The 64,375-nt window shown below is 60.0% G+C and overlaps 1 protein-coding gene, 1 long non-coding RNA gene and 1 pseudogene across 5 annotated transcripts; 1 reads left to right on the forward strand and 2 right to left on the reverse strand.

The window, feature by feature from the left end:
• The first annotated feature begins 10,680 nt into the window (after nt 1–10,680).
• Nucleotides 10,681–34,691, forward strand: Epha2 (EPH receptor A2). Of its 2 annotated transcripts, none has more exons than XM_047546013.1 (17): nt 10,681–10,877; nt 15,548–15,615; nt 17,098–17,767; nt 24,830–24,985; nt 25,056–25,388; nt 25,842–25,957; nt 26,337–26,490; nt 26,933–27,035; nt 27,380–27,435; nt 27,655–27,780; nt 27,864–28,052; nt 28,174–28,235; nt 28,350–28,559; nt 28,669–28,818; nt 29,242–29,435; nt 30,013–30,168; nt 33,754–34,691. In XM_047546013.1, the coding sequence occupies exons 1-17, from the start codon at nt 10,796–10,798 to the stop codon at nt 33,857–33,859; spliced, it is 2,931 nt and encodes a 976-aa protein (XP_047401969.1). In that variant the 5' UTR covers nt 10,681–10,795; the 3' UTR covers nt 33,860–34,691. The 2 variants fall into 2 exon arrangements, with proteins under 2 accessions (XP_047401969.1, XP_047401976.1); XM_047546020.1 differs by having other exon boundaries at nt 26,936–27,035.
• Nucleotides 21,930–30,166, reverse strand: LOC124980457 (uncharacterized). 3 transcript variants are annotated; one of them, XR_007107810.1, is made up of 7 exons: nt 29,987–30,166; nt 29,824–29,883; nt 25,949–29,688; nt 25,079–25,407; nt 24,839–24,977; nt 23,187–23,406; nt 21,930–23,060 (listed from the first exon to the last, which is right to left on the reverse strand). It is a non-coding gene; the product is annotated as an uncharacterized LOC124980457 (long non-coding RNA). The 3 variants fall into 3 exon arrangements; XR_007107809.1 differs by having other exon boundaries at nt 25,949–29,883; XR_007107807.1 differs by having other exon boundaries at nt 29,824–30,166.
• A 10,745-nt stretch (nt 34,692–45,436) lies between the features above and the next one.
• Nucleotides 45,437–46,547, reverse strand: LOC124987486 (tropomyosin alpha-3 chain-like; annotated as a pseudogene).
• Between the last annotated feature and the right edge of the window lie 17,828 nt (nt 46,548–64,375).

A 64,375-nucleotide genomic window follows, 5' to 3' on the forward strand; every position in this document is an offset into this window, starting at 1 on the left:
CAGACCGGCCTGAGGCACATGTTCAGACCGACAGGAGGGTGCAAAACAGTTATTACCCGTGCTCCTCCAGCTGGGCGAGTCAGGAGGCGGATTACAGGGCTGGAGCCCAGGCGGCCCTCCCTCCTCCCCACCCTGCCCACTCTGCACATCCAGACCCGACACACACCTGTGCACACATGCCCACCGGCAGATGAGCAAACCTCTCCTCCACCCTGCGCCTCAGTTTCTTCATCTGTAAACAAGGATTAGAATAGTGTGTGCGAGGGCTGTGGGGTAGCTCAGGGCCTAGCACCTGCCTACCATGCGCAAGACTCTGGGTTCCCTCCCTAGCACCGCAAAAAACAAAAGCAGACGCGGTACACAGTGTCTGCATAGACCAGTGCTTCCTCCCCACCCTGTCCCATTGCGCGGGGACACTCGGACATGAACACATATGTGACCTGACACATAACCATGCAGCCCTACCCAGGGCCCCCAAACTCACACACAGTACACTTATGTATCCTCCCACGTGTATACCTGCAAACAAGTGCCCACGCGTGCGTACGTAAAGTTGAAGGGCTGTGGCCAGAACCCAAAGGGAGCCCTTACTGACTCCATCACAGCATCCTGTCTCTAGGGTGGACCCCCAGGTAAGCAGGCCCCTGCAGAGTCTGCAGGCTCAGGAACCCTTATGCTTATGCCATTTCTCCCAGGGAAAGGTCAGTCTGGTTGGGGCTTCAAATGCAAACTCTGGGGCTGGGTGCAGCTCAGTGGTAGAGTGTTTGCCTTGTAAGTGTGAGGTCCTAGGTTTCAACCACAAAAAACAAGAAAAGAAAAAAGACAACATTTTTCCTGAGTCAGTTTCCTCATCTGTAAAACTGAGGAAATGCAGGTAGGCATTGTGACACACTGCTGTAATCCCAGAGACTTGACTGAGGCTGAGGCAGGAGGATCAAAAGTTTGAGGACAGCCTCAGCAACTTAGTGAGATCATCTCAACAGAGAAAAATAAAAAGGGCTGGAGATGTACTCTGTGGTAAAGTACCACTGGGTTCAATCCCTAATACGCACTGCCCCAAAAAAGAAAAAGAAAAAGGAAGAAATGAGTTTTTATTGGGAGGTCATGTGGCGGGAAACAGGCAGGATAGGAATGAATTCCATTAGGTGGTCTTTATCAAGAGTGATGGATGTTAAGTGCCTGGATGTAGTAGATGCTCAATACATGCTGGATGGATTGACGTGAGTAGGCAAAACTTACCTGGAATGTGGAAGGAGAGATAATTACCGGGTGCATTCAACAAACCTGTTATGTTCCAGGGCCTGAGCTGGGCACTGGAGCCCAAGATTAAAAACAAAGCAAAACCCACCAAACCAAACCTGGCTCCCTCCCTTCCCTGAAAGTGCTCACCCAGCACTGGAGAGGGGTCAACAGCCAGTTTCCAGGCAGTATGAGGACCTCAGGAGAGACAGGACACAGAGGAAGGACAGAAGGGCCACTTGCCAGGGGTGATGGCAGTCAAGGGACTTTCTCTCTTTGATTCAGTTTCCCTCAAATGAGCATGAAATGTCCACCTCACTGGACTGTTGTCCCTGTTCAAAGGTGTCAGGCACTTAGCCAAGCTGGCCAAGTAGGAGGGATGATGATTCTGGCATGGTTGCTCTTTTCTCTCCTTCTGAGCCTGTGTGGGGGCCTCAGGGTCTGGGGCAAGGGTCCACTTCCATGGCAGAGCCTCCCAGAACCCAGTCCTGTGGACACCTGATCTCAGGAGGCAGGCGAGGAACTGAAAAGGAACCTGGGATGCTCTTGTCCTGGAAGGGATGTGGCCAACCACGTCCAGCCTGGTTTTGGGCATTTCTAGTGACCACAGACCTGGTGAGGGGGCAGAGATGTACTGACCCCTAGCAGATGGGAGAGGCACAAGCCCCTGGCCCAGGGAGCGCTGGTGTGGGTGAGGCAGTACCAAGGCACCTCCCCGCCTGTCTTCAGAAGGTGGGAGCTGGGAGGCCCCTTGCAGCTTGACCCGGAGAGAACCACTCAGATCGCGGGTGAAGCTGTCACCGGATGGGAGGTGATTTTAAGCTGCCAGACCCTCTGCCAGCCTTTTTTCTCGTTTTCTCTTTGGTAAACAGGGACAGAAGTAGCTGGTCCACACAGGGTTGGTATGAGGACAAAATCTGAGGGACGGGACGCGCGCAGAGACGAAGCGGGTCGATGATTAATTTTTATTGTCAGGAAGCGCCGGTGGGGCCCCAAGCGTGGCGGCAGGTACTGAAGGCTTTCTGGAGGAGGTGGCTTTAAAGCAAGGGCGATGGATCCCGGGAGGTGGGACGGAGAGAGGCGGGCCCGCGGGGTGGTCCCGACCAAGGGGAGGAGCGTGCAAAGCTATGCAAGGTGCGCGGCGGGAGCGTCCCGCCACCTGCAGCGCGCGCCCGCCCGCCGTCGCCGTCGCCGCCCCCAGGGCTGCCCCGGTTGCCGTGGCGACGGAGGCCGCCGCTCCGCAGGCCCCGACCCCGTTTACGAGGCGCAAGGCGGTTCCCCGCCGCGGAGAGGAGGCTCGGCCCCGCCGTAAACCGCACGCGGCGACCCTCAAAGGCGGCACCTGCGGGGTCGGAAGCCCGGGCCGCCCGGGTGCGAGACGGGGCGGGGGCGGGGCGCTTCCTGCCCGCCCAGCCTTTGCTCCCCGCGACCCGGCCGCCCGGCGGGGGACCGGAGCTCCGACCCCACGCCCACCGCGGCCGGTGTCCCTCCCCGGGCCGCCTCCGGCCGCTCCGTCGCCCTGACCCGCCTCTCCCTGCCCTGGCTGCCGGTTCCGCCGCTTCTGCACGGGGCCCGGGCTCCCGCCTGGCCCTTCTGGGTCTCCAGCACTTTCCTTCGCCTGTGTGTGCCTCGCTGGCTCCGCGGTGGTCGCGCTCTGCCTGTCCCTTGTCTCTCAGCAGCAGGAAGAGCGGAGGGCGCGGTGGCGGGAGAGCCTGCCCTAGGGGGAGGGGACTGGTGGCTTTGGGCAGGGGCTGCCGGGGCGGGTCGCTCAGGCCCCTCTTAACGAGTCAGGAAATACGAGTGGGGGCTGGACGGCGTCTCGGATTATGTATATATTTTTGTATAGGCCCTTGATGAATATGGTGGAAAGTCCACACGGCACAGGAGGAAGGCACAGTCGAAGAGCCACCCCGTCTGCCGGCAGGAAGGCCCCCAGTGTCCCCACGCTGGCGCACACAGGGTCCTTCCAGCAGGGCTGTGACCGGGTGTGCCTGTGCTCTGTGCACGCGGGCACACATCCCCCCTCCCAGGCCTGCTGAGGTGAACTTAGGGGGACTGACCCGGGCAATGAATGGACGCAAGATTGGACAAGTGGTTTGCCCCGCATGATGGATGGGCTGGCAGACAGATGGATGGATGGGCTGGTGGACAGACAAACAGAGTGGCCAGGAGGTGACTACCTGGTAGGGCAGGGCTGTCTGGGAAGTGATCGATGGGCCCAGGGGGGAAGGAAGGAAGGAAGGATGGATAGATGGACCGACTGACAGATGAGGGAGACAGATGAGAGGGTGGGGGATGGATGGGTGGGGGTCTGGGCGAGTGATGAGAGACCCTGCTGAGAAAGGGAACAGGGTCTTGCTGGGGTGTGACAGATGAAGGATCAGGGATGGGGATGGACTGCTCACTGCTGGGCTGGTCACAGGCAGATCACATACCGCCAGACTTATGCAGGGTCCCCTGGGATGGGCTGATGGAGAGAGATGGACAGCTAGAAACAGGACAGGAAGGAGGCGCGGGGGTGGAGGGGGAAAGCCCGAGCCCTATCCGGAGATGAGCCCTGAGACCTGGTCATTAGGAAAGCGCGTTTCAGGATTGGTGCTGGTGGGCACAGGAGTGTGCGTGGACAGGTGTGTGTGTGCCCAGGCACGGGGGTGCACACAGGCATGTGAGGGCGCTCTGGGGTGGCTGGGTTTGCAGCGCTTCCCAGAGGGTTGTGTAAGCTTGTGAGGTGCAGGCCTGGTGGTGTGGGAACGGGGCCTGGCATGTGGATCTCCTCATGTGGCTGGATGCTGTCCTGGTGGGTTTCTCCAGGAAGCGGTGGGAAGGGGTCTGGGGCACATTTCCTGCTGAATGGGGCCTTGCTAGTGCTGGCAGGGACGGGGAGGGGCTGGGGCAGGTTTGCGGGGGTTCTCAGAGGCAAAAACCAAACAAGGCAGCTTTCCCTAACCCTTCCTCCCAAGCCTCCATCTAGGCCTGCAGCCAAACTGTCAGGACTCAGGAAGCGGGTGGTACCAGCCTGAGGCCCCCAAGTATGGTGTCAGTGATAGAAGTAATCACAGTTGACAATAGGGAAGAGCAGACCTGTGCAAGACATCATGCCAGATTTTTCATGCTTTCATGTCTCCCCAACAAGGTGGGCACTGGTTACTCTCACCCCCACTCAGAACTTTGAAGCACACCACCAGGGTCTCACAGCAAGTGGTGGCCCTGGGAAGCCAGAGATGCGCCCTGAGTCCCCGCCAACCAAGGCTCAGTCTTCCCCTCCACCTCTGCCCAGGGGACCCCAGTTGTCAGGGAGGGGACCAGGGTAGACAGAAGGTGGCAATGAACTCAGGAGGCTGCAGTGGTGACAATGGCAGCCAGAGGAGATGCTGAGCTGGCTTTCGAGCCTGGCTTTGTCACCTACTTGCACAACCTTGAGCAAGTTACTTCACCAGGGTGAGCCTCAGTTTCCCTGTCTGTGACTCCAGTCACAGGGGTGTCATAGGATGAGATAAGATAATGTAGGGAAAGCACCTGGCATGTCACATTGGAAGGCCCCAGAGCCACAGTGGAAAGAGTGGAGGATTCTGGGACTTGGGAAAGGCCACTTCTGGATCCCCCTCCAGTGGGAATCCCCCACTAGTTATTCTCTCTGAAGTTCATCTGGGGCCTCTAGACATGATGCCAAACTTGGGATTTGGAACAGGGTAACCCATGCCATCTTCACACCACTTTAAGAGGGTGAACTACTGTTATCCCCCAAACTGATGGAGAAGTAAGGGGGACAAGGGGTGCAGGGCGGGAGGGGTCCAGTGCTGTGCTGCTACTTTAAATAGGGTGGTCAGGAAAAGTGTCACAGATGGGCTGAACATCTAACAGGGATCTGAAGGAGGAAAGGGAGTCAGCCCTCTCCCTTGGGGCAGGGGGTGCAGGCAAGGTAACTTGGCAGATAGAAGTCAGTGCAAGAACCCCGGGGCAGGATGGCTCTATTTATGTGCCATGGATTTCCTTATTCCCAAGCTTGTGATGAAGCACCTTCCAGGGAACTGACAGCCTTTGGGGGCTGCAGTGGACAGAGAAATAAATAAGCAAGTCCCTTCTCTAGAACTTGGACTTCTTCATCTCCTAAGGTTCTGCACATGGTCAAGTGGAGGTAGGGCATGGAGAATCGGCCTCAGAGCCAGGGTTTTGAAGACGCTTTTGCCCTTTCAGGTTTCTGACCTTGAGCTCCCAACTTCTCAGAACTTCAGTGGTCTCAAAAGTCAGGCGCGGTGACCCAGTCCTGTAATCTCAGGGGCTCTGGAGCCTGAGACAGTTCAAAGCCAGCCTCAGCAAAAGCTGGGCACTAAGCAACTCACTGAGACCCTGTCTAAATAAAATACAAAATAGGACTGGGGATGTGGCTCAGTGGTCGAGTGCCCCTGGGTTCAATCCCCAGTACCCCCTGCCAAAAACAAAAACATCTCAGTGGTCTCATCAGTAAACTGGGGACAGAGTCCCCACCTAGAGCACTTGTGTGCATAGATGAGGTGAGGCTGCAGCACTCTGGGCACAGAACCTGGCACCTAGTCAGGCTCAACAAGTGGCCATTGTTTTTGCTGTTTTTTAAAACACCTGGCTGCAGACTGGCACTTAGAGGCTGGAGAAAGGCCCGGTCCGGGTGGACAAGGAAGGAGTGGAGGTCTGAACTGAGTTGGAAGGGGAGGAGGATGTGGCCGGATGGGGAACGGAGGCCGAGCGGAATGAGGTGCGCCGGCCAGAACCTGGGACTGGAGGAGGGGGACTAGGAAACCAGGCGGGAGTGGGCGGGCGGCGCCCCAGAGACCCTGGGGGTGGCGCCTGGCTGCGGGTCCTGGCACAGGCCCCGCCCCTCCCGGAGGCCCCGCCCCCAGGCCCCGCGGGCAGGATTTGCCCAGAACCCACTTCAAAGGGGCCCAGGAAGCACTAGCGAGCCCCAGAGGAAGCGGCACAGCCTCTAATCCAGCGCAGGCAGGGGTGGGGGAAGCCCCGCAATTACCGAGGGTTTCCTCCCGCGCGCCCCCAATTCTGGAACCCACATTTAAGGCCCCCCGCTCACCTCAAACCGCCTCATCTCTAGGAGTGGGGCGCCGCGGTACTGAGCCAAGTTTTTACTCAGAAAAACCTCCCTGGAAAGTGGAGCATCCAGTGCCCTCCTCTTGGGGGATAGTGAGAAAAGGGGGTTCAGTGCAGGGCTAGAGTGTGGAACGGGGCCTGGGGCCTGGCACGTCGTGAGCGCAGCTCAAGCGTTGGCTGCCGCGATAGCACTTGGCAGCTGTGTGTTTTTGTGAACACCAGAGTCAGAGAACTCTGCAGGTGCGTGTGCATGCAACCTGCAAACGTTTGCTGAGCACCTACTGTATATCGGGCACCACTGGGACTGGCAAGATGGAGTAAACAGGACCTCTGTCCCTCCAGGAGCTCCCTGCAAGTAGGAGAGGGAGTTATAAGACACTATGAGAGCAGAGTGTGTTCCAGGGTGAAGCTATTTATTTGGCCCCGGGGATCCCAGTTGGCTTTTCAGAAGTGATTTTTGATTGTAAAAGCAGCAATAGCTAAGATTTAATGCATTCACTGAGTGCCAGACACTGTGCTAAGCGCATTAGCTACATGATCTCCTTTAATCCTAGCAGCATCCCTGGAGGCTGGAAACCATTATTATCTTGCCCATTTTACAGACCATGTAGCTGATGTCACATAGTTGGCTGCCTGGCAAAATTCAGGTCTGCTGGCCCCTCCACCCATTCATCCATCCATCCGTCCATCCACCCACCCACCCATCCATCCATCCATCCATCTGTCCACTTGCCAAATCTGTCTTGGGTGCACAATATAGACCGGGTGAGGCACTCTGCTACACTTGGAGGCTCAATTCTCCTGTGCTCCACCAAGGCAGGTCTGGGAGAATGAGTGCAGGCTGCTCGGATGGAAAGAGGGTCCAGGGACGATGGCATTCAGGCATGACAGCACATGATGTGTTCAAGAAGAGCAGGCAGACCTGGCTCTGGGGCAAGACATGCGTAACCCTCCAGTGCCACCTCTGTGGTGTAGGAGTTGTGTGACTTAAGTGAGTTGGTTCTCTTTTCTGAGTCCTACTTTTTCCAAAGTTGGGACAATATTAGATCTTCCTCCAGGGCTGCTGGGAGGATTAAATGGGTTCACACAGATGAAGTGGCTTGGCGTACAGCAGACCTTGCAGAAACGCGGACTGGAGTGAGTGGAGGAAACTGATTCAAAATGTCGTCATCACATGTGAGTATCTATCCAGTGAGTCCCACATACAGGCACTGTTCTGACTGGTGCCAGGAAGGCAGAGTGCTGCGAGAGTCATCCCTGCCTCCAGCGATCTTCACCGTTGAGTCAGGGATACAGTTCAGAGGCTCAGGAAGCAAGAAGGAGTTCACGTGGCTGAGACTGGAGCTAGTGGCTCAGGGGCAGGCCTGGTCCCTGGGGGTTTCACTAGTGAGGTGGTCACTAGCCTGCAGAGTGGGTTCTGTAGAATTCAGAGACAGAAGACAAAAGAGGTGCTCATGAGGGTGTGTGCTGGATCCAGACTAGAACCCCCGCTACAACTTTCACGAGCAGGGCTGCTTCTCTGCAAAACTGGTACAGTAACGGTGCCCACCCCTTGCGGGTAATGAGAACCAAGTGGTTCAGTGTGCTGAGAACTGGGCCTGGTGCACAGCAAGCACTTTTATAAGTTTTGGCTGCAGCGATCTTTTTTGATAGTGTCTGGCTCTTGGCCAAAGGCAGGTGCAGATCAAAGGTGGGGTGGTTGAAACCAAGGCTTCATCCTGCTGATCTGCTTGTTCCCTGTTCCCAGCCAAGTCCTAGCAGAGGTGAGCACTCTCCTGTCCCTCTCTCTGTCTCTCTCTCACATACACACACTCAGGTTCTACCTGCCTGTACCAAAGACGTGCCCGCTGCAATGGCTCTTAGGCCCTGAGGGCTCTTTGGGGCCTTTCTAGGTAATTCCATTTCCATTAGAGCTGATTATGTCACAATAAATACCACATTTTTGTGCGGCTTTATAAGACTCACTGGAGAACTTTCCTCCTTAGCATCCAGTCACCCAGAGCCAGAGACTGACTTGGGACAAGAAAAGAGGAAGGTTACCAAGTAGGTGACTGAAGGCCAGTGAGCTTCCCCCACCCCACACCCTCCTGCCACCTCACATACCCCGCTTCCCACAGGCCCCTGCTCACGCCACTTGCTGTAAGTGAGCACCATCCGGCTCCAACACATACTGTGGGTACACAAGCCACAGCTGTGGGGGCCTGCCTGACACCAGCGTGGGTGGGCCCAAGCTTTTGGGGCTGTGTGTGGAAACCCACACATGCCACGCAAAGGACCAGCATGCAGAGGCTTCAGGGCACCAGATCACGCCCACACCTCCATTCGCCATTAGTTCATTCAGCAAATTTCTACAAACACCCTTGGCCTCTGGAATGTGTCAACATACAGAACCTGCAAGTGGCATATAACATATATGTACAAACAGAGTGTTACAAACAACTCCTATGAAGTCTTCTGTGAGCTAGGGTCCCAGTACACACGCAGTACACATGCAGAACGCTCACCCATACCACCTACTATGCACACGCATGTGCCCATCCACAGAGCCCTGTGCACACCGCATGCCCGCCCTCGCTAGATGTGAATTCCTTTTGCTCAGCCGCATGTACAGTAATAACAGCTGAGATTGAACTGGCGCTCTCTGTCATCCTGCCTGTGTGCCTTGCACACGTAACCTTATCTGATCTTCACAGTAGCTCTCCCAAGGAGGTTCTCCTCTTCCTGATGAGCAAACAGAGGCTCAGAGAACAGAAACGACTTGTTCAAGCCTGAGTTCTCAGTCACACTCACGCCATGCCCTCAGAACAAACCCTCTTACGCTCACATGTACGTCGGCACCCACGTTCACACACACGCCCATGCTCAAAGACAACTTTACACACTCACACATGCACTCATGTACAGTTCCTCCCATGGCCACATACTCTCACACACACTTATAAACCAACACTACGTCTACACTCACACATGCATACACACCAACACGTGTCCACACACACACACATCAGTACTTACATCTACCACATCCACATTCAAACACACTCTCGCACACACAGACTCACTCTCATGCACGCCCGCACACACTCGTGCGCTCTCCCTCGGAAGCCCAAGGCTCCCCTCTCATCATCCTGATCAAAGGCTTTAATTAACCCCAACACCCATAATTAACCCTTCCTCTCCCCCTCCAGGGGAGATGTCCAGACCCGCTTCTCAAGGGCAGAGGCCAAGACCAAACTGTCCACATTTGGCAGGAGGACCCAGGTACTTGAGTAGCCCAGTGTGGGTGCTGTGTCAGGGGTCCATGGAGTTGAGGAGAGGCTGGGGTCAGAGAGGGGACGGGCAGAGGGAAGCCTGGGAAGCCAGGCTTGCTACAGCTGCTCCTTCCACCCTGGCCAAATGGCGATAGGGCAATAGGCATCTGGGGGTGGCCGGGTGGATGAGAGGACATTTCCCATTTGTTCCCCAGTCACTTCTGTCAGGAGCGGAGGTTGTGAACTCATGTTTGAGGAACCTTTGAGGAGAGGCCCCTGGAAGGGACAGGCAGGAGGCAGGTGTCCCCCAAAGTGTCAAAACATACCAACTTGCTCTTCCTGCCGGGTTCACGGGATGAAAGGTGTTAAGCTCAGCCACCGGTCCCCAGTATGCAGCAGGGGTTAAAGCAGAGGCCAACCGACACAAATCCTGCCTCTACTACCTGGGAGTTGTGTAATCTTTGGGCCTGGGCACAAACTCTGGTAGCCTGAGTTCTCTTCTAAAAAGTGGGGACAGTGATGGCTGCCTCCCAGAAGAGCATTAAATCAGATAGGCATGTCTGACCTGTTCCCAGAAGAGGGCTGCTCCTGGATCACAGTAAGCTTAGACGCTCCTGAACAAGGGAACTCTCCTGGTCTTTCAGAGGTCTGGTGCGCCCTTCAGCGGTCCAAGAGAGGAGTCATCCGGATTATTTCAGGGCTCCTCTCACAGGATTTTTGCTAAAGAGGCAACTACTTCTTGAACCTCCGGCCCAGCTCTGCCTAGAGTGAGGCCAACGCTGAAGGCAAAGGACGAGAGAGGGATGGCTCAGCGCACGTCTAGGCAGAGCATCCCGGATTCAGAGATCCCCGGGGACTAGCGCGTGGGGGCGCTGGTGCTTTGAGACGCGCAACCTCTGGAGCGCCTGGGGGCACCGGCGAGTCCAGAGGGCCCCAAAGTCCTACTCAAACCTCTCTGGACTTTCCCTCCCTCCCTTCCCGATGCCAGCCCGGCCCCTTTAAAGACATTCCTGAGGGCGTGGCTTCGTTGACGTCAGCGCGGGGCATGAATGAACAGGAGCGGGTTCTCACCCAACTTCCATTAAGGACTCGGGGCAGGAGGGGCAGAGGTTGCACACCGGCGGGCGGGCGGGCGGGCGCGAGCTAGCCGGACACCGAGGCCTGCGTACGCGCGTGCGGGCGTGCGGGAGCCTGGCGCCGGGGATCTGTCCCGGAGCGAGAAGCGCAGCATGGAGCGCCGGACAGCCGGCGCCTGCCTCGCCCTGCTGTGGGGCTGCGCGTTGGTGGCCGCGGCGGCTCAGGGCAAGGAAGGTGAGTGTGCGCGCGGAGGCCCGACCTGCCAGGCGCCCGGACCCCTCGACCCCTGCTCCTCCTGGAGCGCGCACTTCTATGCGCGCAACTTTGGACACCGACCAGGGGCTGCCCAGTCTCGGCGCGCTGCGGTCGGGAGGGCGCGCGGGCTGCGATCTGGACGAGCCTGGGGCTCCTCGCCGGGATTATAGGGGCTACGTAGACCAAGGGGTTTCGGCTCCGGCGCGCGGGACTTGGAGGCCTCGGAGAAAGGGACACGGCGCGGGCCACGCGGTTGCAGCCGGCTTCAGGAACGCGTCCCGGTGCGGGGCGCGGGGGTCCCAAGGAGAAGGGGGTGTCTAGGGGGCTTTCCGTGGGATCAGCTTCTTAGTGGCTTGAATTCACTTAACTCCCTTGTCCCGATTTTGTGAAGGCATCTGTGGAGGCCCCCGTTTTGGAGGAGGGCTCTCACGGCTCAAGTAGCTCCTGCTCCTGGAGATTTTCTCCAAGCTCCACTTTGCCTCCAGTCCCAGGAGTGAGCACGGGGAAAGATTGGGGTCTCCCCTTCCCACGCACGCCCTTCTCTCCTTCCCAAGCCGCAGTCCCGAACTCCGGGACAGGTTAGGGGAGCTGGGAGAGAGGACAGGAAGTCCCAAAGTCAAGTGTTCTGAGTAAGGGGTGACTCAGAACGAGGAAATGCGGCAGGTGGGGGCGCGGTCTCCCGAGGTGTGGAGTCGTCACCCCAGGGCCACCAGGGAGCCGGGACACCCGGGGGTGGGGGATTGAATCACCCACCTCCGCCCCAGCGTTTCTGGAGCCGCGCTGGGTGAGGGGCCCGAGACTTTGTCCAGGGCGGGGCAGGTGTGTGGATGGGGGCGTTGCCTCTCTGCTAGGGTCGCTGAAAGGATGGGGGCCCCTGCACTTGACCGAGGACCTTTCTGTCCACCCCGCCGAGGGCGGCTGCGGTTCCCAACAGAGAAAACAAGTTTTCCTCGCCTGCCCGGGCTGAGCGCGGCTCCCCCAGGCTCCACCAGGGGGAAGCCCGGAGGAAATCCTGGGCCGGTAAGAGGTTGCCTTGAGCCTTGCGATCTTTTTCCGCCTCCAAATTGGTCTTGGAGGCTTCGCTCTTCCACGTTGGGAGGATAAAGAGGCCCGAGCAGCGCTCTGGGGGGCGGGTGGTTGGGCGTTTGGGGATCACATCCCTGCTCCAGTCCCTGAGCAGACAAGAACCCTGGTCCCAGCTCAGAGCTCTGGTGGGGCGCGGTTGGATGCTCAGTACCCCCCTCTCGTGGTCCTCCCTCCTCCAGGGGGACTGTGGTTGGAGAGAAGGGGAGAGACAGCTGGAATCAGTACAGGCCTCTCTCCTGGGCTGCCAGGGGGTGGGGGGATTAAACGGTTGTTTTGTTACTTGGGCCCCAACCCCCAGCCACTCTCCCCGAGCCTGGAACTGCCTTGCGCTCTGCCTGTGTGCGTCTCTCCGGCCTATGCTCTAGTCCAGTTCCCCATTGCCACCCCGCATGGGACGGAGGGGAAAGGGGTGCATTCTGTACGGGGTGGGGACATGTGAGCAGCCTCCTAGGGTCTGTGCCTACTCCGGATGGGAGCAGGGCTCCTCACCCAGCTGGCAGCTGCTACTTGCATTTCCTTTTTCTTTTTGGTGCCGGGGACTAGACCCGGGGCCTCGTGCGTGCTAAGGCAAACGCTCTACCCTTAAGCTGTGTCCCCAGCCCTGGGTTCCTTCTTTGGGATTCCCACTGGATGTGCTGTGTCTGCGCTGGGGAGGTTAGGAGGGTAGGTAGGAGGGCACCCAGGCCTGTCTGCCCAGGCTGCTCTGGTTCTCTCTTCTTTGCCCCATGCTTGCATTTGGAGGCCCAGGTGGAGCCTGCTAGGTCCTCTCCTCCTGCCCATTGAGTCTACCCTCCTTTACAGGTGGGGAAACTGAGGAGGCCTGACTTGCCAGCCAGGACCCTCTGCACAGAGGGTCAGACCCTGCACCTGGGCAAGGGTCTCTGCTTGCCCTTGGTTTCATGGTAGATGTTGGTGGGAAGCTAGCACCAGGACCCTGGTGGCCAGCGTTGCTGACCACAGGCGCTGCCTGTGAAAGCGGCCTGGAGAGCCCTGGGCTTCTTAATTCTGTAGGGGCCCCCTCTGCCTTTTGTCTACCCTTCCACCCTTTCCCTGTTTTCCCTCCAGGGTCCTGGCCTCCTGCTTCCTTAGGCTTTAGTGAGCTAGTCTTGGGTACAGAGGGAGGGGGCAGCAGGGAGAGAGCGTTGGGATAGTGGGTGTTAGTACTGCATTTGTGGGAAAAGGAAGCAATGTGGACCACAGGGTGGCCTTTATGGAGGGACTTCAGGTAGAAGGCAGTTCTTCCAGGGGTGGCTGGCGAGGGGGTTGAGGGTAAATGGGTAAGGTGCCAACCGGGCCAACCTCTCAGTGAAACTCTAGGTGGCTGAAGGGCTTCAGGCTCCCCCTGGAAGCCCAGCCTATGGGCCTGGAGGAGCTCAGGGAAGGAGCCCTATACATCAGGAACCAGCCAGGACCCAGGGGCGGGCTGGGCTCCCCTGTTCCTGGTGGTTGGTTCTAGGGAATTTCCTGGGTGGGGGCTGTGGCTGGAAGCCCCTGGGGAGGCTCCTTCCTGATGAAGGTTTCTTTTCTTCTCAGATTGAGCCCTGAGATACTTCTAGAGCCAGGACCAGGTTGCAAGGGGGCGGGGCTTCCGTGCCAGGTTAACCCTTCGGAGGCTGGGAGCCATGATCTCACTCCTTGGGGTGTGGACTGCAGGTTCCTGCACACTGGGCACGTGTGCGTGTGCGTGTGCCCTCAGGAGCATCCACATTGTCTTCCTCCCTACCCAGTTGGAGTCAGGAACCCCTAGATTCCTTCCTGTGTAGCTAGAACATTCCATTTGCTAGTGGAGTTAGTGACTTTTCAACCTGGGCCCTGGACATGTCTGAACAAATCCCTGTCCCTCCCCCAGAGCTCCCCACACCCCCACCTATGCCATGGGGCTTGGTGCCACATCAGATTTCCTCCTCCCTGGCTGGGCTGCTGGACCCTTCCTAGAGAGATCTGGACGAGGCCAGCGGTCAGGGTGGCAGGGCCTGCAGTACAGACAGGGCAGGCTCACCTCAGAGGAGGGCTTGCTCTCTGTTTATTATTATATCACTATTTCTTGTGGGATTGGGGATTGAATCCAGGAGTGCTTTACCACTGAGCAATATCCCCAGCCCTTTTTTCAAAATTTCTCTGTTTTTTTTTTTTTTTTTTTTTTTTTTTTTTGAGGTGCTGGGGATTGAACCCAGGGCCTTGTGCTTGCGAGGCAGGCACTCTACCAACTGAGCTATTTCCCCAGCCCCTTTTTTCAAAATTTGAGATTGGGTCTTACTAAATTCTCCAGGCTGGACTCAAACTTGCCATCCTCCTGCCTCAGCTTCCTGAGTGGCTGGAATTACAGTTGTGTGTGACCATGCCTGGTGGGCTTTTTATTTTATACTATTTTCCTTTTATTGGGCATCGACCCCAGGGCCTTGCACAGTGCCTTACTGCTGAGCGACTCCCAGCCCCGGGAAGGGGTTTTCAGGCTGCCCTCAAGGCCTCCAAGGCCTCCACACACCCCCCGGCTCCCCACACAGGTGCCCTGGCTTGCAGCCTGCCTGCTCTCCCTGCCCTGGGCTGGAGGAGGCCAGTTCTCAGGCTCCCAGGCTGAAAAGAAGTGCCTCCCGGGTCCCTTCCGCTCCGCCTGAGGCCTTACCCTCTGAGTGCAGGGGCTCCTGTAGGTTTAAGCCTCAGTTTCCCCAACTCCTTGGCCTCCAGGAAGGGCGGCCCTTGTTGCTACTACCTGGACTTCACTTGGAAACGGAGAAGGCCCAGTGTCTTGGGTCTTGGCTTCAGCCACTGACTGGCCCAGAAGCAGAGGGACCCTGGGAGGTGCCCTGGGGCGGGGCCAGCTCTAGGGAAGCCCCTGGCAGTGGGTCCCTCTGCCTGGCCCTGGCACCTGGTCCCTCTGGGCCTGGAAGTCCCCCACCAGGGTTTTCCTCCCTGCTCTCCCCAGGCACTCCTGGCAGGGGCCCTCGCCAGCTGTGTGTACCTTTGGGCCCCTCCTAGAGGCCCTTGTGGGTTCAGGGCTTTATCCGCCCCTCTGTGGCTTTTGTAGTGGGAAGATCCGTTTCCAGCCCTCCCCTCCCCCAGAGCTCTTTCCACCTGTTAACGGAGCTCGCTGATGGAGCCCGCGGGACACGTGTGTTCACGCGTGTGCGCCTGTGTGCGCCGCACGGCCTTGGTTGGGTTGGGGAGGTTTATGCCAGGGGGATGTCACAGGAGCAGACACCGGAGTCCCTGATCCAGTGTCCCCAAGGTCCACGTGTGTGCAGGGCTGCCAGGGAGCGGGGGAGGCCTTGTTCAAGGAAGCAGAGGGGCTGGCGGGCGATACTCAATACCCCGCTCACCCCAGCTCCCTGCCCAGCTGCTGCTCTCCCGCTGGGCTGAGTCTCTGTCCTGCCGGGGGCTGCCTCAGGGGACGGTGTGACTGGAGCCCTGGCCTGGGAGAGGGGAGGCCCAGTCCTGACCCCGACCTGCTGTGTGACCTCCACAGTCCCGTCCCTTCTCGGGTCCAGGTCTCTGGGCTCCTGGGAGGCCTCTCCCCTCTTCTGCCCTGGTCCTCCTCTCACGACCCCCTCCTCTCTCTCCTGCAGTTGTCCTGCTGGATTTTGCGGCAGCAAAAGGGGAACTTGGCTGGCTCACACATCCCTATGGCAAAGGGGTAAGTCGGCCTTGGGGCTGGAACAGGGTGTGAGAACAGGGCGGCAGGTCCCCTGAGAGAGGGAGACGCTGGGACTCAGGGAGGCTGGGGCCTGGCCAGATCCAGCAGCCGGGCCGGGCTTCCGACTCAGTCCTGCCTCCTGCACTGGACTGAGTGGCCCTCCAGGCCAGCACTGGCAGGGGTGGGAAGATAGGGCAGGGGCCGGGAGGTCGAGGGGCTGGCAGGGGGTGCCCCAGAAGAGCCAATGGCCCGAGGGAACGCTTGGCTTCCTCCTTTAGCCTCTGGGGAGGGATACAGTTGACGGCTCCCCGTCTCGAAGACCAGCCCAGGGGGTGAGGGGTGCGGAAGAGGGCGCCCCACAACTCCAGGACCGGGAGCCATTTGCTCCTGCCTGGCCTTGCTCCCCGATCCCTACTGTTGCTTCTCCTTCTCACCCGGGCTGCCCCTCTGTGACCAGGATTGCTGGCCTAGTTTTGCTTGTGACCGCCCTGGGACCTTGGAAGAACTGCTCTGGGGCCTCCGTTTCCTCCTCAGTACAGTGGGGTCCAGCTGAGTTTGTCCTGGTGCCCTGAGTCAGGGAGGCGGGGTCTGCAGGGGGCTCCTCGGAACAGTTCCCACAGCTGGTTGGAGCTGGTGACCTGGGCGCCTCTGCAGACACAGCTGCAGCAAGGCCTGGGGCGTGCGTGGCTGCGAGTGGGTTTCAGGGGTCCTGGGGTGTCCTGCAGGCCTCGGGCCTGGGCCAGCGTCACCCAGTGCAGCCCTGTCTCTTTCCTTGTCCCCTCTGGTTTCATTCACTCAGTCACTCGGCCACTTAACCAGGACTTCCCTGAGCACCTGCTCTGCCACGGAGGCCCTGGGATAGAGAGGGATCAGGTGCAGCCCCTGCTCCAAGGAGCTCAGAATCTAGCGTGGAGCCAGGGTGGGCGTCACTGTGTGCCAGGCGCTGTGATAAAGGGGATGTGGGGACGGTAGGAGCCAGGGAGAAGTCTTGGCCCAGCCTGGGAGGCCCTCCTGGAGGAGACTGGGCTCTGTCCTGAGGAGGGGAGAATACGTGTTGGTCTGTTCTGGGCCCAAACAGGATGAGGGAGGCTCACCCGCCGCTCTGACTGCCCCTGCCCCCTGCCACTCACACACATTGAGCCATGTGGCACGTGACCAGTGACAGAGAGTGGCCATCATGCAGTGGTGGCTTCTTGGCCAAGCGCTGTGCCTGGCGTTTTGTAGACATCCTGTCATTTATTCTCACAGCAGCCCTGTGAGGTTGGGGGTCCTGCACCCATTATAGGGATGGGGACGTTGAGCCTCAGAGCTTAAGTGACCTGCCTGAGGTCGCACAGAGCCCCCTCCACCCCGGGCTCAGGGTCTCAGGTTCAGCACCCTGACATTAGGGTCAGAAAGAGCAAGGGTGACAGCCTGTCTCCGCTGCTCCGGGCCCCAGTGTCCCCGGGCACCGACCCGCACTGACCTGTCCACCCCGCACAGTGGGACCTGATGCAGAACATCATGAACGACATGCCCATCTATATGTACTCCGTGTGCAACGTGGTGGCCGGCGACCAGGACAACTGGCTGCGCACCAACTGGGTGTACCGCGGCGAGGCGGAGCGCATCTTCATCGAGCTCAAGTTCACCGTGCGCGACTGCAACAGCTTCCCGGGCGGCGCCAGCTCCTGCAAGGAGACCTTCAACCTCTACTACGCCGAGTCCGACGTGGACTACGGCACCAACTTCCAGAAGCGCCAGTTCACCAAGATCGACACCATCGCGCCCGACGAGATCACGGTCAGCAGCGACTTCGAGGCGCGCAACGTGAAGCTGAACGTGGAGGAGCGCTCCGTGGGGCCGCTGCGGCGCAAGGGCTTCTACCTGGCCTTCCAGGACATCGGAGCCTGCGTGGCTCTGTTGTCGGTCCGCGTCTACTACAAGAAGTGCCCCGAGCTGCTGCAGGGCCTGGCCCGCTTCCCCGAGACCATCGCGGGCTCCGATGCCCCCTCCCTGGCCACCGTGGCGGGCGCCTGCGTGGACCACGCTGTGGTGCCGCCGGGCGGCGAAGAGCCCCGGATGCACTGCGCGGTGGATGGCGAGTGGCTGGTGCCTATTGGGCAGTGCCTGTGCCAGGCGGGCTATGAGAAGGTGGAGGACGCCTGCCAGGGTGAGTGGTGGCTCCCGGGGTGGCGGGGCAGGGGCACGTGTGGTGGTTTCCTCATGGAAGCTGCAGGGTCTTTGCGGAAGTCAGTTTCCTTATTCGTGACTGAATTAGCTTAATGATGGAGACTGAACGAATTGAGAAACAGTCTGCGTGGAGGTTGTGAGGCAGGACTCTCAAGAGAGAAAGCCTGGCTTCCAATCCCAGCTCTGCATGTAGCTGTGTGACTTCAGGCTGTTTCCTTAACCTGTCTGTGCCTGAGTTTCATCCTCTGTAAAATGGAGATGATCCTAGTATCTATCTTGTAGGGTGGTTATGATAATCAAATGACTTAATACTCATAAAGTGCTTAGGTCAGTGCCTGACACATACTTTTAAATGTAGCTGTTGTTTTTGGTGCTTCCCACAAATAGTTCCTGAGTATCTGCTCTGCACCAGCTCTGTGGAATAGTCCCAGGAGTTAGTTCATTTCTGTCATTAACTCCCTGTGTGTCCTTAGGCAAGTTACTTAACCTCTCTGGGCCTCAGACTTCTCTTTGGTAATTAGAGGTCATTGAATTGGACCCAGGCTTTGCCTTAGACTCACCTGGGGAGTTTCTGAACCAGGTCTGCGTGAAAGGAGCGGTGGAGGGGGACGCAGGGTCCACCCTTCTCGCCTGACCCTCCCCGGGCCACAAACACAGATGAGCCTAGAAAAGGGACCAGTTAAATCAGACTCTGGGAACAAGGCCTGGGCATCAGTGAGCTCACATTAAGGAGGACACGGCTTGGCAGGGCCAGGCCTGTGACAGCGGAAATCTACAGCCAGGTGACTCTTCAAGGGATGAGGCCTTCTGGAAGTGGCCGTGGGGCAGGGCATTTTGGGAAAGCGGGCGACCTTCACAGGCCCACGCGTCCCTCTCTCTGGGAGCCTCTTGCTGAGATAAGCCGGGTGTTGGGAAATTGGCTTCATCCCTGCACATTCCTGCTGGTACCTCGGGTGAACCTCATTTCGGCTCCAGCCTGGGGCTTTCCGTGAGGAAAGTGGAAAGGTTCAGCATCACGTAGATCCGGTGCCTGATCTCCAGCTGACCGGTGGAAGCGGTGCATGCGTTGGAGGTCCTCGAAGTCAGAAAGACAGGGTCCCCAAGGCTGATCCTCAGAATCTTGCTTAACCCAGCCTGTAAAGCCCTGGCGAGAAGTTCCGAGGCGTCTTGGTGGCCATGCGCGTGTGGTATCTGGAGTCTCTGCTCCGGCCCTTCTGGTCCTCCCAGCTCCCCTGTGCCGGGGCCCCCTCCCCCTGCGGCCCCTGTTTAGGTGACCTCAAATGCTCACTCCCAGCTCCAGACAATGACTGGGGTGGGGGGGCACCAGTTGGGCGCAGGCTCCTCCCACATGACGTCCTCGCACAAGAATGCGGGGGTGGGGGTGAGGGGCAGCTGAAAACTTTCCACAGGCCTGTGATTCAGGCCCGGCAGAGATAAGTGGAAGCGGGTGGGGGGTCTCTCCAAGCCGCTCCCCTTCTCTGGAGGTGGGGGTCAGGACCCTGGCCTGCTTTCTGTGTAAAGAGCTGAGCAGGCCCCTGGCTGGGAGGGCCAGTTCCCTAGAAGGACATTTCACTTCGCCAAGGGACCCTCCCCAATTGCCGGCCACCTATTGCCCACCCAACCCATTCCCCTGTGGCCGGGAATCCCCAGCCTGGCTCCACACTCGGAGCAGCCGTCTGACTGTGACCCTGGAAACTGGTGGTGACCACCAGAGACAAGTGCTTTCTGAGCCCTGTATCTGCCAGGGGTGTTCTTATTCCCATCCAACAGACAAGTAGCTTGAGGCTCAGAGAGGCCAAGAGGCCCACCTGGCGTCACACAGCTAGGAGGTGGCTGTGTCAGGATTTGAATCCTGGCAGCCAGGCTGCAGGATGGTCAGGAAATGGGATGGGAAATGGGCAGTTCCTCTGGAATCCCTGATTCAGCTCCTGGCCCCGGGACAGTCCTGGTGCACGGGACTAGGGCCTTGTAAGGGGAAGGGGAGGGGCAGGGTCTTCCCTCCCTGTTGACCCTCTTTGGGCCCGCAGCCCAGATTCTGCCCCCGGGGCTTCTACTGAAGATAAACAAACTCAGAGGGGGGCGTGGTGTGCCAAGGCCACCCAGCACCTTGTCCAGGTCGCTTGGTCTCTCCCCAGGAAGCCCAGAGGATCCTGGAAAGGGTTGAGTGGGCAATAGCGGGAGGGAGGCACCTGGGAGGTGCCTCTTGCGGACAGGTGGGCACGCTGCCCAGCCCGCTCCGGGAGCTATGTCAGGAATGAGCCCCTTCCCTCCAGCCCCCCCGCAGGCTCTGCCCAGGGGACAGTGGAGTCACTCGGCTGGCCGCCATCCCCCGGGGCTGCCTTGTCTCTGCTTCCTGTGTTGGCATCACTGGTGGGCCCCGGCTGGCGCCTCCGTCCAGGGAGATAGCTGGCCAGGTGAGCAGGTGGCCAGCGGCCATGGCCAAAGACAGCCCAGCAGCTGGGAGGCCAGCCCCTTGGGACTGTCCCCTCCCGACTCCAGTTTCACCGTCTTAGTTCGTGGGGACACCCCATTCCTCACACCGTGCTTAACGTTTCTCACGCAGGATCCCCTTCATTCCTCAAAATGATCCGGAGAGGGCGAGGACCTTATCCCCATTTTGCAGATGAGGAGACTGAGGCCCAGAGAGGAAATAGAGACCCAGAGAGCTGGGACCTGGCACGAGGAGGGCAGTCTGCTGTCCCTAGGCATCCCTGATTGTGTGTCCTTCCACCCACAGGCAGCGCGGCCTTGGCGAGTCCCCTCTGGGCCTCGTTCTCCCCATTTCTAAAATGAGAACTTGGGCTCTGAAGGAGCCTGGCCCTGGAGGTCAGCGCCAGCTCCCGTGGCCTCCTGGCTCAGTCAGCTGTGGACTCTGGCTCACCGTGTGCAGTGAGGAGGGGGTCCCAGCCCTGGCGTGCTGAGTGCCCAGGCCTAGCTGAGTCCATAGTGGAGGGGACAGCTCTGGTGCCGGTGGTCCTTGGGCAGGGTGGCCTTGGGTCCTGGCTGGGCTGTTTGCAGGACCCCTACTTCATTGGGACCTGGCTGATGCCTGGCTGGGGGCTCACAGGCCCGTCCCTTCCCTGGGCAGCGCTGGCCTTACTTCCATGGCCTGCAGAGGCAGGGATCCTGGGGCAGCCCCGCCCCCACCCCTTGGTGGCTCTGACCTCTCGCCCTGCCAGCCCTTCCTCAGCTCACACCGTGGGGAGCCTGGGCGCGGGCAGCTCCGCTGGGCAGGCCCGGCCCTCCCTCCTTCACCGGAGGTGAGTGGGTCCCCGGAGCGGAAGGCGGGAGGGCAAGCGGGAGATAAGAGGCGGCAGTGGAGGAATGTGCTGCGGCTCATTCCTGGGCGCGTGTGAAAGGGCCAGGGTGCTGGCAGCCAGGGGCCCTGGGAATGGACCCCCGCGACAGCAGGTCTGCTGGGGAGCGGGAAGTCACCAGGGCCCGAAGTTCTTAGTCCCCCCATTGGCTGGGCCAGGAACTCGAAGGTCACTCGTTTGCTGCCGTCAGGGCACAAAGTCCAGGCTCCACATCTTTGGGCGGAGGTGGTGCCCATGGTCACTCTCTGGGCCTGGCGTGGGGAGGTGACTGGCCCTAGGCGAATTGCCACTGTGACCTCTTAACCCCAGGACCTTGCCACCTGAGGCCTAGGAGGTAGCCAGGCCTGGGGGGAGGGGCTCTGCTGGGGGCTGGACTTGCATCATGCAGAAGGTGGCTGTCCCTGAGTCACCCCACGCTGCCACCTGAGGGGCGGGCATCAGGAACTGGAAAAACTGGGGCGCAGCCTGGGCGCAGCGGCCGTGCCCCAGTTCCCCTGCTTGGGGTGGCCGGGGCCTGCCAGGCAGCTGGGCACAGAGACGCTCCACACAGGTGTGCCAGGGTGCGCCAAACCAGGCTCTGGTGCCAGGCCGGGGGTGTCCAAGCATATGGCCCCTGGGGGAGTCCCTGAGTGTGGCGCTGTGAACCCCGAGCACAGGCTCAGCTGCAGCCTCCAGCCAGGCGGCCAAGAGACACCGACGAGATCCTGTCATGCCAGACCCTAAATCAGACTCCCTTCCTGCTCCCGGGGCGACCAGTCTGACGAGGATCCCAATTTGTGCAGAAATAATTCAAATGACACGCGAAAGCCAGGCTGTGAATTCCCCTGGAATTGAAAGATGTTTATCTGTGTCATCACCCTCTCCCGTCCCCAGCACTGTGCCAGACCCGTAGGACGCACTCCTTTCTTGTTTGGTAAACATGAGGTTGAGTAACAGATGCCTTAATGGGGCCCGCGGGGGCCAGGGGCAGCCAGTCTGGGAAGGCTGTGCGGAGGAGCTTAAGCTGGGTACTGAAGGATGCATAGGAGTTCGTTGGCTGGCCTAGGGATGGTGGGCGTGGGTGCCCTTGTGTGTGTGATTTTCTCCCCCCTCGCCTGCCAGAATGCCAGGTTGCAGCTTGCCGGTGTCCTACTCCTGAATTCTGGGACCCCAACCCGTGCAGACTCCCCGCCAGCCCAGGGAGATCCTGGCCCTTGGGGTTGGAGGAGGGGCAGCACATTCTGGTCAGGCACGCACATGCCCTGTTGCCGCCGCCTCTCTGCTGTATTATCTGGCACATCCGCAGCGGAAATCTCTCCAAATTCCCTCTTTCCTGCCGGCAGCAGGCAGGCCACCCCCAGGCTTTGGAGCCAGAGAATGGAACCCATCTCTTCCCCCACTTCCTCCTCTTGGCCTCGGGTGAGGGGCTTGGGAGCACAGGGTGGCCAGTTGGGGCAGCTGGGGGTTTGCAGGTGTCTGGGGCCTGAGCTGGGGGCTTGGGGTGCACTCGCTAGCGGGCGAGCCAGGGCTGGGGTGGCTGTGGTTCTGGGGGCCAGGCCCACAGCCCCAGGCCCCTACCCCCCGGACCTGGACCATGGATCCAGCTTACCCGGGTCCCAGTGGTCAGGTCAGAGCTGGGGAGTTGGGCTTCCCGGAGTCTCATTTTTTAAACTTGAAGATTTGGGGGAGGAGAGAGCTCTGTGTATGTGAGGGGGAGATTGGAAATGCACATGGATTTCTTAAATCCAACAGGAGACTTTCAAAGACATTTGGGACTCCAGGGGGCCACTTTAGCTAATCCCCCCGCCCCCTGGCATGGGCTCTGTGCTCTTCCACACACACTGCGCTCTTCCCTGGGAGGGGATCCGAAATGAGTCCTGGAATTTTCTGGCTGTTGCTGCAGGTCAGGCCTCGGCTCCTCTCTCTTTGGGCTTACTGCAAAGCGCTGGTTTCTCTTAACTCCAAATCGGGGCGTTCCTGGGCAGGGAGGCAGCGAGGAGAGAGGTTGAAGCCAGACATCCTCCGTTTACATTTTGGTGTCGGGTCCTGGGAGCTTGGAGGCCTTGGGCAAGTTGTTCTGCTTCTGAGCACCACTTTTCTCACCTGAAGAATGAGGTGTGTATTGGTGGCCGTGCCTAACACGCTGTGCTGTGAGGACCGAACGGATGTGACGTGCTTGGCCCAGACCCTGCACACAGTGGGCGCTTCATGCATGCTCACTGTCCTTGGGGGTCCGAGCTCTGCACAGATCAGGCGTTGGTCCTGGGCCTCCGTGGTCCTGCTGCGTGTCCCCAGCCCCCTGTGCCCAAGCTCTTGGCTTGTGCTAGGGGCAGAGGGGATAGGAGAGGCTGTTCATGTGGCCCCGGGCCACGGTGGCAGGGGCCGCGCTGCCTCGAGGGACTGCCAAGGGCAGGGTGCACCCTGGCTCCGAGTGGACTTGGGGGTCTCAGTCTGAGCTTGCAGAGCTGCTGTCCCCTGTCCCCCTCGCTGCCTCTGCTCACACAGGGCACTGGGCAGGGAGGGGCGTGGCACCACTGCAGCCCAGGGCGAGCTGGCCAGGTGTGGGTCGTAGCTGTGCCTAGGCCAGGTCACCTGTGTCTTTTCCACAGCACTGGGGACTGAACCCAGGGCCACACGTGAGAGCCAAGTGCTCTTCACCCCGAGCAGGCCATGGCGCTCGATGCTGGCTTCCTGCAGGTGGTGTCCTCAGGCCATTACAGGCCAGGCTGCCAGGTCTTGGGCAGCCTTACCAAGAATTTTTCCTGGCAGTGCAGATCTGACTGTCAGTCACTTCTGACATCAGACCTTCAGCCGTCCCCACTGGCCCCAGGGTAAAGTCTACTTTCTGGCCTGCCATTCAGGGTCACTTGCCTGCTTCGTAGTCTGCTGCTTCCTCCATTTGAGTCCCCAGAGCGGCTGGTACCTTCTCTGTTAGTCATGTTCTGTCCCACCCCTAACTCCCTCCCACAGTCTCTGTGCTGTGGAACTCCTATGCAGCCTCTAAACCCCAGCTGGAGTCCCCTCTGACTCCTCAGATCCCTGCTAGGTCATTTCCCTTCTCTGTCCCATGAGCTACCTCTGTTATGGACGTTGCCGTGCTCCCTGAGGTGGGCCCTTGTTGTCCTCCTAGGATCCATGCTCCGCCTGGGCCCATGCTGTGGGGAGGACCCACAGGACAGGTGTGGCAGTGTCTCAGGATAAGCTAAGGGTGGCAGCTGCGGGGAGGTGAGGAGAGGTCTCCGGGGTGACCCCGCTCTGGCCGCTCCACGTCCACCCAAGCCCCTGACGGTGCACCGAGTCTGGGCCGCTTCCTGCTGTGGGGTCAGGAAGGGGCCCGGGCAGGGGCAGGATGGGGCAGGTGCAGGAGCCCCTGGCCAGCTGGGCCAGGGTGGAGCCTCCACCGGGGGAGGAAGAGCTCCTTCCTGCTGCCCTGTGAGCGGTGGAAATGACTCGGCCCTGGAAGCTGAGAGAGCGCAAGGCCTGGCCTTCCCGCTTCCTGGTGGGCCGGCCCGGAACGGTCAGGCGGCCGGTCCTGGGTGGGGGAGCCCCTGAGCTGGCTGATCAGGGCGGGTGGTGGTCACGGGCAGGCAACAGACACCGTGGAGGAGCGGATGCAGTTGCTTCCCTGCTGCCCGGTGGCGGGTGGGTGGTGACTACCTGGCCCTGCGATCAGGGGTGATGAGGGGTGGAGGTGGACCGTGGGGGGACGCATCGGGCTGACCGCTGGTGCCCTCTCTGCCTGGCAGCCTGCTCACCGGGATTCTTCAAGTCCGAGGCCTCCGACAGCCTCTGCTTGCCGTGCCCAGCACACACGCTGCCGTCCCTCGAGGGTGCCAGCTCCTGCGAGTGCGAGGAGGGCTACTTCCGGGCGCCCGAGGACCCGCTGTCCATGCCCTGCACACGTGAGTCCCGCGGGGCAGGGGGCGGGTGAGCCGGGCGCGGCGGGCGCTGACACCATCCGCCCCTCCGCAGGCCCGCCCTCCGCCCCGCACTACCTGACGGCCGTGGGCATGGGCGCCAACGTGGAGCTGCGGTGGACGCCCCCCCAGGACAGCGGGGGCCGCGAAGACATCATCTACAGTGTCACCTGCGAACAGTGCTGGCCAGAGTCCGGCGAGTGCGGGCCCTGCGAGGCCAGCGTGCGCTACTCAGAGCCCCCCCACGCGCTGACGCGCACCAGCGTGACCGTCAGTGACCTGGAGCCCCACATGAACTACACCTTCGCTGTCGAGGCCCGCAACGGTGTCTCGGGCCTGGTGACCAGCCGCAGCTTCCGCACCGCCAGCGTCAGCATCAACCAGACAGGTGAGTGCCAGGGTGGTGGCTGCATGCAGAGATAGGCGGCAGAACAAGAAGTTTAACACGCTGTCGCCGAGCCACTTCCAAGCTCTGTGACAGTGGGCAAGTTACTTAGCCTCTCTGGGCCTCAGTTTTCTCATGTGTGAAGTGGGCAGAATAACAGCGATTGAGAGGATTTATAAACTGTTATCTTTAAGGCCCTTAGAGCAGTGCTTGGTTCACAGACAGGACTCAGCAATTGCTTCATTTTTATTATTTATGTACTTCTAAATACTCGCAGGCACCTCTGTGCCGGCCCCTGTGAGGCCCCGGGGCTCTGCCATCTGCGCTCTAGAGCTGCCAGGCAAGGGTCCAGGGTGGGGCCTGAGAGCCTGGGCCATGGGGCAGCTGGTCTGCTCGTCCTCTGTCCCCTGCCTGCAGTGGCTGCTCACGCCCCTTCCCACCCTCTGTCCTGCCCAGAGCCTCCCAAGGTCAGGCTGGAGGGCCGCAGCACCACGTCACTCAGCGTCACCTGGAGCATCCCGCCACCACAGCAGAGCCGCGTGTGGAAGTACGAGGTCACCTACCGCAAGAAGGTAGCTCGCTGAGGGGTCTGTGCTGGCCCCGGCCGGGCCCAGGACCAGCGGTGGGCTGGCCACATAGATGCTCACAGCCTCGCCGCGGAGGGGCTCCCAGGGCACCTCGGCAGTGACCGTGGGCGTGCTCTGGATCCTGGAAGCAGCAGTGGGGCGGGGAAGGCAGGGTCTCGGGACCGGACAGCCCTGGGGGGAGTCCTGGCTCTGGCCTCACTGTGACCTTGAGCGAGTCAGCTCGCTTCCCTGAGCCTCAGTGTCTTCCTCTGTAAGAAGAGCCTCCAGTTGCTGACCAGGACCAGCTCGCTGGAGGGGTGTCTCGGGGGCGCTGAGCTGAGGCCCTGCCCTGGCCTCACCGCCTGCCCCGCCCGCCCACCCACAGGGCGACTCCAACAGCTACAACGTGCGCCGCACGGAGGGCTTCTCTGTGACCCTGGACGACCTGGCTCCGGACACCACCTACCTGGTCCAGGTGCAGGCATTGACGCAGGAGGGCCAGGGGGCTGGCAGCAAGGTGCACGAGTTCCAGACGCTGTGTGAGTTGAGGGTCCCGGGCACATGTCCCCCCAAGGCTCTGAAACTGAGCCATCAGGACGTGGGTGGGGGGCGGATCCAAGTTGAGAAACTCCAGTCTCCTGGTCAGCGGGGCCTGGGACGGCCCTGCGTGGACTGTCCCCTCGTGGGGAGAGGGCAGAGTTGCAGTGGGACGTAGACCAGGGAGGCACATCAGGAGTGTCCTGAGAAAGAGCCGCACTAGGGGCTCTGGCGTTGGCAGACCTGAGTTCAGATTGTGCGCTAGGGACGGAGCCAGAGTGGAGTCCCCACCCCAGACCATCCCTGCCGTGAGGCCCACAGGGAGGCCCGGGATGGGCCTCAGGAGCAAACCCCAGCTCAAAGGAGACCCCGTGTCCTGGGTACAGCGGGGCGGGGCTGTGCGACTTGGGTGGGGGGCTTCCTGTCATCAGCTGGTCTTTCCAGCAGCCACAGAAGGTCCTGGCAGCATGGCAGTGATTGGCGGCGTGGCCGTGGGCGTGACCCTGCTGCTGGTCCTGGCAGGAATCGGCCTCTTCATCCACCGCAGGTAGGATTCCAGTCCAGCCCGGTCGCTGGCCCCGGGTGAGGTGGGGGTGTGCTGAGCAGACTGGCTGAGCAACGCCTGGCACCACGGGGGGCTCAGGACCCCGTGGCGTTACCTCTGCAGGAGGCCTGGCCCCCTGGTGAGGGCAGCCTCTCTGTGGCCGCTTACAGGCCGTGATGGGGCAGATGCCAAAGCCTGTGTCCTGGCTGGCATTTGTTCTGGCTCCCGCACCCCCTGCCCCAGAGCAGAGGCTGAGCGGGGCACTGAGCGTGGTCGGTGCCCTGCAGGTGGTCCCCCGGCCCGGGCAGGCCCCGCTGACCCAGGTCGGGGCCCGTGGGTTCTTTCAGGAGGAAGAGCTTGCGCGGCCGCCAGCCCTCGGAGGACGTCTACTTCTCCAAGTCAGGTGAGCCACGGCCCCGCCTCCCAGCACCCTCAGGGGCAGGGGCGAGGCCGGCAGGGCGCCCCGGGCAGCTCGCAGGGCTCTGCCAGAGGGCCCGGCCCCACAGCCCGGCCCACATCTCCCAGGCGCCTGATCAGGGGCTTCTTCCTCCTCCTCGAGGGGCCTCGCCTCCCAGGGGCCCCTCCCCAGCTGCCTGTGACCCTGCCCTTCTTCCCCTTCCAGAGCAGCTGAAGCCCCTAAAGACATATGTGGACCCTCACACCTACGAAGACCCCAACCAGGCCGTGCTCAAGTTCACCACCGAGATCCACCCGTCCTGCGTCACCCGGCAGAAGGTGATCGGAGCAGGTGAGCCGGAGCGCCTGTCGCCGGGTGATCCGGGTGGAGCTGCCCGGCACCCAGGCTGACCGGGCTCCCCCGCCCACCCACAGGAGAGTTTGGGGAGGTGTACAAGGGGACCCTGAAGGCGTCCTCAGGGAAGAAGGAGGTGCCCGTGGCCATCAAGACCCTGAAGGCAGGCTACACCGAGAAGCAGCGTGTGGACTTCCTGAGCGAGGCCAGCATCATGGGCCAGTTCAGCCACCACAACATCATCCGTCTGGAGGGCGTCGTCTCCAAATGTGAGGCTTGGGGGACCCTAGGGGCCTGACACAGGTTGGGGGCAGAGGGGCTGCCCACAGCTGCGCCCACCTCGCCCCACGCCTGGTCTGCCTGCCTCACGCCTGTGCCAACGCCCCGCAGACAAACCCATGATGATCATCACGGAGTACATGGAGAACGGGGCTCTCGACAAGTTCCTTCGGGTAAGGATGCGGGCGCTGGCGGGCAAGGACATGGGCAGCGGTGGGCAAGGGAGCTGGGCCTGGTGCCCTGCTGGGCTCGGGGCCCCGTGGCAGCTGAGGGCTGTGCCCGAGCAGGAGAAGGACGGCGAGTTCAGCGTGCTGCAGCTGGTGGGCATGCTGCGGGGCATTGCGTCGGGCATGAAGTACCTGGCCAACATGAACTACGTGCACCGCGACCTGGCCGCCCGCAACATCCTGGTCAACAGCAACCTGGTCTGCAAGGTGTCCGACTTTGGCCTGTCCCGCGTGCTGGAGGACGACCCCGAGGCCACCTACACCACCAGCGTGAGTGGGGAGCGGGCCGTCCCTGTGGGCAGGGGGACTGCTCTGCCTTCACTCTGCCCCAAGGCCTGGCCAGAGGGGACAGCAGTGACTGGGCCCGGCTCCGCTGCAGGGCGGCAAGATCCCCATCCGCTGGACGGCCCCTGAGGCCATCTCCTACCGCAAGTTCACCTCGGCCAGCGACGTGTGGAGCTACGGCATCGTCATGTGGGAAGTGATGGCCTATGGCGAGCGGCCCTACTGGGAGCTGTCCAACCACGAGGTGGGCGGCCTCCCCGGGCTGACCGAACGCCAGCCCCAAGTTCTGGGGCCCAGGCAGCGGAGAGGGGGGCTGTGGTCCGGCTGACGAGGAGCAGGAGGTGGGGTGTGCACTCGCACGTGCGTCTGCATGTGTGTCCACGAGCCTGCTTTCTGACCCGGGCCTGGTGAGGAGCAGCACCCTCGCCAGGGGACGTCCAGAGGGGAGCCGGGCCGCCGGGCGCACGGTGGGCTGCAGGACCTCCTCCCCGGCGCTCTGGAGCCAGCCCCTGGCCCCTGGCCCGTGTGTGGCTCTGAGGGTGGCGTTGGACCTAACAAAGGAGGTCCGTCCCGTCTGCCTCTGGGGCTCCCTCCCTCCCCTCCCTACCTCTGTGCCCCGATCCCTGTGGCTCCTGCGGGGCCACCCTGACCCTCCTTTCGCACCCAGGTGATGAAAGCCATCAACGACGGCTTCCGGCTCCCCACGCCCATGGACTGCCCGTCCGCCATCTACCAGCTCATGATGCAGTGCTGGCAGCAGGAGCGCACCCGCCGCCCCAAGTTCGCCGACATCGTCAGCATCCTCGACAAGCTCATCCGAGCCCCCGACTCCCTCAAGACCCTGGCTGACTTCGACCCCCGGTGAGTCCCACGTCCTTGGCCCGTGGTGACCCCCAGCTTCACTCTTGGGGTCTCCTGAGCCACTTGGGTGTAGCAGCTGGGGGAGTCGGGGCGGCGAGGGGGCTCAGAAGTCATGCTTGGGCTTCCCGTGGAGGTGGCGGGGTGTCTAACTGGCGGGAGACACCAGCTTCCTGGGACCTGTGCTGCCGCTGCTCCGCACTTGACGTGTTTTAAGTCATCAGAACCTCCTCCCAGAGAGGTCCTGAAATCATCCCTGGTAGATGAGGAACAGACACAGGGGCTAAGTCTCTCTTGTGGCTGGTGAGTGGCCGGGCTGGGGTTGTGACCCCAGGACCCTGAGTCTCTGCTCCTCGCACTTAGTGATTTGGGGTCCTGACAGTGGTCTTACCGGTGGGATCAGAGGAACAGCAGTAGAGGTGGAGGCTGACCACTTCCACTGTGCTGCTGCCTGTCCAGATGAGGAAACCGAGGCTCGGGCAGCTGCGTGAACTGCCCAGACGAGGGAGCAGCGGGGCTGGGGCCCAGACAGGCTGGGCGCTGCGGCTTCTCACCTGCAGGTGGGTGGTTCCCGTTCCAGGGTGTCCATCCGGCTGCCCAGCACCAGCGGCTCCGAGGGGGTGCCCTTCCGCACGGTGTCCGAGTGGCTGGAGTCTATTAAGATGCAGCAGTACACAGAGCACTTCATGGCGGCTGGCTACACGGCCATCGAGAAAGTGGTACAGATGACCAGCGAGTGAGTAGCGCCCCCCGACCCGCCCCGCTCCCTGGAGGCGGCTGCGATGCCCCGTCCACTCCTTACCCTCTGGCTCGCCTCCCTCGCTGCTTCTCTTTCTCTGGCGGGGAGAGCTTGGCAGGGGGAGCCGAACAGGAGCCTTGGACACCGTCCTCACTAGGACAGGACAGGAGGACCCACTCATGTCCCACCAACAGGGGAGACAGGTGCAGAGAGGAGCCCCGGAGAGGGAGCCCCCGCCGGCCACTCCCAGGCACGCCCCCCACGCGGGCGGCTCCGCCTGCAGAGCGTGCGGTCCGGGGTCTGCCCGCCCTCTGGCCGTCCCTCTGGCACTCCCCTGCCCTCTGCACTCCAGCACTGTGACTTCCCAGCACAGCCTTGGCAGGGCCACCTCTTCCGGTCCCTGCAGGGAGAGGACATTATCCTCTCAGCCTTTTGTGCCTCTAAAAATAGTGGTGAGTCCCGACAGCCCTGTTTGTCCAGGGTCCAAGGTCTTGTCCAGAGCAGGCCCTGGGCCTGGGAGGCTTTGGGAACCACATGGAGGGGACAACCTGGCCTCCCACAGTTCTGGGTCACACAGGCTCTGGGATTTGGACCCATGCTTGAATATTCTCTGGGGCTTCTGGAAACTGCTCAGTGGGGCTTCCAACCTGCTGGCGTGGCCAGCCCCTGGGGGACGGCCTGCAGTGGGAATCAGGCAAGGACAGAGCTAACCGGAGGGCGGTGCAGGGACACCAAGAGGGGACACAGGTTCCAGGGTCTCTCTTGCCCCAGCCAGCAGCAGGGCCCTGCCACCACACCTGGGTTCCAGTCCCACCTCTTCCTAACAGATGACTTTGAGCACATTAGGTCCACTTTGACCTCAGTGGTCATTTCCTGTGGGGGGGCCTGCACAGGTCTGAGGAGCTGGACATGCCCAGCACACAGTAGGAGCTTCACTGGAGCCTTCTTGTCCATGTCCCCCTGGCTTTCTGACCAGGGTCAAATGCCTGGGTTCCTGAGCTCTCTCCTCCCTGGGAACCTGGGTCAGGCCCCTCGGCCCCTCCAGGGGTCCCCCCAGCAGGACAGCGCAGCTTCCCTCCTGGTGACCAGAGCTGAGGCCGAGAAGGGGTTACAGGAAACACATGTTCTTGGAAATGTCCCGAAATAGCCTGGGGTGCTCCTCGCCAATTCCTTTCCCACGAGCGGGGACAGGGCTCTGGATGGACGGAGGCCGTGCTGCACGCGTGCGGCTATGCAGGACCTGGCTCAAGCCAGGAAGCCACCGGGCTCCCCTCCTCCCGCCAGCCTGTGGTGGCCTCAGAGATGGGCCCTCTGACTCAGCTGCGCAGAGACTCCCTTTGTTCTGACTCTTCCCGAGTAAGTGGGGATCTCGACACACTTCAGAGTCTGCAGTGTGTTGTCTACACAGGCCAGAGCGCTCTCGGGAGCTGGCGGCAGGTGGGCCCTTGCCCCGGGGGGCTCAGGGTTCTGCTTCCCGCCCCAGCACCCGGCTCTGCTCCCTCCTTCCCTCCGAGGGCCTGCCACTCGCTCCGCTGCCCGGGTTTCTAGACTAGTGGTCCCAAATGGTTATTTTGAGGGGTGATGAGACAGGTGGGTGTTGTACCCCACAAAAACGCCCAGTGTCAAGGCCACGGCGAGTGGTGACCAGCGTGTGGGCTGGGGCACAGGCACATGGCTCAAGGTCCCCTGTGCCACCAACACAGGCTCTGTACAGAAGCAGTACCACAGGGCGCAGGACTGGACTGACCTGCGGGCACCAGAGGCCATTTCTTGTGCCCCCTCCTAGCGTCCAGAGCTGCACACAGTAGGTGTGCACTGGGCATGTGACCTTGGAGTTGCCTGGGGCCAGGGCTGGCATTGCGAGTGCTCGGGAGGAAGACCGGACAGTGCGGAGGTGGCGTGTTGAGGGGAAGGTTCGGGACTGAGCAAAAGTGGGGGGCTGGGCTGCTTCTACACGGATAGAAACCGAGGCACGAAGGCCAGGCCAGACCCGCCCGGGGCTTTGGAGGAGCCCAGAGCGTCTGTGACCGGGGAGAGGGGCCCCAGTGGCCTGGGCAGGGGCTCAGGCCTCGCAGAGCATTCCTCTGCTCGTTCTGCATTCAGCAGACCCTCCCCGAGGACCCAGCCTGTGCCAGGACCCCTGGGCGGCCGTGTGAGGGAACCAGCCTCCACTCTTGTCCTCTTGGAACTCACAGACCCGGTGACTCTTAGACTGAGTGTCACTGTCTTCTGGGACCCAATCACACGCAGACTTTAGCACTTCAGCTCAGCGAGTCTGGGGTCGCCCGGGATTCTGCCTTTTCTGGGTGTGCCACCACCCTGGTTGTTCTCCATAAGTGCTTTTCCAGCATCCACATTGTGACACCTCTAAGGGGTGGGAAAATGCTCCCAGCTATGTAGGTTTAAAGTGTCACTCAAGTGGTAGGTTTGGAAGTTCTCCCTAAAGTCTAACTCCTGACTTTCTTGCTGCAGCATGAGCAGCCACCTCCTTCACCTGGGTCTGCCCTTCCCTGCTCAGCACTTCTCGGAGGGTTCCCGGAGCCTGTGGGAAAGTCATGTCTCCGGAATTGCAAATAGGAGCTCACACCATATAATTAGCTCCGTTTACAGCTAAGAGACGGCTGTAAAAACCTGGGTGTTTTCATGGGTTTGGGCTGATGGGTGAGGACAGTAGAGGAGAAAACTCCCAAAGTTAGCAATCAACGGCCTGCTTGCGGGCTGCCGGGAGCATAAGTGGTTTTACGAGGGGATGGGGGGCGTGGTGGGGGAGAGGCAGGGAGCCTGCCCCTCTCTCGGGTGGGAGAGCCTGGCACTCCTGGGAGCGGCTTTCCACCTGGCCCCGGAGCCGCGCCCTTCAGTCTCGGGTCGCCTGCCTGCCATAGGACGCTGCCATCCCATTTGGTAGGGGAGGGAATGGGGTGCCCACAAGGGAAGACGGCAGCCTCGGGTGACCTAGTCCCTGGATCTGGTGACCCACAAGTCCTGCCCTGCGTCAGAGTTTTAGGGCCGGATGGTCCTTCAGCAGGTGATTTCCTGAGCCCCTCCTCAGTTGCCGGCGGAGGAACTTAGGGAGAGAGGACGAAATGAGGCGACGGATAGATAGGAAGAGACCTTGAGTGGAGGGCTTTGTGCAGCAGCCTTAGAGGGTCCCTGGAAACCAGTCACCTGGTAGTGGCCTCATGCTACCTGGAGAAGGGGCCTCAGCTCCCCAGCGAGTGGGGAGGGGAGGCATTTGTTCACCACTGGTTCATCCCCAGCTCTCACCAATGAGCTGTGTGACCTTGGGCAATTCACTCCACCTCTCTGAGCTTCAATTCCTGAATTGCCAATAAGAGGGTAAAAAGAGCACCTACCTCTTAGATAATCGTGAAGGTTTGATTAGATTAAAACGGGCACAGAGTGGGTGCTTCAGTCGTTCTCCTAACTTTGTGGATGGTGATCTCCTCTCGGGCCTCCCTGACAGGAACTCTCTCGCCCCACAGGCGCCCTGGGTCTCCTCCTGCCCCCGCTACCCTCCCTTCCCCCATCCACCTCCCTCCGTGGCTCTGACCCCTGACTCTTCCTCTCTGCCTCCCTGCCCAGTGACATCAAGAGGATCGGTGTGCGGCTGCCCGGCCACCAGAAACGCATTGCCTACAGCCTGCTGGGCCTCAAGGACCAGGTGAACACGGTGGGCATCCCCATCTGAGCCGGGCCCCGCCCGCCTCGGCCAAGAGTACTTGAAGGAACCCAGTGGCCTTCCTGCCAGCGCTATGGTCGGCCGCCAGGGACCTTATTTATTTCTAGTCCTTCTTGTTGATGGCACCCTGAGGCCTCTGCGGGGGTCGTGGATGACATCCTGCCCTGGACCGACGAGGCGGTCGGGGATGCTGGCCGGGGCCTTGTCCCTGGCAAGGGACATGGCCCAGCACTTAGCAGGCGCCATCCAGTTCCCAGCATCCCCTGGGGCGAGCCCCACCAAGACCTTTGGCCATCCACGAGGGACATTCCAAACTGACTGCCCTTTGCCTTCTCCCACCCGGGAGAAGCCACCTTGGGAGATGGGGGTCAGCCCTGGCCACATGCGCGGGTGGCCACCGCAAGCCCCACCCTTGCTGAAAGGGGCAGACCTTGAACTTGGCTGGGTGAGCCCCGCAGTGGTGCTCCGTCCTCAGTGCCTTCTGCAGACCCCCGGCCCTGTCCTCAGCCGGGTGGGACAGGCCGATCTCTTGCTTTCCCGGGGCCCTTTCAGGACGCTTGGTTGTGTTGAGGTTTTTTAAATATATATTTGTACTTCATGGAGAGAATGCGTGTGCGGCAGGGCCCTGCCGGGCTGGGAGAGCGTGCCCGGGTGGGACACGCCCAGGCGGGGGCTCCCCGGCCACCGTCTCCCGCCCTCTAGACATTCCCACACTGTCAGTGTTAATGATTTTGTTTTGTTGGATATTTTTTGGAACCTTAATTTATTATTTTTTTTATATTTATTGTTAGAAAATGACTTATTTCTGCTCTGGAATAAAGTTGCAGATGTTTCAAACTGATCTTGGCTTTCGGTCTTGGGCGCGTGCTGGGGATGGGGAGGCCTCGGTGCGGGTGCCGGGGGTGCGGGCTCCCCACCAACCCTGAGCGTTTAAACAGAGCTTCTTGCGTAAGGCGGGCATGTCCTGTCGCTCTGGGAACAGGGGTGGGTGGGAGGTGGGCAGGGGGCCAGGGCGCAGGCCCCGCCAGGCCCAGCCTCCATGCCAGCAGGCCCCGATCACCTTTGATCTCCAGGCTTGGGCTGGGCTGAGAGGCAGGCGCGGTGGGCGCAGCTGGGGGCCTCCCTCCCACACGACTCCGAGGGGTTGTTGAAACAGTCTCCAGGTATCCGGCTGGAGCTCCAGGGTTTACCAAAGCTCTTCACAGGTTTTGGCTTGTCCAGCTTAGCGGTCTGTTATGGGTTTTGTGGGTGGCCCCATTTTACAGAAGAGGCAAACTGAGCCTGAGCCCAGTGACCAGGCTTGCCCACAGCCACACGGCAAGCTGGGCTCAGAGGCCAGAATTGCAGGCAGAGCTGGAAATCCCAGTGAGATGCTCTTCTCATAGGTGAGCAGACAGAGGTTTGTCGACCGGGGCCTCGTCCCCTGCGAAGGACACAGCCAAGCACTTAGCCAGCTTCATCGCACTCCCAGCATCCCCTGGGGAGGAGCCCCCGCCAAGACCTTGTGACTTTCCAAACTGACCTCCCCTTTGCCTTCTCCCACCCAGTAGGGCCACCTTGGGAGAGGGGGCCAGCCCCCAGCCACGTGAACAGGGCGACTCAATCCCACCCCTCACCCTAAGCCACACAGCAAATTCCTCAATGAACCGGAGTCCCAGGGCCTCCCTCCTCCCCACTGCCCCAGGCCACTGCCCTGCGTGTCAGAGGCTCTTCGTGGCAGAGCTCGGCAGGGGTTGAGCGCAGGCCACCAGGGAATGGCCAGGTGGGCAGAGATGAGCTTCAGGAGGGCTTCCTGCAGGAGGCGACCCAGGGCTGAGGCCTGAGGGACCAGGAGGGGTCAGCCCGTGAGGCGGTGGGAGGGGCAGGGCTGGAGGGCAGGCGCGGGGTGTTGTGCAAGGCAGCCGCCAGCGGCCTGCGATCCCAGGTGGTGACTCGCGGTGCTGCAGAGGTCGCCAAGGCCTGGCAGGTCCAGGAGTGGGGCTTTTCCGTTCAGGGCAACAGGGAGCCAGCGAAGGTTTTAAGCAGCATGTGGCGTGATGATCGTCCCTGTAGAGGCAGCGTCCCGACTCAGCCTGCAGTTGTGGGGAGACAGAAGAGTCAGGAGTGCTCCGCTTGCCTGGGGTGTCACATTGCCCTGGGGTGTCGTCATGGCCGCTCTGCCCTGGCTCCCCACTGGTCCAGCCCACTGAGCAGCAGCAGCGAGACAGGCCTGTGTCAGGTGGGGCTGGGGCTGGGCAGGGTGGGGGGCTCGGACCCCTGCTCCAAGGCCCCAGAGACCCCACAACTGACCAAAGAGGAAACTTGCAATTTTTAAATGGAAGCGAGCCCAGCTCTGTCCCCTAGAGGGCCGGATGCGGCCGCTCCCCTACATACAAGCGCGCCCAGCGCTGGCCTGGGCTTCTCAACGTCCTCCTCCCACCGAAGGAACCGGGGCTCCTGGGAGAAATGGCTGAACCGGGGATGGAGCTGGGAGCCTCTCCCGGTGCCAGGGAGGGAGGCAGGGCTATGCACCCAGGTGGGCCGGGTTGCCAGACAGCTGACCCAAGGAGCACCCAGCACCAAGCCTGGGATAAACGAGCAACGAAGCCACGGAACGGAAGGAGATGAGAGCGAGAGGACGGACCTTGCCCAGAATGAAGGCCCTGCCGCCTCTGCAGAGCCTCCTCCCCCTGACGGGTGGGGCTCCCTTCCCGCACCCTGCCCAGTGGCTCAGCCGGGAAGCACGGCCTGGCACGGTGGCCCACGGTGGCGCACGCCGGCTCGCCCAGGGATTTGGGAGGCTGAGGCTGGAGCGAGTCCCAGGTGGGCCTGGGTGACTGAGTGAGACCCTGTCTCAAAATGAAAATCAAACGGGCTGAGGATGAGGCTCAGAGGCCGAGCCTCCAGTCCTGCAGAAAGACAGGAAGTGCGGAAGCAGGGCAAGGGTTAAAATTTTAAAAAGAAAAGAACGAGAAAGTAAGAAAGTAACTTCACAGCGGAGGAGAAACCTGGCCAGCAGCTTTGACCAAGTGATCAAAGTCAACTTCATGAGTGAAAAAGCAAACAAAGCCACCCGGGCGGGAGGAAGGGGCGGAGGACGCCTGCTGAGAGGTCGGCAGCCGCGCCCCCACCCTGGGCCTGCCGCCCGCCGGGGCGCCCAGGGGCTTTGCCTCGCCTTCGTCCCAGGACCCTCCAGGGCTACTGTGCTGCTGTCCCATCTTACGGATTTGAACACTGAGGCTGGTGACGCGGCTGAGCTGCCATCTGCTCACAGGCACAAGGAGGGAGCCAGGTCGATCGCAGCCCCCAGCCTGTGCCACAGGCCTGACTACGAGGCTGCCCCCGGCCTCCCTCCTGGGGTGGGCCCCTCGCTAGCCCAGGCCTGGGAAGCGCAGGTTCTGGGGACACGGAGGTCGCACCGCCACAGACCCCAGGCCCCCGGAGTGCTTGTTCCTCTGTCCCTTCCCTCAGTGGTCATCTCCGGCTCTGTGCCAGGCCAGCCCCTGGGGCCACCGAGCTGCAGAAGCCCCTCTCTGTCCACGTGAGCCTGGTGGGGGCCACAGAGGAGCTGGTGTGACAGAAACCAGCAGGGAGCACCCCACTCAGTCTGGAGGGTCCAGGCAGCTTCCCGGAGGAGGTTCCGGCCCGGGCCAGATCTAGTGGGAGCCTGTGACAGGTGCGAGGCAGGGGAAGTGCCAGGAGACTGGCCTGCCTGACCCCAGGCCTGTGGCTGGGCCCGAACCCCCCCTCCACACCTGGGCCTCCTTTGACCAGGATAGGCCCTCTGCCTCCACGCTGGCTCTAGGCCAGCAGCCCTGCTACCAGCGACCTCGGTCTTCCCAGCTGGGAAGTGGGCCTGCTGCCCTCCCAGGCTCTGAGCTGCAGGGCCTGAGCCGTCTTTTCATATACCCAGCAAAACCCTGAGAGAGGCCAAGGCAGCAATTAGAGGGCCCTGGGAGGGGAGGCACCCTCTCTCCCGAGCCTCCCAGTCTGGGTAGCAAGTTAAAACAGTTTCGCCAGGAACTGGCCTTCGACTCCCCAATTAATTAGCAAATCCTAGAGGAACCGGCCTGCTCTCGCCCTTCCTCCCTGCTCACAACCCAGTCCTGGCTGCGGCCCAGGATCTAGGATGGGCCGGTGAGCCGTAAATAGGTGCCGCAGAACAGAGGTGAGCGAAGGGCCCTGCACCTGGAAAGCACTTGGATCTGCAGCTCGGGCCCTCTGCCACGCCGTGCTGCACATTATGCCGGATCACTGGCTCCCCAATACGGTTGGCCTCCCGATAAATATTTGCTCAATAAATGGACAAATGAAAACGGAGGAGGACTGGGCTTGACCTGAGGTCCTGGTGCCCAGGGAAGATTGTTCATTGTCTGACCAGGTCTGGGGAGGGGCTCCTTGCGCTGCAGATGGCTCAGCTCCTGCTGGCTGGCTAGAACCACAGAAAACATTTCTGAGCACCTACTATGTGCCAGTCACTGGGCCAAGCCTGAGACTTATGTTGTCTTTTTTGTTTGGTACCAGAGTTTGAACCCAGGGTTGCTCAACCATGAACCACATCCCCAGCCCTTTTTAATATTTTATTTAGAGATAGGCTCTCTCTAAGTTGCTGAGGCTGACCTCCACCTTGTGGTCCTCCAGACTCAGCCTCCCAAACCTCTGGGATTTCAGGTGTGTGCCACTGCGCCTGGCTTCATGCTGTTTTGTTGAAGGTTTGCAACCCTGCAAGGCATGAATTTATTCGCACTGAATGCCATTTAATGGATGGGAACACTGAGGCTCAGCGAGGTTACAGTCATGAGACCAAGATGCCAGAGCTAGGAGGTGACAGAGTAGGATATGAGACAAAGACCAGCTCATCTCACCGCCTGCCCTGGAGGGGCATTTGGAAGCCCTGGGAGTTTCACAATCCAGTGGGAAGAGCCTGAGGCTGAAAAAGGAAGTTTGGGGTTTTTGTGTGCGCGCTGCGCTCGTGCGCAGTACTGGGGATTGAACCCAGGGGAACTGCCCTGCCAGACCTTCTTATTTTATATATTTTTTAATTTTAAGATGGGCTCTCGCTAAGTTGCGGAGGCTGGCTTTGAACTAGCCATCCTCCCGCCTCAGCCTCCCCACAGCTGGGGTTACGGGGTGCGCCCCCACACCCAGCCCTGCCGCCCAGTCCGCTGGCTGTGGGGCCTGTGCCGAGGTCTTGGCTTCAGCGGCCCGTCTGCGACGTGCAGGGCTGGAGGAGGTCCGCCGGCCGCTCCCCAGCGCGGCGCCCCATCCCGGGGCGCAGGCCCCGCTCCAGCCCGGGTCTGGCTCTTCACTCCAAACCCGGCCGCCAGGCTCCCTGCTGGGAGCTGCCGAGCACCCCACCCTGCGGGACCGACGGCCCCTCTCCCGCGGCGCCCAGCAGCTTCCAGCAGCCTCATCACATTCCCAGCGGGCAGCGGTGGACGGACGCAGCCTCCACACTGGTCTGGCAGGGACAGGCAGCCTGGGGACCAGGTCTCCTGCCGGGTGGAGGGGCCCTTCCCCAGGGCCGGCCCGGGGTGTCTGAGCTCAGGGAGCCTCAGCCACAGCTGCTGTCCCCTCCATACCACCCAGATCCCCGGCCCGCCCAGCCTGGAGAAACCAAGGCCACCCTGCGGGCCTCTCAGACTCTCCAGAGACCTCTGCTGCCAAACCCTGGGGACGAGTCAGTGGCTCCCCCACTCCCCGTCCCAGCCGCGGAGAGCAGCGGGTCGGGACTTGAAGGACATCGGGATTTCTCTGCCCCCCTCTGCGCGGTGGGCTGCAGCCACTGCCCGCCTGGCCCTGCCACTGTCTGTCCCGTCCCTCAGAGCCACCCCCAGCCTGAGCCACCGAGCTTGCAGGTGTCCCCGCCCCGCCCCCACGGCCCCATCCCAGCCATCTGTCCCGCCCCCGGGCTGGGCGTCTGGGAAGGTCCATTGTGGCAGCCCCTGACATCACGGCGGGGGGCGGCATGATGTCACGGGCCCATTGTGGCTGAGCAGGGGGGTGCTCCCCACCAGAGGCCGCCCCGCCCCCGCCCAATCCTATTAGCCCTGCTGCCACAAAGGACGGGGCTTTGTGTCTCCCCGAGTCTGAGGGAGGGGACGGCAGAGGCTGCGCATTCCAGAGCTGGCAGTCCCCCCAGCGGGGCCCCGGGTCACAGTGAGGCCCTGCTGCCACCACCCGGGGCCATCTCCAGTCCAACCCTCCTCCCCCATGAGGCGACAACGGACAACTCCAGCCCAGTGGCTGGCCTTCCACACAGGCCACCAGAGGCCTGAGGAGGAGGCTGTCAGCAGAGCCTGCACCCGGGTCCCCACGTCCCCCCTGGGATGAGGAGGCAACCCCGGGGGACTCCCAGGGTCACCGGGGAAGAGGCACAACGTCAGTGGAAGCCAGACAGAGGCCAAAGTGCCTGAAGGACAGGCCTGGGGGGCCGCTGAGGGCACACAGGCTCATCCGGCTGGTCACCCAGCATGTCAATGAGCACTTATTAAACACCTCCTGAGAGGCGCCCTGTTCTGTGTTGGGGTCCGTTGATCTTCATTAGCGGGGAAGGTGGTGGGGCAACGCCCTGGTGGATGTGCACCCAGAGAAAGGTCCCCAAGCCTGGGGACAGCTGCTCTTCTCCAAGGCGTCCCCGAGTCTCCTGGAAGCTGGAGGAAGGGGCAGGGCTTGCGGAGGCTGGGGCTTTGGGGTCAGGGCGACGGTGTCCCTCCTCTGAGCCTCCCTTACTCAGCCTTTGTTTATCCTCTGTGGTCGAGGCCAGTCAGCAGACCCGCCAGGGCGGTCATGAGGCTGGCCAGGCGGCGTGGACAGGGGACATCCGGACTGTCATCTGCCCGCCCTTCTTGGCCCCAGCTTGTTGGGGTATTTCCACAGCCCGGGCACCGTCACCCCAACTGCCCTCTCTCCTTGGGCTCCAGGCCCCGGCCGAGCTCCGCCCAGCGGGCATCTGCACCTTCGCTGCGCATGTCTGGCCTCAGCTGGAGGAGGGCACGGCCGGCCAGGGCAGCAGCTTCGGCAGAGGCCTGGCTCACTCCGCTGCGTGGGTTTCTGCATCCCTGGCAGAGCGCCCGGGCACGCAGGGAGACTGGGGGTGGCTCGGTTTGGGGCACAAAGTCCCCTTTCTCCCCAGTCACAGGAATGCCCGTCCCCCTCCTGGCCCTGCCACTGGACTTGGACCCCAGGATTTTCTTGGCGGAACTCAGGCTGCGGTTCCTCAGCCCCAGCAGCGCCCCCTCCCCACCTGAACATGCAGACACACGTGTCCCCAAACTGACAACCTCAGGGTTGGAGCGCAGAGCCCCACAGGACAAAGGTGTCCCCAGCCAGTGGGAAGGACAGGCCACTGAGCGCCGGAGTGCAGCCACCGTCTCACCTCTGCTACTCCTGTGCCTTCGTGCGTGACAATGTCCCAAACACCGTCCCAACTTGGCAAAACGAAACGTCACAACCCACCCAGGCCTGCTCACGTACGTCGGATGGGTATCAGCTTGTGAAATTCCGGTCCGAGACCCTCGCTCCCCCTAAGCCCTCTCCGTACCAACGCAAGTTGAGAGGCCCAGAGAGGGAGGCCCCAGAGCCTGCGGGGGGATGAAACGTGGGGCTGGTGACGTCACCGTCACCCAGAGCTCTGGCGGGGCCTCCCACAGCCCCTGAGCCCAGCTGGGGCAGGAGCAGAGCTGGCCTTTGCACAGACGGTGTGCCCTTTACACAGATGCTAACGCTGAGGCCCAGGGGAGAGGCCAGGGCACTGGCGGGAGCAGAGCGAGACTTTACTCCCCAGCCCTGGGCCCATGGATGGGAGGGACGGTCGGAGATGCTGAGCCTCAGGTCTTCTGGCCACGCGGACCCAGCGCATCCCCACGCCCAGGCTGCTGCCCTGGTCTTGACCCCTGGGTGGGAGCTGCCCCTCCTGCCACAGCCCTGGCCAGACTCTGCCCAGACACCTCAGGAATGCAGGGGGAGGGGGACTCTGAAGATGGGCCTGGGGTCCAGGGCGGAGAGAACAAAGTAGCCACGCATCAGGACTCCCTGCCTCCCTGGGCAGGACCACAGCTGGCAGAGGGAGCCCCCTGGGTGCTGTGTGACCCTGCAGAAGCAGATGCCCATCTCTGGTTTCTTGGGATGCAGAACGGAGTTCCAGAGCAGGGGCGCTGAGGCTGAGGAGCCTGCCGGCGCTCTGAGGTTGGGGCCGCTGGCTCCTCTCCTGGCCTCCTCCCGCGGCCTCAGGAATCGCCTTAATTACAGCGTCAGCCTAGCTGAGCTTCCTGCCATAAACCCAGGAATCTAAATTAGAAGGCAGCAGCCGGCTCCCCCTCCTGCCGACCCCCAAGTCTGCTGGGAAGCTCTCCTGGAGACAGACCGTCAGTGGGGGGCTGACTGCAGAGGTCCCCATGCCCAGACTGGGGCCGCAGGGGTCAGAGGAAGGCAGGGGGCTGTTCACAGGATCCCCGTGCCCGTCCTGTGCCAGACTGACCACGGGCAAGGCTCCTGTTCGCAGGGGAAACTGAGGCACATGCCCACGGCCTCCCGGGGTGATGGGGGTCCAGCTCCCGGCCAGTTTGGCCACCTTTGCAGAAAGTGGGTGGAGGTCGGAGGAGACGGTGGGTCCACCTGGAGAGGGGCAGCTTCCTACCCCATCAGCCCTTCTGCCCCCAGTGAGATGGAGGCAGGAGGACGCAGAGGGGCCCCTGCCCTGTGCAGAGGCCAGGCGGGTGAGGCCGGGGACAGTCTGGGCTGAGCTCGCCCTCTGAGGACACCCCACGTGGCTTTGTGTGCTGCCCCTCTGCTGGGGCCTCCTCGGGTGGACAGCACCCAGCCCGCTGGGTGCAGGTCTGCTCCACGTGTCCGTGTGCGCCCTGTGTGTGTGTGAGCTCACTCGCGCGGCCCGCGTGCAGAGTGCGCCTGTGGGGAGTGAGGTCATGTGGCAGGAGGCCGCCAAGCTGGTCCAAACCACTGGAGCCACTGGGGAGAGACGGCGGGGGGGGCCTGGCTGGAGGGCCTGGGCCAGGCTGCGGGCGAGGGCCCGGCACAGAGGAGGGAGCCCGGCACAGGGCGGCCGGCCAGCCAGGGCCCTGGAGGGTGTCCCAGTGGGCAGTGGGGGGACAGGAGGGACCCAGAGACCAGCGGTGGGACGGGCCAGGTGGACTCTCTGCAGGGAAGGGGCTGCTCAGTCTTGGGGCTTCCCACTCCCCTCCCCTGAGTGGGGGACTGAGGGACAGCACGCTGTGGCTGGTGATTCCGGTGGGCGGCTCTGTGGACCACCCTCCCCCAAGGCAATTTTTGGAAGGTCTGTTACACAGACCGGAGGCCGGAGGCCGGAGGCCGTCTGGGAGGAAAGGCTTGGTGGGGAGTCCTGGGGAGGCAGAGCATGCTCGGGAGGGGCGGCAGAGGTCCCGGGAGCGTGGAGGGACCGTGGGGAAGGCTGATGCAGGGCCAGGCCAGGGTCACCCTGACCCCTTCCATCACTGGACTCCTGATGGCCTGGCAGGACCCCCCTGGTCACATTCTCCTTCATCCAGTAGTTTTCAGCCAGCAGCAATTTTGGCTTACTACCCCCCAGGGACACTTGTCTCTGTCTGGAGACCTTCTTGTCACAACTGGGGGTGGAGTGGTACTACTGGCATCCAGTGACCAAGTTCCCCTGTGAGCTCACCCTCTTCTGCTCCCAGCAGGCTGCTTCATTCCTGCCCCAGGACCTTTGTACTTGCTGCTCCCCCTGCCTGAATCACTCTTTTCACAGATTGTCCCACAGCGACCTCCTCATCTGGGGAGCATCAGCTAAACTGTCACTTCCTCGGGGCACCCCCACCCCTCCTGCACTCTAAGTCGAACTTCCACTCTTCCTTCCCAGAGTCTACCATCACGCCGTGGGGATCTTATTTCTGTATTTGGATCCTTATTTGCAGTTTGGCTGTGAGCTCCAGGAGGGTTGGGGACTTGTCTGCCACTTGCTCAGAAGGCAAGTACAAGGTGACAAGATCTAGCATTCAGTTAGAACAGCCAGAAAATGCTGCTGAGAACACTGTGCGATCAACACCTTCCCCATGTGCCCTTTCACAGGTGGGGAAACTGAGGTTCAGAGATGTCCAGTGACTTGCCCAAAATGACACAGCTGGTTGAGGTCTGAGTTGGGATTGAATCCCAGGCAGCCGGACTCCCGACTCCCTCTCTTCACTCCACACGCTCTCTTCTCCGTAAGTGGGATCTGCCATGTGCACAACCGGTCACCAGGAGGCATGTCCCAGAACCTGGGTCCCCATTTCTCCCTCTCCCTGAGAACGCCTCCCCAGCCCAGGTCTGGGGTGCTGCTGCCAGATAGAAGGAGGGGCCCTTCCACCCAGGCCTGCAGGGGACCTGGGCGAGTCCTCCCCCCGTCAGGCTCTCCAAACAACGACCAGCTGGTGACCTCAGAGAGCAGGACTTGAGAAGGCGGCCGGGTTTGAATCCCGACTGTACTTCCTGACTGACCTCAGGTAAGTGACCCTCTTGGGCTCAGTTTTCTTTTCTTTTTATTTATTTTTATTTATTTATTTATTTTTTTATTTTTTATTTTTTTTTTTGGAGGGACTGGTTCTTTATTTCAAAAAGACACTTGTCAACATTCAGTATCAAAACAGTTGCACTATTGGTTTCTCTTTCTCCCAACTGGCCCCAAAGAGACCACAACAAAGGAGAGTACATTTTAAGCCAATAAGCTGCAGGATGTACCCCTAACAGACCTCACAGAAACCGCGTCTAAAAGTGGGGATTGGGTTGTGAAAGAAACTTTGAAAGATCAGCACACTGCCAGCCGGGACTGTAGGACTCTCACAGCCAGATGGGGTGGCCGGGTACCCCAGCCCCAAAGATGCAAAGTTTCAAAATAATATAAAATTTAAAAAGTTTTGTACACAAGCTATTCAAGATTCTCTAGCACTGATTGATACAAAGCACAATGAGATGGCACTTTTAGATACAGCAGCTTTAGACCCAGAAAAGGGTGATGAGATGAGTTTCATAGGGCTAAATCAGTGGCAAAAACATAATTTTCTTTTTTTCTTTCTTTCTTTTTTTTCAAGGAGGCAGGAGAGCAATTAAGTGGTCACCTCAAGATTAAGGGGCCCATGATCCATTCTGTGAACATTTGGAAGGGGGTAGAGATGGGAGAAAAATTTGGTCTCAGGGCTAAGGATATGGCCCAATGGTAGAGCATTTGAGGAACATGCAAGAGGCCCTGGGTTAATCCCCAGCACTACAAAACAAAAGGTCTCAGAGGTTTCCTCACCATCTTAATTTGGTCATTTCTGATGAAAAAAAAAATAATAATAATAAGTAAAAAATAAGAATTAAGTTGTCCAAAGATACCTTAAAGCTAAAAACAAAACAAAACCTGGATAGCACAGTTTTTGTTATTTGGCTAACTCCTCTTGGAATCACCTTTCTGGTTTGGCTGGTACTTTGCACAGAGCAATGAGGTTTCCCACTAGTACAGTCTTTCCCTGGGCTCTGTTTGCCTTTCAGTAAGGCAGGCCATTCTTCTTTTCCTCCTCTACAGAGAGGGCAATAGGGATTAGGCTGAAAGTTACCTTCCAAAAGTGAGAAAGGAATTAGATTGCTGCTTCAGAGCTATGGAATTATTTGGAATGTTTTACAAATGGTTACTGTAACAACAAAAAAAGTAATTACAAAATGTGTACATCACAACATGCTTTTAAAGACACTTTGCGTTGTGCTCACATTCCCTTAAATGTTGTTCCCAAAAGTGCTCAGCCTTTAGCCCAGCTGGAATCTCTGGGAAGAGGCAGAGACAGTTTGGTGAAAAAGACAAGGGGGTGGGGGTAGAGGGGGAGTTGAAAGGAGAAAGCAGCCTTCCAGTTAAAGATCAGCCCTCAGTTTCAAGGTCAGCTTCAGGCTGGCTGGCCTCAGGCGGAGTCAGGGTCAGAGGGAGGAGCAGCAGCAGGGCGGGACTGGGGAGCTCTACATCTCTTTCAGGTCAAGCAGAGTCTGGTCCGGCATCCTTTGTGTACAGAGTTGCTCCTCTTTGGTGCATTTCAGCTTATCTTCCAAATCATCAATTGTCTTTTCCAGTTTGGCTACTGATCTCTCAGCAAACTGAGCACGGGTCTCTGCCTCCTTGAGTTTATCAGTAAGAATCTCTATTTCTTCCTCATATTTGTCTTCTTTTTGAGAGTACTTTTCTTCAGCAGCATTCAGACACTTCAGGTTCTGGTCCATCAGTCTGATCTGCTCATCCATCTCTCAGCAACGGGACTCTGCCAGCTCAGCTCGTTCCTCTGTGCGTTCCAAGTCTCCTTCAATAATCACTGACTTACGAGCCACCTCTTTATACTTCCTATCTGCTTCTTCTGCAATGTGCTTAGCTTCTTTGAGTTGGATTTCCTGGAGTTCCATCTTTTCTTCATCTTTTAGGGCCCGGTTTTCAATCACCATACCTCTCTCACTCTCATCAGCAGCTTTTTCTGCTTCCTCCAGCTTTTGCAGGGCAGTAGCTAGACGCTCCTGAGCACGGTCGGTCCAGCTTCTCTTCAACTAGGTTGGATCCTACGGTTCAAGGAGGCGACCTCAGCCTCAGCCTGTTCCCGGGCCCGCCTTTCTCCCTCAACTTCCTGTTGGAGGCGCTCAGCCCTCTCCTCAGCATCATCAGCTTGCTGCTGCAGAACCTGGATCTTGTGCTTCACCGCCTCGACGGTGGTGATTCGAGCCATGGTGCCCACCCAGCCTGCTCCTCGATATCCGCCTTCTGCCCTCTTTTCTTTTTCTTTTTGTGGTATTGGGGATCCAACCCGGGGCCTTGTGCCTGTGAGGCGAGTGCTCTACCAACCGAGCTAAGTCCCCAGGCCCTGGCTGAGTTTTCATCTGTGAGTTGGAAAAGTAATAGCGCCAGGTCTGTAGGGATGTGGGGGCCGAGCGCCTCCCCACAGGGAGGGCACTTAGAAGACCTGCTGCGTAGTGAGCGCTGAACACACCTTAGCTGGCCGTCGCTGGCGCTGTCTCTGAGGTACGACTCACACACATAATATTTACCTTGTTAAATACAGGGCTGGGGGTGCAGCTCCGTGGTAGAGCGCTGCCTCGTGCAGTCTGATTCTAGAACATTCCATCCTCCCAAACCTCATTGTCACCCCTCACCCTAGCAATCGCTGGCCCACTTTCTGTATGTATGTAAGGGTCCCAATTATCCAAGTCCTTAACCACACCTGCTATTGGTGCAGCCTCTCAGTGGGCGTGGAGCAGGATCTCATGGTGGTTTCACTTTATATTTTCCTCATGACTAAGGATATTGTCTCATTTGGGGTGCTCTAACAAAAATGCCATAGACCAGCTGGCCTAAGCGACAGAGAGACAGAAAGGATCTCTCATACATCAGGAGGCTGGAAGTCTGAGATCAGGGTGCCGGCATGATTGGATTCTGATAAGGACTTCCTTCCTTGTTCACAGATGACTATCTTCTTATTGTATCCTCATGTGGTGAAGAAAAAAGAGAAAAGAGAGGAGGCTAGGACTGCGGTGTGGAAAGAGGGAGAAAACGCTCTTGTATCTTAGAATGACGTTAATCTCCTTCCCGAGGCCTCCACCCTCGTTTTGATTTAATGGTGTACTCGGGTATATGGTGTGAGGTAGGGGGACAATTTCATTATTTCACATGTAAAGATCCAGTTGTCCCAGCATAATTTGTTAAAAACTGTCCCCCAATATTGAATTTTCTTAGTCTTCTTGTCAATATTCAATTGAACGCCAACATGGGGGTCTCTTTCTGAACTCTCAAGTAGGTTCTTTTTTTTTTTTTTGCAGTGCTGGGGATTGAACCCAGGGCCTTGTGCTTGCGAGGCAGGCACTCTACCCTCTGAGCTATCTCCCCTGCCCTCAAGTATGTTCTTTTGGTCTATTTGTCTGTCTCAAGGTTAGACCCGCTCAGTCTCCATTACTGTAGCTTTGCATGAAGTCTTGGTATTAGGAGCTTTGAGTCCTCCAAATTTTCCCCCCTGATTCTTTTGGCTAATATTAGGGGTCCCTTGCATTTCCATGTGAATTTTAAGATCAGCTTGACCATGAGGATCCGTAAGCCTGTGACCCTGAGGTCATAATTTCTGATAATCCCCCTATCCGAACTCACCGTGGTCAATCTCTGTTGTCTTTTGTTTGTGCTGATTCTTGCTCATGGGGTCTTGTCTCCTTGTACACCTGGTTATCTTTGTGCATTTGAAAATTATTTGTGGGAATAATTTGAGGCCTCGATGCTAGCATCTCCCCCTCAGACAAGTGTGTTTTGTTTGTGTCTACCAGGCACCTGGGGTCATTACTGATCCAAAGCACTTTAATTCATGTTCGAGGGCTGAGTTTCTTGAATCACCCAATGTGACTGGGTTTAAGTTTTGGTTTTCTTTTGGTTCACCTTTATTTAAGGACATTTTAATCTAAGGGTGATGTAGAGGGCTAGATTCTTCATCTTTTCTTTCTTCCTTCCTTCTTTCTTTTCTTTCCCCTTCTTTCTTTTCTTTCCTTCCTTCCTTCTTTCTTTCTTTCTCTCTCTCTCTCTCTCTCTCTCTCTCTTTCTTTCTTTCTTCTTTCTTTCTTTCCTCCTTCCTTCCTTCCTTCCTTCCTTCCTTCCTTCCTTCCTTCTCTTCCTTTCGTTCCTTCTTCCTTCTTTCTTTCTTTCTTTCTTTCTGTCCTTTCTTTCCTTCCTTCCTTTCCTTTCCTTCCTTCTTCCTCTCCTTCTTCTTCCTTCCTTTCTTTCTTCTTTCTTTCTTTCTTTCTTTCTTTCTTTCTTTCTTTCTTCTTTCTTTCCTGTGGTGTTGGGTCGGACCTGGGCCTCTTGCCTGTTAGGCAAGCAAGCTACCGCTGAGCACACCCTAGTGCTGGGTTTATCTTTCCCCTGCCTCTCTCACCCCCATGAGGTCATCAAGACCCCAGCTCGGTTTCAAAGCTGTTTCTTTCATATTGGCGAATGTTCCAGGGAACATGTGGTCTAGGATACTGGCCTTTTTCCTCTGGATTTTTGTCTTCTGAATTCTGGTTAGAAGATTCTTTGCTACCTTGTTAAGTTTTGTTTTTGTTTTGAGACGGGATCTCACTGTGTTGCCCTGGTTGGTCTTGAATTCCTGGACTCAAGGGTTCCTCTTGCCTCAGCCTCTCAAGTGGCTGCTGGGATGGCAGGCGCGCCATGATGCCTGGCTTCTACCCACTTACCCTTCAATGGTCTGAAGACGATGATCGATTTTTTAAAATTGCTCTCGGGGCTTTAGCTGTCCTCAGCAGGAGCCTTGATCCAAATCACCTGTCCCAGCATTGCTCGAGGTAGAAACCCCAGCAAAGCATCTTTTCCACTGCCCTCTCCCCACCTTTGCCCAGGTTGTGCCTAGGTCAGGGCAAACCCCCTCTCTACTTGTCTCAGGCTCCCTAATCTCAAAATCTTGCTCAGAGCTTTGCCACCAAAACCGTGCTTTCAGCTCTGGCCCCTAACGTGTGCATTTCCATCACCATGGCCACTCGTCATCAAACATGTATGTGGCACCCACTGTATGCCAGGCTCATCCCGGGCAGTGGGGATTCAGTGGTGAACAAGCCAGGCTGCTTCTTACCCTGGAGGGAGGTCACGACCTAGTGTGGTGGAGTTTGGGAAGGAGGGGCAGAGGGAGCCTCGGGTACTCCAAGATCCAACCAGGGAGGCTTCCTGGAGGAAGTGACTTTCAAGATGAGGCTTGACGGATGCAATCTCCAGGCAAAGGGGATGCGGGAGGGGAGGGAGTTCCGGGCAGAGGGGAGGACATTTGGGACAGGGGAGGTGGAAGGGCCTGGAAGGGTGAATAGAGTGTGAGGGAGAAATGGACTGTAGCGTGAAGTGACCAGGAGCCAGCAGGCTTTCTGGATTCTCTCTTCCCTCCTAGAGATGGGCTGCAGGGAAAGCAAAGGACTCCTGTTTTGAAAGGGCACCCTCACACCTCCGTCCCAGCTCCTGCTTCCTTCCTCTCCTCCTGCCTGGGGCAGAGAGGAGACTGCCACATCTCCTGTCACCAGACAGCAGGATTTAGAGCTGAATGAAGCTACAGAGACCGTCTTCCTTAACTGCCACCGCTTCCTCCCTAGGAGCCCCGAGGCTCCGTGGGCCCTGGGCCACCTCCGGCTCAGTTCTGACCGTCCTGTTTGGCTTGGATGTGATCCCTGATCCAGGGGACGAGGAAGGACAGGGCTGGAAGGACACAGAGCCCTGAACTCGAAGCTCTCAGGAATGGTCAGGGCAACACTGCTCCTAACCAGCCAGGGGTCCAGTGGCTGGGGACATATGGCTCCCAGACGCTCACTTGGGTCTCAGGTCAGCCCGATGTCCGTTCTAGAAGGTGAAGACGGGATTAACCCTCAGGTAACCAGGGCAGAGGGGAGGCCAGAAGATTTCTGCCCTGCCCACTGACGAGTTCAGGTTCATGGCAAGGGAGTGAGTGGACCCAGGAGGGGCAGGTCCTTCATCCCGCTGGGCCTCCCCCAGCCCATTGTCCACTGGATAAACGGAAGCACAGGTTACATGACAAATGAGAGGCATAGGCAAGATCTGGACCCAGGGCTCCTGGCCCAAGCCCTCCCTCCCTCCCTCCGTCTTCTCCTGCAGGTGCCGATGCCCGGCATGGGGCTGGGGCGGGGTGGACGGTGGTCAGCAGGACCAGCAAGAAGCTGACCTTCCTTCTGCAGCCAGGGAGCTGGAAATCGGCCTCTGGGGAACAGAGGAGATCAAGTCTCCTCTCTGGCCCTGTCGTGCCTCCCTGGAGGCTGATGCTCTGGGGCTGACTCATTGCTATGGTTCCAGAGGCATCAATGAAATGGGCTGAACAAACCGAATCTGGCTCAGTTGTGAGACTCCATGCAGGGTCCCAGCCACGGGCCACCAGAGTCACCTACCCGGGCGCAGGGGGCTGATTGGTGATGGGAACGGAGGAGGATGCACACCTGGGGAACCGTGGGGCGTCTGAGCACAGGGTCCCAGGAAGGACTGAGCACACCAGGCTTGGGCTGGCTGCCTCCGGAAGGGTGCGAGGAAGAGGGGCTTTGCTCTCAGAGCTGGTTCCGTGACGGGGAGCTTAGTGACTTTTATCTGGAAGGGAAGAGAAATGAATGGATGCTAAAGCTGCTGTCACTCATGCCACCAAGATAGAGGACTCTTGGTCATGTGTGTGGTTTGGAGCGTGTTGATGTTTTTGTCCCAACTCAGACACGATGGCAGTGTGGTCTCCATGCTTTGTCTTGATCCATCCTGGCCATAGAGTGGCCTCGTCTGTCATCAGTGACTGAAATCACTTCCGTGTGGCAGGATGACGCCCAGGCCCAGCTGGGAGGACCGGGCTGGTTCCTGGCGGTCTCACGTTCTCCCTGGAGAGGAAATAGCAGGGAGCTCTGGAAGGGAGGCCACTTCGCATGGGTGTCCGCGAGGCGCCGGCCTGGCCCGGTGTGTGGGCCCCAGTGCTGCAGAGGAAGCGCAGCCGAGGCCGGGAGCCACAAACTTCTGACGCCAGACCTGGCTTCAAATCCTGGGCTCCTGCCCTAGTGCAAGTCCCGTCCCCCTTCAGCTCCAACCTTTCAACAAATGCTAGGGGTGCCCGCTATGTGCCTGGGGTCAGGGACCCGGGGCCAGGGCCTTAACTCTGGGGCTCAGTTTATGCCCCTAGAAAACAGGAATAATGCCGCGCACAGTGGTGCACACCTGTGATCTCAGCGGCTCAGGAGGCTGAGGCAGGAGGATCGTGAGTTCAAAGCCAGCCTCAGCAAAAGAGAGGCCCTAAGCAACTCAGTGAGACCCTGTCTCTAAATAAAATACAAATTAGGGCTGGGGGTGTGGCTCCATGGTGGAGTGCCCCTGAGTCCCATCCCTGGTACTCCCCCAAAAAGAAAATAGGAGTAATCTTGGTACCTAAGATGCATTAGTGCCCATCTCCTCAGGTTGCTGTGAGAGCAAATCAAACAGCGTGTGAAGAGTCTCAGGCGGGCTGAGCACTTGCCATCTGCACCTCCCAGGAGCCTGGGAGCCGCCCTGACCACCTCTGCCCCATGGGCCCCTTGCTAGTAGAGAAGTGGGAGGGACTCATTCCAGGTCCGTCCTGCTCTGGAGAGCAAGTCCCTTCCCCTTTGCCCAGGGACCTGAGACCCCGGCTGGGTCCCACACAGGCCTGGGTGGGCCCCTGGAGTCCTGGCCCCCGGCCTGCACTTTAAGCTGCTCCCTGAGACCGAACCGCGTGGCACAGCAGGGAGAGGACCCCAAATCTTGGAACGGCCCTGCTGGCAGCCACGCCCCAACCCACCCAGACGCTAGTCCCCCAGTGCGGGCTGCACGCTGCCACTCCTGGGGCTCCGTCCCACCCTGTGGGCACACCGGGTGTCGGTGTTCTGTGGGTCTCCAGCCTTCTCCTGAGAGTCTGGTGTGGCACCCGTGCGGCCGCTGGGCCCAGCGAGGCAGAAAGGGCAGCAGGCCTGTGGGGGTGGAAGCGGGCATGTGCCATCCTGCCTGCTGCGGGTGTGGGGGTGGTGGTGACAGAGGAGAGTGTGAGGCCAGCACAGAAGGAACTCTGTGTCTCTGCCGGAGGTGGCGGGGTGGGGGGAGAACCCCGTACCCGGGCTTGAGTGGCGTGAGTGGACCGGGTGCCCCACTGGGGGTGTGCTTGTGTGGGGGCTGCACTCGGACAGAAGTGTGGGAGCACGCCGTGGGTGCGTGTGTGATGCCCCCACCTCAGTGGGTGGGTCTGGGTTTAGGATTCAAACTGGCCTGGGGTTGATTCCCAGTCAAGTTCTTTTCTTGCTGTGTGGTCTTGGCTGGGTCACTTGCCCTCTCTGAGCCTTGTCCATCCATTACACAAGTACATCGGAAGGTATTTCTACGTGCTGGGGCACATAAGAAGGTTCAAGCCCTCCTGATACTGGAGGTCTAGCCTCAGTTTCCCCATCTTTATGCGGAGGTGCCAGGGCACTGGGGCATTGGGTCAAGAACTCGGTAGAGATCTGTTTTCTTTCTCCTTCTGGAAACCTTGAGGCTGCAGGTCTTTCTTCCCAGGAACCCAGTTCTCGACTGCTGGCAGCAGGGAGCAAGAGAGCCCGCTCAGGGCACCGTTCCGTTCTGCCTGTCCTGGCTCCGTTCTGCTGGCGGGGGTCCTGGACGCATCTGCATGGGGAGTTGAGATGGGGGTTTCATCCAGCCCCGGAGCTTCCCAGCACCCAGGGAGAGAAGGGAAGGGGTGGGTCTGGAAGACAAAGATTCTCTGTGGCCCCTGTCAGTCACCCCCGCACACACCCAGCGTGGGCTCAGGTGTGGGACGTCAACTCCTCCGACAAGTTGGGACACCCTCTTCCCCCGGGCGGGGCTCCGGGGAGGGGGCTGGGGGCCGGCCGAGGAGGCGCCTGCCAACTTCCCACTGGCTGCTGTTTACACCCAAGCGATGAGCTGGCTCTTGGCTTCCCGGCCTGTTCACCTGGCCAGGTGTGCTTGGACGGGCTGGCTGGCTTCTGCCTGACTCCAGCCAGCGTCTGAGGCCCGGGCCCTGCAGGTTGGGCCGCAGAAGGTGTGACTGGGGGGGGACCACGCCTGTCCCTCTTGGGAGCCGCTGACCAAGTCCTGCCTGGCCCACAGCAGCCCCCTGGGTGGGAAGGCCCGTGGCTCCCCCTCCAGGACACAGGGGACAGGGGGGACCCTGCCTTGGAGAGAAGGGCTGTGAGCCGTCCCTTCGCAGCAGTGGGACCGGCGGGGTACGAGAGGTATCCAGAAGGCAGCTGGACAGAGGCAGACTGTGGCCAAGGCAGACAGGACTCAGGCTAGACCCAGCCCGGGATGGTGCTGGTCAGAGGGGAGCTCCCGGGGCCCCTCCAGGGCCTGCCTTCGGTGGGCTGAGAGGCGGGGAAGGAGGCCAGGAGAGACGGGAGGAGCGACCGGCTTGTCCTCGCCCTCAAGTTAAGTGAGGGGCGCGTGGTTCTGTACCCGCCGCTCGCCCCTGTCCTTCCTTCCACACTGCAGAGGAAACGGGTTTGAGGGCTGAGGTCTAGCTCAGCGGTAGAGCGCTTGCCTAGCTCGTGTGAGGCACTGGGTTCGAGTCTCAGCACCACATAAAAATACATCAATATAATAAAAATCTAAAACAAGAAAACTGGATTTGGGGGGTTAGAACTGCAGGGTGGTCGTGAACCAGCCCCTTCTGCCACCCCTCTCCTCGGTCTCCCCCCTCACGCGGTGGGTAGATTGAATCTGCCTCTCGGGGCTGTGTAAGATCAGAGTGTCCGTGGGCTGCCAGAGGTTCTAGGGACTTCACATATGCCCCTTGTCCCACGCAGGGTCCCCCCACTCTTTCCCCTGTAGTATCGGAGGTTGGACCCAGGCGCACCCCGCCACTCAGCTGCACCCTTGGCTCTTTTTATTTTATTTTGAGACAGGGTCTCGAACTAAGTGGCTGAGGCTGGCCTCGAACTTGTGTTCCTCCTCCCTCAGCCTCCCGAGCAGCTGAGATTGCAGGCGTGTGTCACCTCACCCGGCTTAGGGTCTCTTATTCTTGCCACCGGTGATCTGAAGCACATGCCTTAGAGCCCCGTTTCAGAGATGGGAAATGAGGGCCTTGGGGGAGACCGGGAGCCCCGGGTCGGCAGGAGCTGTCTGTGCTGTGGCCCTTGTCTTTCTCCCTCTGAGAGCAGGCAGTTGAGGCAGTCACCGACTGTGGCAGCAGGAGACGGTGACAGCTGGGTCCAGGGTTGCGGCTGCCTGCTGGGGCAGATCTTGTAATCTGGGCAGGGTGTTCTCTGCTGGTCGTCTTCCCGAGTTTCATTTCCTTAAGCAATGGGTCACGGCGCGGAGTCAGCCTCCACTGATAAGGCCGTGGGAACGCAGGTGTCCAGGTCCCCAGGCGAGGCTCCGCCCCTCGCCCGCCAACCCCAGCTCCCAGGCCCACCCTGGGCCCCTCAGCCTGCCTCAAAGGACACCTGCCTCCTGCTGGCCCCGCTTCTGCCAGCCCCCAGGCTTGAAGCAGTTCCCTGGGTCCCGGGCCCGGCAGCAGGCTCTGGGCCTCCACTCCCAGGGCGGCAGGGCTGGGGTGTCCAGGCGGAGGCCCCGGTGCCCTCTCTCCTAGCCGCACTTCTGTTTCACGTTCAGGGAACGAGGCAATGGGGTCAGCCATGCCACCTGGTCCACCGGGAGCCACGCGGCTGGGAAGAGGGGGAGCCAGGCCCAGGGCCCAGGCAGCCTGACCGCCCTGCCTGCCCTCCTGCTTCTGTTCCTCTTTCCCCTCATCCACCGGGTCTCCATCACTCCTTCTTCCTCTTCCCGCCTTCCAGCCCCCCTTCTGCGGTCTCATTGTGGCCTCCTGTCTGGCCTGGACTTTACCCACCTGGCTCTGGCCTCCGAGCCTCCAGTTTGGCCCTTCAGCAGCCTCATCCGACGCCCTCCTGTGCTGTGCTGCCTCCTTCCGTGGCTCCCTTTTGGCTCCTGGTGGGTCTGACGTCCAACGCCCTCCCTGGGGTCCCTGGCCTAGCTGTGGCTCCCAGGCCTGCCGGGCCTTCTCCTCACAGCCAGTTAGCTTCCCGGCCCCAAGTCAGCTCTGCGTGCAGAGGGGAGGCAGCCCGTGGCTCCGGGAGGCCTGAGGGCCTCCGCTTTGTGCCCAGTTCGGAGTTCTGAGGCAGGACAGCTCCTCAGGGGCTCAGCCCCTTTGCTTTGGGCTTTGGCCCTGCAGGTACCAGGACCCCAGGAGCCAAGCGGCCCTCAGCAGGGCTGAGCCCCGATCCCCATAAGCCTGAGCCAGGGGTGGCAGGCATCCTGCAAGGATCACCCCAGATACCATGTGTGCCCCCTGGCTCCGCGGCACCTCAGAGGCCGCAGGTCAGGGAAGTATGGAGACAGCCAGCCACCCCCTCAGGCAGGTTGGGGGCACAGGGCCCTGAAGCCTCCTCCCAGCCCCATCTGGGGGAAGGCCAGCCCTGGGCCACTTCCCCTTCTCCAGCGGGAGGCCTCCACCCTCTGCCCACCCCAGCAGGTTGTTTTCCGGGCACTGGCCCTGGCTCAGCCTCTGGGGAGGGCCAGTCACGTAGCCAAACTCGTTCCTCTTCTCCGCTGCCCAGGGTGCTGAGCGCAGCGGTTTCCTGCTGGGGAGAGCACAATGGAGCCTGCCCCAAGGGACCCGCCCTGGGGAGGCACCAGCCCAGCCATCGCAGAGCGCTGTGTGACCCAGGACAGGACCCACACCCTCTCTGAGCCTGAGTTTCCTTCATGAGAAGTGAGGGGGAAGACAGGTCATGTGAGGCCACCCTCCAATAACAGTAACAGCAAACGTTCCCCAGTCTAAACGTACGCCAGCAAACCCACAGCTCACAGCCGCCCGGCGGGGAGACGTGAGGTTAACTCACTTGGCCACAGCTGGATCTCCCTTTTTGGTCCAAAATCTCAGAGTTTCTCCACAGTTTCCAGTTCAGCAAACTGCTCTCCCTGTCCCTACCCAGCAGCCCCCTCCCATCCAGCCTGGGCTGGGGTAGAAAAACAGGAGGAAGGGTCCCAAGGTGCAAATTAGATTGCAGGCAGCTGAGCCCAGGTGTTCCAGATGGTGGTGGAAAAGGTCAGGGAGCTGCCAGGAGAGGGACCGGCTGTAAGGAGGGTGGAGTCCAAGGAGAGGCTCCCAGAGCTGAGAATGAGCTCAGGCCCGTTCAGAGGGAGCCAGCAGTGTGGCCCCAGACACCTGACAAGCCCCTGCCAGGGAGGCCCTGAGGCTGGGAGTCCGAGCCCTCAGAGTTCGATCCTGCCTCCCCGCCTGGCTCCCCGCCTGGCTCCCCTTCCGCACCCTCAGCCTGAACAGTCTGGCTCTTATTTCCAAGTTGGATGGGGTTCTCTGACCCAAAGCCGGGGACCAGGGCCTGACCAGGGTGGGAGCCTCTCTGTGGGGTGGGGGCAGGCCACACTCCCTCACAGGACGTCTCCCCAGACACGCACCAGCAGCCAGGCCCCCGGCCCACCAGCGTGTCAAGGTCTGCAGAGTTGTGTCCCCAGAAAAGTGAGTCCCCAAAGGAAGGCGTGTGGAGCACTGAGGAGGTTTCCAAGGGAGAACTGGGGAGACAGGGAGAAAGCATCCTTCTTTGGCCTCGGGGGCCCCCAGGGCTGGGGGAAGGGGCAGTGGCCACTGTCCCCAGAGCCACATCTCCCTGCTCTTCGTGTTCACTAGTCACATGCCTCCTGCCCTCCATCCACAGCCCTCCAGGATTGGAGCTTAGTCCTGCTCAGCCCTGACCTCCACCCAGGCCAGTTAGGCCCAGGAATGTCACCGAAGGTCCCCAGAGGCGCCAGCCCCAAGTGAAACCCCACTGCCCCATCCTGGTCGCCACCTCCTACGTAGAGAGCCGCTGTGGCCGGCCCCCCTGGCGCTCTGAGGCAGATGGAATCGGGAGTCCCAGCACGCGGCCTCAGAGCCTCGGTTTCCCCATGGGCCCAGCGGTCCCCCCGAGGCTGGTGGGGGCTCCAGGGGCGCAGCGCACACAGGGAGCCCCGCAGGTGCAGGATCCGGGAACTTGCGGTCTTGGTCGAATCCAGTGTCTTGCAGCCCCTCCTGCTGCCCAGCTTCCTGGTGCCCGTGTGCGGTGGTCCTGCCCATCTCTGTCAGGACCTGCCTGGAACCCGCGTCCTTCTGCCCTGCTGGCCCACCGTTGGCTCTGTCCTCCCAGCAGGCCTCCGAGGCCCACAGAGGGGCACATCCCCCAGGGGACTCAGGCTCCTTACCAGACTTAGGGCTTCAGGGTCGCAGGGGAGCTCCCCAGGACCCCAGTGCCCACCGTCCCACCTCCAGACAGGAGATCCCACCTCCCAGGCGAGTCCCAAGTCCCGGGCCCTCTGCCAGTGCCCCCATTCCCGCCCTGCTGCCCCCACACCTCTGCTGGCCCTGCTCCTTCACCCCTCCCACCCCTGCTCTGGGGCTGGGAGGTTGGGCAGGGCAGGGCAGGGCAGGCCAGCTGGGCTCTGTTTGTTTTGGGGGTTTCCTCTTAGACTGGTTTCCTAAACAAAAGGCCCAGTGGCTGTGGGGACAGAGCCAGCTCCAGCCCCTAGTGAACCAAGGGGATTTCAGTAGAAGATGGTGGGGGGCATTTAAGTTCCTTCCAGATCCGGGCTGTCTTAAGGAAGTTTTCAAACCCTGTGACACAGGGCTCCTTCCCCATTTTATGGAAGAAACTGAGGCTCAGAGAGGCCCCAGGGCACACAGCAGAGGAGGGGCCTGGAGGGGTGACTCCGTAGGAGAGCCAGGCGGGCACAGCACCAGTGTGTGGCCACCCTCTCCTCCTTCACACTCCCTCCCCCACCCCAGGACCACCCTTCCTGCCTCCGGCTGTGCTCCCCTCCCCCAAACCTCTCAGCCTGAGCCCCTCTTCCATCTTCAGGTGGCCTCATTCCCAGCCCTCTCCTCACCACACTCCCAAGAGGCACGGCCCTCTGGTGGCCTCCGCCACAACATTTAGACCACTGACATATGACATTTTAGGAGCTTGGAGGGTCAGGCCCCGTTCTGAATTCAGGATTCAAAGCCCGGCAGCGAGGCCCCAGAGCCCACAGGCCCGACTGCCTTGTGCTTCCTTCTGGCTTGTCAACCCAGACCTCTGACCTGAGCTTCAGGTGAGACACCTCTCCCCAATTTCCTGTGGGCTCCCAGGCAAGGGGTCACTATGCCTGCCTAGCACCTGCCCCGTCTCACCCCCAACTCACTGAGTTAAGACCAGGTTGCTCCACATCCTCCTTACCCACCACCCCATCACTTGATAGAGGTACCTTGGGTCCCTGTCATTCACAACTATGTCCCCACACCCTATGCTATAAGCTTGCTGTCCCCCAGGGCCTTGGCAAGGTAAAACCAAGGGGATTCCTGCTCAGGATGTGGCCCAGGCTCCCTACCCCACAGTGCCCTCTGCTGGTCAGACAAAACACGGCCAGGGCCCATGGCCCCCAGCCCATGCTTGATGGGATTTCCAGGTAATAAGCCCCTAGGTTCACAGGGCTCCCTTTCTTCCACCGAGCTCAGAGCACTTTCCCATCTGTGATCTCCATGGCCTGGGACCAGCCCCAGGAGTGTGGGAGGACCCGGTATTCATCTCCCCACTTTACAGAGAAAACCCAAGGCCTGCAAGTGGGTGGGGCAAGCCCCAGCCTGCAGCTGGCGGACCTCACAGAGTCATTCATTCTACCCTCTGGGTTACAGATGGACACACTGAGGCCCAGGGGGCACAGACTTGCCCACACGAGTCCTGGGCTAGAAACCCAGCATCCTAAACGCCATAAGGGGCTTTCCCAGGACAGATCTACCTGCAGAGACATGGAAGAAGGTGGGGGACCTGCTCCTCAAACGTGATGGGCTGTGGCCCTGTTTGTAAAAGGAATATACCTCCTGCTCCTGCCTGCCTCCAGGAAAAGGCGCTGGTGACCCCGGGAGGCCCATGGAAGCCGTGACAGGAGGACGGGGCATTGACTCGACCTGCAGATTCCAGCAGAACCCTCAGCCCTGCCTGGCATGAACACCACTCGGGAGGAGCTCTGGGCCCTTCGGAGGGTCCAGCTGTTGTGAGCTGCCCACCCCCCCGCCCTGGCTGGCCTGCCCCAGCAGTATTAAGGGTGGGAGGTGAGAAGAAACAGCAAGTCTCACCCTAGGTCTCCAATCCTGCCCCCAGGTCCTCCTCTGGCACTTCTAGTGATTTGTTTGGTTTATTCACCAAATTATTCCTCCAGCTTGTTAATGCCTGTCCCTCTGCCAGACTCCAAGTCAGGTGTTGGCAATCCTTTTCTGTAAAAGGGGAGAGAGCAAACATTTTCAGCTTCAAGGTCACACCATCCCTGCCACAACTCCTGTGTTATAGGGTGGAGCAGCCATAGACAATAGGCAGACAAGTGAGCATGGATGTGTTTAAATAAAACTTTATTTAAAGTTCAGGCAGTGGGCCATAGTCCACCAACACCAGCTTCAGTCTCCAAGGAGGATGGACTGCACCTGTTGGTCTGGGCCACATCCCATTGTTTGGACATTGGGCACCTTGCAGGTGTGACTTCAGTCTGTATTTCAAGAAGGAAGGCGTGGGTGAGGGGCACACGGACCTCTGTGGGTAGGACTCGAAGGACAGGCGCGTGTGGTGTGGACTGATGGGGGAGGGCTTGGCTTGGGCTAACATCGAGAGGCAGGAACAGGGAGTTGCCACCTGTCCTTAGGCCACTGTTACCAGGCTTGGAGTCGCCCGGGATCACAATAGAGGAGAATACTGGAGTCTAAGAATGGCCCAGAGTGGCCGGTGTGGCTCCACCTCCTGGGGTTACTGGAGGCTTAGACGGGGCCTCCACCTCCAGGATGGTGCTTGTGGCTTCCATTAACCTGAAACTGCCCCTCAGGCTCCCACCAACAACCCCACCAGGCCAGCAGGGCTGTCTCCCGTGGTGGTCTCTGCAGGAGCTGGGAGTGTCTCTCCTAGTGCTGGGGGCAGCTCAGCGCCTGTTTACTGGAAGGACAGGGCAGGGCTGGTCTCATTCTGCTGTCCCCAGTACTCAGGACAGGGCCCAGCAGAGTGGCTACGTCTCCTCCGTCAGACTCGGGAGCTCCCCGAAACTCTGTCTCCCCCATCAGACTGGGAATGTGCACTTCTGTCCCTTCCTCTTGGGACCCACCTAGCCCATCGATTGGGAAGGACTGTGACCTGACATCTGACTCCGGCTCAAAGCCCCCGATCCCAAGCCCACAGCTGGGAGTGGGCCTGTTTAAGGTCAACCTTTGACTTTCTCGGGCTCCCTAGAAAGTGCCCAAGCCTGGGACCCCCAGGCAGGGCCAGGACTGCAGAAGTAGCACCTGAGACTCCAGAGAGTCCACTGGCTCTGGGGTGACAGTCCCTGGTCTGCTCCTAACATCTGAGCAGTCGGGGCAGGACCAGGAGGTGTCGAAGTTTCAGGGTGCTGTCTGCCCGTGTGGAGGCTTTGGCCTTTAGGAAAAGGCCTCCCTCGGTGAACGCAGCCTCGTGGTGCCGCCTGCTAGGAAAGGGGCTCCTCCTGGGGCAGCCACAGCCCTGGAGCACGTTAGAACTCAGGGTGTGGTGAGCACTGACAGGGTTTCAGTCCCCTGCCCTCAGCCGGGCGCCACAGGCCTGAGCCCTGGCTGGGTCCGAGTTGCCAGCGTGGTCCTTTCTGAGTCATTGGCCCAGGAAGGGAAATTAAAGCAGCTCCAAATGACACTGTCTCAGGCTGCCCCGTGGTGGCCACCGGCTGCACAACACTCACAGCTCTGAGGAACTTGGCTCTGCCTCTGGACCTGGCCTCCCACCCGCGGAGGTCCTGAGGCCTGAGTCCCGTCAGGAAGCAGCCGCTCTGAAGCAGTCCTCTCCAGGTATTTTATTGTTTCGTTTGTGGGGTGCTGAGGACTGAGCCCAGGGCCTCAAGCTTGCTAGGCAAGCTCTTTACCACCGAGCCACATCCTCAGCCATGGGCCAGTTTTTGTAGGGATGGGCTCCGTGGGCCTCTGTCCCCCCAAGGTGGAGGCTTCCCCAGGGCTGGGGCTGGTCTCTCCCCCGTATCCCAGGGCCCAGCCAGTGGCTGTGTCTCTTCCATCAAACCTGGAGATGCCCGAAGGCTCTGTATCCTGCAACAGACGACCTTGACCTTCTGTCCTCCTAGTCCAGCTGCCTAGTCCAACTGGCTTCTGGGGGTGAAGGTGAAGACTATCTGACCTGCAAGTCCACCCCAGTTGGGAGCTGAGAGTGGGGACATCCTGAGGCCCGTCCGGGGCCTCTTTCTCAGGCTTCCTGGAGAGCACCCGAACTCTGGCTCCCAGGACCTCCAGGCAGGGCACCAGAAAAACAGAGAGGTCCACTGGGAAACCCCCACAGGAGGGACATCATGGGACTTCCTGGGGCTCTGTGACAGCCACAACCTGTCCCTAGGTTCCTCCGTCCTCCCCGCTCCAGCCGGCTGCCTGAGCTGTCCTCTGCGTGGGGGCCCGCCACTCTGCCAGGCCAAGTCCCACTGCCCGGGCCGTTTCCCACCCAGGCAGGTCAGGGCTTTCCTGCATTCTCAGGGCTCTTCCCTCGGCGCTTCCCAGGCTGTGGTTCTCTGCACGTCGGTCATCACTGGATAGATGCCAGCCTTCTCCACCAGAGCTGTAAACTCCAGCGAGAGGGCACCTGTCTGCCCCACTGGCACGGTCGCCTCAGCACCAGACAGCACCTGGCACGTGGTGCTCAGGGAGCATTTGCTGCATGAATGAAACCAGCCAGCCTCGGCCGCAGCCACTGTCCAGATGGGGGCCTTGGGCCAGTCGGCCCCCCACACTTCCCAAGCAGCTGCTACGGAAGCAGGCAGGGTCCAAACCCAGGCGCCCAGCTGTTCCTTCTGCTTGTCAAGCTCTGCCTTTTCTAGGGACCCCAGGAAGGCCAGCCCCTGTCCACAGCCTCACATTCTCCCACTAGTCCCCCACAGATCATATGTGCCAGTGCCCTGATTGTCCCCAAACGTCTCTGCCTCCACACCTTTGTGCACAGGGAGCCCTGCGCCATCTCTACCTGCCAATATCGCACCGAACCTTTAAAATCCAGGTGCAGGGTCACAGTTGCCTTGAAACTGCCCCATGGCCCTTGGCAGAAGTGACTCTCACACACTCAGGGACGCGGTACCGCACAGGCTGACCCTGGGTTATTTACACACATGGTTCCCCCTAGTGTCCCCCGCGCCCCAGGACTGCCCAGGCAGGCACTGGTCTGATTTGGTGCTCTGGGCGCCTGCCGGTTAATCTTCTGGTCGAGGCCGCAGCATCTCCCCTTCACGCTCCAGCGCCCAGAGCCGCCGGATACTCAGGGCTGGAGAATGTCTGATGCTGAAAGGAAGCAAGTGGGGCAGCCTGCAGGAGGGGGCCCTCCTGGATCCCCCAAACACCACAGGAGATGGGATGCGGTGTGAAGGGCACAGCCTGGCATTGCCTCCCAGGAGTGAGTGTGGCGGGAGGGCCCGGGTGGGCAGTGGAAGGCCCCAGGGCAGATGGACTTGGGCTGGGCTGGGAAGGACAGCCTGCCCCAGGCAGGACACCACACGTCTCGGAGCTGTCTGGACTTCCTCCGCTTCAGCAGAATTCCAAGGACTGGGAAGGTGAATGTGAAGGTGCAAGGAAGAGCTCCCCACCCCCACACGGCCCAGTCTCAGCCGGCACCCGTGGGGGAGGGGGGCTGGCAGGCTGGAGCCCTGGGTTCTAGTCCCCATTCTGCCACTGGTTGGCTGTGTGACCTTGGGCAAACCCCTGCCCCTCTCTGACAGCCAGTTTGTATGATGAGAGGACTCAGTGGTCATGGAACTGACGGGCGTGAAACTGGACGCTGGGGTAGCCAAAGGATAACCGGAAGCACCCATCCCACCCAGCTAGAACTTGGGGGTGGTGAGCTGGGGACCCTGGGGAGCATTTCTGCCCACTTCATCTTCTGGTCCCTGTCTTAGACTGAAGAGGGCACAACAAGGACCCCAGGAAATGCCTGCCCTGTGAGGTAGCTGTCCTCTCTGTAGGGGTCCCCCTCTGTCCCCTCTGCCCCAGAGCTGTCAGACTGCCAGCTGGGAGCATCAGCAGCTGTGTCCAGCATCCTGCGTCATGGTGAGTCAGAGCTGTTCTCCACGCCAGATCCGGTCACTCTGCTCCAGGAATAAGGACCCTCTGCCTCCTCAATCCTGGGACTCAGAGCCTGGCCACAGGCAGAGCCTTCCCCTCTCCACACAAGGGCAGAAATACCCCTGGCAGTGTGCAAGTCACCTGGGCATACAGGTGTGACAAGACTGTCCCTTCAGCGCCACTCAGGGAGGCCAGACTCGAGGGCAGAGCACAGGGGAGCTCCAAGCACTTGTGCCTGGACAGGGCACTTGCTCATGGACAGAGCACTCATCTCATTCACACTGGCACACAGTAGGTGCTTTGCACATATCCACTGAATGGAGGAAGTCAGGCTTCCGAGTGGGTGTAGGAAGGTGTGGCGAGAGAATCAGGCCTGAGCTGCTGTCACTACTACAGTCCTCCCCAGTCACCCAAGGATACCAAAATCCAAGGGTGCTCTGGGACCTTAAGTAACACATGTAGTAATTGCATGTGTGCGTCCTCCCTCCCAGCCTCCGTCCACCTCTAGATCACTGACAATTCCTCAGACAACACAGATGCTCTGTGAACAGTTGTTAGACTATTTATTAGAGAGTGACGATAAGGAAAAAAAATCGGCATATAGTAGAGATGCAATTTTTGGTTTTGGATATTTTCCAATTTGCTGTTGTTTGAATCCACAAATATGCCGAACCTGTCAACTCAGAAGGCTGACTATTTTTTTTAGCCTTAAGTACCTTCTATATGTCAGTCATTTTCTGGGCATCATTTCACTAGCCTTTAAAGGTATCCCATGAGATAAGGTTTTCTTGTGTGTGTGTGGGTACTGGGATTTAACATGAGGGTGCTGTACTACTGAGCAATGTCCCCAGCCCTTTTTATTTTTTATTTTGAGCTGAGGTCAAACTATGTTGCTGAGGTTGGCCTCTAACGAGGGATCTTCCTGCCTCAGCCTCCTGCGTTGCTGGAATTA

The sequence above is a fragment of the Sciurus carolinensis genome, chromosome 1 (assembly GCF_902686445.1).
Source record: "Sciurus carolinensis chromosome 1, mSciCar1.2, whole genome shotgun sequence".
Taxonomy (NCBI): domain Eukaryota; kingdom Metazoa; phylum Chordata; class Mammalia; order Rodentia; family Sciuridae; genus Sciurus; species Sciurus carolinensis.

Coding starts and splice junctions, on each gene's coding strand:
- Epha2 (XM_047546013.1), top strand. CDS start 10,796: ATGGAGCGCCGGACAGCCGGCGCCTGCCTCGCCCTGCTGTGGGGCTGC. Junction 28,819..29,241: donor GGGAGCTGTCCAACCACGAG/GTGGGCGGCCTC, acceptor TTTCGCACCCAG/GTGATGAAAGCCATCAACGA. Junction 30,169..33,753: donor GTGGTACAGATGACCAGCGA/GTGAGTAGCGCC, acceptor CTCCCTGCCCAG/TGACATCAAGAGGATCGGTG.